The 72,089-nt window shown below is 41.9% G+C and overlaps 1 protein-coding gene across 1 annotated transcript; it reads right to left on the bottom strand.

The window, feature by feature from the left end:
- Window positions 1-21,522: 21,522 nt before the first annotated feature.
- On the bottom strand, window positions 21,523-54,738 carry hhip (hedgehog interacting protein). The gene is made up of 13 exons (XM_029443123.1): window positions 53,937-54,738; window positions 49,875-50,067; window positions 45,198-45,342; window positions 43,853-44,054; window positions 38,003-38,154; window positions 36,468-36,641; window positions 36,199-36,342; window positions 35,271-35,389; window positions 33,876-33,999; window positions 32,947-33,092; window positions 31,570-31,651; window positions 24,603-24,751; window positions 21,523-24,124 (listed from the first exon to the last, which is right to left on the bottom strand). The coding sequence occupies exons 1-13, from the start codon at window positions 54,204-54,206 to the stop codon at window positions 23,928-23,930; spliced, it is 2,097 nt and encodes a 698-aa protein (XP_029298983.1). The 5' UTR covers window positions 54,207-54,738; the 3' UTR covers window positions 21,523-23,927.
- Between the last annotated feature and the right edge of the window lie 17,351 nt (window positions 54,739-72,089).

The following is a 72,089-nucleotide window of genomic DNA, read 5'->3' as shown; positions in this document are numbered from 1 at the left end:
TCCCGGGGGTCACACAGAGAGAGAGAGTGACTCACATGTATTTACTCCACATAATGTGATTTAAAAGTGACAGAGAGGACAGTGCTTCCTTTAAGATAACAGGAAGCTTTAATTATCCCCGTGGCAAAATTGGGTATAGTGGGTTAGTTAAGCTGCTGTGATGTGATTCTATTTTCATTTCTAAACTGAAACAAATGAACCTAGTTCATTTCTTTTTGGCATGAATACGGGGAATGGTTTGGCAACAGAACCAATAAGCTCAGCTTTATTTAGTTCAGCTCATTTTAGTCAAATTCAATAGTGTATAAAAGAAATCTTGGAGGATTGCTGAAGGCAGTGGGCTGTCACACTCTCTCTACTACACTGCAGATTTTGTAGGCAAAGGCAAGCAAGAGAAAATGGTTTCCTAACAAGATTTATAATTTTACGCCGAGGGTTCAAGCTTTGGCTCATTCCCCCCTGAGTGCGATTGGTCAGCATTTATAATTTTAATTCATTCATGGAAACACTGCACTGTGTTCCTCCTTATAGTGACTGTGTGTCAGGGAAGAATTGGGTCCAATAGGAACATAATAGCAGAATTAGCCGTGGAAAAGCCTCCTCTGATGGAGCACAGGGAGAAAAGACTGGCTTATTTCAAGCTAAAGTGAAAAGGACAGTATGGGCAAGACAGGGGTTTTAGTGGTTTTACAGTTCAGTGGTGGTGTTTGAAAGCACGGTCTTTCAGCAACGTGGGTGGCACGGTTGTTCCTAGCATCTCTGCTATTGTATTGTCATTGGCTCTATGCACTTGTCAGCATCATTGCTCAATTTCTCAGGATAAATGTTGATTTTGCTTTATATAAGGAAAGCCGAGGCAGCAGCGCTTTGATTCGTGAAATCGCCATTGCCTCGGTGTGAGAGCTTGTGTCACTGCAGATGTCCAAATTCCTCTGACATGTTTATTGTTTTCTTTTATTTTGCGGAGGCCAATCTGCACAGCTCTAGCGCCACTGTTCCTGTAGCTACTCCTCCATGCGAAATCTTGTGTGTCGTGTAAACAGAGAACCAGAAAATAACAAGCACTAGAAAAGGGAAAATTTCCACCCCGGCGTCGTCCTCCTTTTTTCTCCCTCGCCCCTTTCAGTGTACCCACCACTTGTTGTCCTTTATTTGTGGCCTAAGTGCTTTGGCATTAAATCTTATTATTTTTTGGTAAATAAACCAGTTTCTGGTTGGAATTACACACAACTTGGTGTGAGGTCCTTTTCAGAAAGGGGCCTGGATCCTTTTATCTAAAATGTTTTCTATTTCTGCTTTTGTAAGACACTTTTGACTGCTTTGAAAGAGAGAAACAAGGTTTTTCTTGCGTTTCTGGGGGTGAGGTTGGGGATTTTTCTCAGCATTGTGGTGAGATTTATTCGAAGAGGCTGCATTTTTTCCTGATTTCCCTCTTTGTTCTCTGTAAGTAGTTCCAGGTCCCCCCTCACACACACACACACACACACACACACACACACACACACACACACTCATCTGTGTGTGTGTGTAAACGTGCGTGAGGCTCTGTGATTTCGCACATGGGTGTATGTGTGTGTGTGTGTGTGTGTGTGTGTGGAGCACATGTGTGAATGTGTGTGCGCGAGGGTGAGGCGGGGACTTGATGTGACACCTGCTGTTGGGATGAATAGGGTCAGTGGCAGGGCCCTTCAGCAGGCAGCAGCTGCTTGTTCTCACTGCAAGCCCGAGTCTCTCAGCGCCGCAAAGCTTCCAGGACTACAAGTGAGGCCCTGACACAACACATAGTGCCCCCTACCATCATCCACTATCATTACAGTTATTATCTCCAAGAATTGCAATTCCCCCTCTCCCAGGGTCACGATCTTAATCGTTCGGACGGAAACGTGAAATTGACCTGAGGAAAACATCAAAAACAAACTTCAATTTCCATTCTTGCGCCCTCTGAACGCAGGAAGAGGCTTCCAGACAGCTGCTGACAGACAAAGATTCTTGGTATTTGGTTGGTCTGACCTGTCTATGCTCTCTTGCTGTGTGGTAGTCTGCCCTGCGTGTGACTTAGTAGGTCTGAAAACATTCCCTGTGGCATAACAGAGGAAGAGGGCAGAAGATAAACAGCAAGGTATGAAAACATCTGTGTTTTATGATACATTTATGTTGAATGAGTCGTCTTTTTTGATACATTTTTAATTGGAAACGCAGAAAAATAGCATCATAATAACCCTTTACAGACGGATCATATGGCAGACATGCAAATTACAGTAAATATCCTTTCACAGCATTTTGTTTCACACACATTCTTCAGTGTGAAGGCAGCAGAGATATATCTTCCCTTATCTATCCACCAGAGGTCAGCCTTTTATTAGCAAATTCTGATGAAGTCTCACAAAACTGTTTTTTTTCACGAAACAAAAACTTAATGGAATATTTAATGACATACCAATGAATCATAAGCAAAGTTTGCTATTGTATGCAACACTCTGTTGGACAAAGTAAGCCCCCACATGCAATAACATGGTGGTGTTTCTGTGACACTGGTGATGCCAGAGCAAGGAAAACCCTCCTGTCATCACAGTCCATTTGGGCTGAACAGTGTGGTCCATGTTGTGGTGCGTTTGTTAAATGAAAGGTTCTTTCAACAGGCAACTAAAGGTGCTGGGGGTGTTCCAGGATTTTATCTTGCTGACCGGGAAGAGAAATAACAGCCTTAAACAGTAAACGGGTTCCAGTTGTGCTGAAAACTATTAGCACTGCTTAACAAAATACTTTGTTCTGAGTGTTAAGCATTGTTTTAACCTGAACACCTCTTACCTCACTCTCTAATGTTGCATGCCCTCTTTTGTCTGAGCCTTGTCAGAAGTAGCTCTAAGATGAAGGTTGTATGGGCTTGGTCCTTTTAGAGAGTTTGTAGTTGAAGTACATGGCAGACTTGGACTGTAGGGCTCTCCTGGGCCAGCAGGTGCGTCCGTTGCCGAAGAAGTCCTCCACACACTGACAGGTGTAGGAACTATCTGTGTTGACACACTGAGCATGGCGGCTGCACTGATGAGACCCGGTTAAACATTCATCCTTATCTGCGGAGCGTGGGAGAAAGGGAGATGCTTATAAATGAATGCTTGTCAGATATTTAATCATTTCTTATCGTGCTGCTTCATAGCTAAGTCATAGAGAGATAATTCTGCAATGCTCATCACATGGATGAAAACAAAAACAGCACGTGGGTGAGCCCACAGCTGAGTGGGTGAGCTATGAGGGCTCATCAAATAAACATGGTCTCTGGATCCTTTGCTGCCAAAGCACATCTTCACATGATCCCTCTCTGTGCCAATTAACACAGATGAGGAGAACATGTGGAGCTGTGCTGTGATCCATTTAGTCATCGACAGGATTGGACATGGAACAGATCTGAATGTGGATTCAAAAAAAGGTCTTACACTGTGGACGAGTGGTCTAAGACGCATAGCATGTTGTTTTAACTGGGGCTTATGTTGCATGATATCCCCCACGTTACCCCTACTGTCAAGTTATGTCAAAAAGTGAACGTCACACAAACCTTAAAGGGCACATATAAAGTTCATTTGTAGGGTCATACTTGTATTTTTGGTTTTTATTACAACCAAATGGTCAAAAAACACATGATTCTTCTCGTACTGTCTCTCTGAATATATCTGAATTCACCCTCTGACTGAAATGCTCCGATGCATCAGAGCTCTCTGCACCATCATTGCAGCCGGGGAATGACTGTAATGGCGCCGTAGCGGCACTTTCTACCTACAGTATATATTGTATTGTTGTGACATCACAACCGGCAGTTCTGACAGCTCGTTTAAAGACACAGTTTCTGACTGGCTGTGTGTATTTCACTGTGGACTGAGCGTTTTGATGCTTTCCTAGTATTAAAACAACACCTAGACCTGCTTTATAATCAAAAAAGACATGTGACCATCTGCTTAACAACAAATGGGGAACTACTTGTTATTTATATTCTCCATTTTTATTCATTATTATCATTAACTTTCTTCAATAACAAATAAAAGACCACACCTCGACATTGCACCAAGCCCTGGAGCGTCCCCATCACAAAGCCATCTTGGCACACACAGACAAAGCTGCCGAAAGTGTTCTTGCAGGTCTGCCGTGCCGGACACACATCAGCATCCCGCTGACACTCATCGACATCTGCAACACAAACATGTGTCAAAACACCAGCAACACATTTGGATTATTTCATTGCACAACAGACCACATTTTTGGCCTTCTAGTCCACATAACACAGCTTAAAACGTTCTTGACTTTGCTCAAAACAATAATTACCTTCAAGAAGACACGAGAGGCACAAATGAGTACCTTGACCTCGCAACCCCCTCTTTGTACTGAAGCTTTGAAAGGTGCACTGTTGTTCAAATACAAGCAATGACCCAAACACACAAATGCTTCACTTCAGGTGTGCAGAAGAAGGTCCTTTATGGTGTCTTCTGGAATACATTTACTAATAACGACACACAAATAAATGTTTTTCTCAAAATATCTCACGTCAGTTGTGACTTTGAACTGAGTAACACGTTTATTATAGACAACGCCAGCTACATCTATCTTTTTAAAGATTTTTATTTGAACTTTCTTTGCAGCATAGACGTTTTTCATGCCCCTTTTTTGAGAGAGTCCTGCACGAAAGGGTAACAGATTAAAGACACAACATACATAGATGTACCTTTTTCAAGTTTGACGTAAGAACCCATGAATACGACCTTCACTGCGTCACGTTTAGTACATTGTATGCTTGTCCCACACTACTTTTAAACACAGTTGTGCAGACAAAAGCTATGATTTCATTCTGTTTTGAACGTTGAATATTTCCCACCAAAAGCTCTCCCACAGTGTGAAGATGCCTTAACAGCCGTGAGAGAGGACGCTGAAGGCTGGCTTCATTACAGGACAGGAGGTGTCTGCTGCTGAGTTATCAAGGGGAGGACGTAAGTCATAAAGCAGTTGGACACTGAGGAGAGGGTCCAGGGTAAGTTTTTCTTTACATCAGGTAATTAAAGGCTTTTACCATTGGGTGGACAGACCCAGTGGAGAGGTGCTACCGCTAAGCTCGCTGCAGGTAGTTAACCTAATGTGCATGGGAAGCTGTGTGCATCACCTGCTCTACAAATAAAGCCAAACACAAACGATCTGGCGATGATGGCATGATGGTTGCAACACACATTAAAAGATAAATAATAACTGTATTAATAGAAGAGTCATGACAATATTTATTATAAAGTGGGTAATGTATTTGTTTTATTTAGTTTTTGCACCATAGTTCCCTCAACTGCGTAAATTCCCTCTGGTGGTGGTACTTGGCAGAGGAAAAATCGAGGTGGGGTTTGCAGCACTGATTGATGCTCATTGGTAAAGAACACATGTTCTAAATGAATCCTTGTTGGGCCACGGAGAAGATTTCATGACGAGCTTTGTTTATCCTGCATTAACGGATGTTTTTTAGTCGATATGTTTCCATCTGATAATGTAAGTCCAATATTCACTCCTTTCAGCTCTGTTTTGGTCTTGACCGACTCCTGAGAAAAATATCTGACTATTTAGCTTCTATATGCTCCACCTACGCACCATGTTCACAAGCTAGTCGCTAACTTAGGTAGTGCACAGTGGGTCTATAGAGTTTATCGCTTGGTAACAGAGAAACCGGGTTGATGAGGGAGACGAGAAAGAACAAAAACAGAAAAGTTGTGGGCCGCAAAACCAAAACAATGAGCCGAAAGATATTAAATGCCCCTGAAGCTGATGGCTGCATCAGTGCAAGCTGAAATTGATGTCAACACGTACACTAATGATAAGTTAGGGTTAAATAATAACCCCTCATAAACATGATGTCAGACTGAATAATGAAGTGAATAAAAAGGGCAGTTCAGGTTTACGATCTCGCTAACATGAACCATGAGAAGCACTTAATCCAAACAAGTGAGGCGTGTTGTAGCGATAAACTGAGGGGTGTTTCTGAAGGAACATTACCTTCACAGGTTTTGTTGTCAGCGGCCAGGTGGAGGCCGGGGGGACACAGACAGCGCACCGCTCCCCCTCTCTCCATCTGGCAACCAAACTGGCAGCGCAGAGAGAAACATGCGGCCTCTCCTGGAAGACAGACAGGGAAACACTGGCTGAGGATCGGTCAGAGAAGGGCCACTGGATCACACACACACACACACACACACACACACACACACACACACACACACACACACACACACACACACTGGTAACGAAGCCATGAGAATCTGTATCTTACATAAATCACTTATTTACATTTGGTGCCCTTTAAATCCCCTATCACCACCTATCGTTGTTATGATATCACTTTCTATAATATAAACTGTGAATTTCTGTCATAAACTATTTATGTTAGCCTAAAAAGGTGTGTAAACGGAGTACCAACTCCTCAGATACGTTAACCTCCTATTATGGTATAAAGATGGCAGACGACATTTTTTATGTAAAACTGATCCAACATGAGAAATGTAATGTCAGTTCACAGATTTGTATCATTTTGGTGTTTTTTAAATTATGTTTTAAATGTTTTTTAAATGAAATTACTCACTGGTGCAGGTGTATCCATCTGCACTGAGTGTGTACCCAGGTTCACAGTAACAGCGATAGCTACCGTGTGTATTCATGCAGCGCTGGGAACAAGGTCTTTCCAGGAAACCGCACTCATTCACATCTGGAGTCAATATGAAACATTATTCGAGCAGCAGATAGAAATCCTTGCGGTAAACGATGCAGGAGAATGGGTTCAGAAATTAGAAACATAAGACTGACAATGATTTTGTGCATTATGCTCTACCTTCATCACACTGAGGTCCTTTATACCCTGTGGCGCATAAACACTTGTCTGGTCGCACACACTTTCCATTTACGCATGACTTCTTGCACACGGCTGGAAAACAGAAACAATATAAACAAAATCATGCTAACACCGCTAACTTCTGTACTTGTGTATGATGCGATCCATCATTAGAGTAAAAGTGTACAACATAAATTGACTTTCCTTTCAATAGAAAAAGCTGCAACACAACATTGAAACGTGTCATGTTGTAAAGTTGATGTGACGATCGTGTTAGCAAGCATTAGGCTGGGCTGAAAGAAGCTAAAACGCTCCGTAGGGCTGAGGGGAACTGCAGCGTTGGATGCTGATTCTCTGCGAGTTTGTTAATATGAGCAACACCTTTCACATAGCATATAGTCATTTTCTAAATGAGCATTGTAGAAATATTGATTAAATGTAAAAATACTCAATAAGTAAAAGAAAAATCTTGCATTCACAGTTCTATTTAAGCAAAAGTATAAGAAGTAGTACCAAGTAGTGCTTGAGTAAAAGTACTAATTAGGCAAAGCAGCGTGTAAAAAAGTAGTATTTTAATTTAATAATACAACACTTTGTATTTTACAAGCTCATCACATGCTCTCCTCACACATATATGTAAAATCTTCCGTCAGTCAGGTAAATATAGTGGAGTAAAACATACTATATCTCTTTCTGAAATGTGGTAAAAGAGTAATGTGGGATAGAAGTTAACACAAGTTAAGTGCAGTATTTGAGTAAATGTACTTAGTGACTTTCCACCACTGATGAAGCTTGATATGTTAGTATAGAAGTAAAAACAGGTCAAATATGAGCAAAGAAAAGAACCAGAAAGGCAAGAATGAGAACTTCCTCACACTTCCTAGTATATATTGTTTTGCTGAGATGCCGAACTGATAACCTATGAACTGTGGGTAATATGTCATTGTACTTGTGCTGTCACTGAGTCGCAGAATGACTTACGCTGACAAATGCCGTTAACATTCCTCCATCCCACACAACAGGAAGTAGTCTGACCATAGCTGCAGAGTCCTGGCTGTGCACGACCCCCAGTGTGCTCCAGCGCATCCTCCCCTGACCTGTGGACGCTGGGACAAAAGGTTATCAGATCATTAAGCATCGTGGTAGGCTATTCCTCTGCCTTCACAATGAATACATAGAGTAAACTTTATCATTCCAGAGGGGAAATTTGTCTCGGACTCAGTGCTGCAGAATGTTGCTTTACATAAAGAACTACAACATGATAGCACATTAAAACATAACAGACATTTGACAGTGACACCACAGCAAGAAAAGAACCTGTAAGAATTAAAGTGCAAAAGTATGATCTGAATAAAGAGACAAAAGCAAATAGATTATGAAACTGAAAACTGACATCAAATGAAATGAAAGGAAATACAAATCAGAAACAGTATAAACCTTAAACAACAGTTAGACCAATGGTATTTATATAATGGTAAAGTACAGCAACAAGGAAACTGTTTTCACACAAGTATAGACTGACTGTCTTACTCACATGCCAGAAAGAAAGAAAGAAAGAAAGTATCACCGGTGAAAGATTAACATTAATCCCCCAAAGAAAGTACAACGCAGTAATTAATCTAGTAAACATACACAAGTACAGAATCCCTCTGTCGTTCACCACCTCCGATATAATAAACGCTATTGTGAGCCGTACAGATGTCAAACCTTTATTAATCATGCGTCATCACCTCCAGGTTGTTATAATGCATCCACAGTCACACAAGCCGTGGAAAGTGATTTTTAGATTTTTAAAGGGCACACATCTCATCATTATCCTCATATTTCGGAAAGAGGCACTCAAAGAAAATGAAGCGTTGTGCACTAGATTGTGATTTTAGACACAGCCGTAGAGTAAAATACACAACAGTTAGCCCAACGGTAAACGGTTACTTAACGTCAGACAGAAAGGAGAGAGAGAGACGAGCTTGGTGAGCACAAAACTGATCGAAGCGAAACTAAATAATCCCCGGACAAAACAATTATGTCTAATATTCTTTACATAAAATCAAAAATACTTCATAAACAACAAGACAATTAATATTGAAGGTAACCTAAAACATTTGTTTTAATTGAGAAAATAAGAAATAAATCTAGTGTCACTGAATTACAATCCCATATCCAGATAAATATCTCGTGCATTTTATAGCTTTGCGGATCTTTTGAACTCATTTACTGCAGCTGTATATTATGAAACACCTTCATCCTTCGCAAGCATTCACCAGAAAAGACCTTCAAATTCTAAGCAGCAATAATTTCTCCCTAATTAAAATCTGCTGTCATAAACAAAAGTGCAATAAACTACATGGCCACTGAACAAGCTTCATTCATAGCCACCGTTAAATCTCCCCACACCCACACTGCAATAAGAGGCTATTAAAAGTAGGTTCATGCATGCTCACTCACACTGTACTGGAAGAGCCACACACCAGTCTATGTGAGAAGGACACGCAATCCTTCCTCGACTAACGTTGACTAACTTGCACAGATTCTTGTTGTCTTTATAGTTGAGCAGCTCTTATGGACTGTAACTGTAGTCGTACTTTATATAGTGATACAATTCAGATTTTTCTTACCTGTGCTGATGATGAGCCACGGAGAGCGTAATAAAATGCAGCATCACCACAAAAATCCTTCGGCTTAATTCCATAATTTTCTTCCACCACAGTTTCTATTATGACCATTTAAGTTCATATTAGCTACATCTATGCTCCGAAACCTTCTCTCCCACAAATGAGACTCTCGTTTTGTGATGTGTGTGTGTGTGTGTGTGTGTGTGTTTGAAAGGCAATTGTAGAGGTGTCCTCTGTGCCAAAGGGCGTTTAAGTGTGTTTGTTCAAGGAGTGGAGGAGGGGGGGTCGCACGGTGTAATTGTAGGGTTCAGGTGTGGCAGCTCACCTGTGTGCAAAAACAGAGAGAGGGTGCAGACAAAGAGAAGCAGGGAGAACAACTAAAACAAGAAGACGGAGGAAGAATGGAGGCACTGTGATGCAAATAACTGAAATAATATGAGTTGAAAAAAACAATATCCACTCAATGTCCACTTACTCCTTTATTCTGGGACGTATCCCACTCACACAGTCTTCATCAGATGCTCAGGTGTCTCACTCATGTCGGCTTTAAAGTTCATTCTACATACATTGGAAACAGAAGTTCCACTCAAGGTCTACTTATCCATTTGTTCTTGTTTTTCCCCTACCATATCGAATGGCCTTCTTCAGCAGGACAAAGTAAGTGAAACTTAAGAGTAGATAGTTTGATACTTTGGGAAATATGTGGATTTGCTGTCTTAACAAGAGTTAGCAAAAGATCGACACCATTCTCTAGAATCAGCAAAGCAGTTAGCTTAGCTTAGCATAGAGCTAGAAGCTGGGGAAACAGCTAACATATCAGTATCAGTGTTTTAGAGGTGCTGGTGGGGTTTGTTTTCAAACTTTGGACAGAGCCAGGCTAGCTGTTTCCCCCTGCTTACAGACTTTATGCTAAGCTAGGCTAATTGCCTCCCGCCTTCGGCTTTGCATTTAACGAACAGGCGGTAGCATGATATCAATCTTCCAGTGCTAATAAGTGAACTGTCCCTTTCAACCAAATCTGTAGGGCCGTGACTACATTTCACCTGCTGAAAAGGATTATTTGATTCAGAAAATATAAAGATACAATTTAGCTATCATCATTATGGATTTAAGTTTAAAGGCTATACGTTAACCTTAAACCCTGAATACAGTTTTGTCTTGTTAGCTTGTTCTAAAACTTACAGTGAAAAGTTATACAATAAATGAAAATGAAAAATGGTTATTCATTAAGTCTGAAAGACAGACATAGATGAGGACTAAGTGTTTTCCAAAGGCTGGGACGACGATCTCAGCGTCGGAAATAACTGCTGGCAGCCTCACAGTTAGAGCCTTTGAAGCCTTAACTATTACCAGCACTGATCAGAGTGCAATCAGTTGTATTCAGCTCAAAGACTGTCTGGACACACACACACACACACACACACACACACACACACACACACACATCTTGCCCTAACACTACATCTGTCTGATGAATGAACATCAGCTGTTAAGCAGGTTTTGATGCCATGTGTTAACCAGCTTCCTCGAGGGCCCACACCAAACTGATTATGCCTATCTGCACCAAGGGCAACATTGTCCTGCTTGTTTAGTCAGTTTACAGTAAACCAGACCTTTCTGTTCTCAATCGACACCTCAATTTGCCTGACCCCGAAAACAACAAATGCCACATATTTGGCAGGTTCCATCCCATTCAGCTAATTGTGAGATTACTGCGGGTCGTTGGTGCCACCTCCGCAGAGGAGACCGTAGCGTAGAAGAGTTTAAACTGCAGCAGTTTCTAGATTCAACCAATCATACTTGTAGAGGAATGTGATTGTATGAGGCGCTGGATGGTAGGGAAGAAGGTGTGGTTAAGGGTGACTGAACATTGAAAGTTGGTGTGTGTAAAAGTTTTGTCATTTTCAATCTCTCTCTCTCTCTCTACACATACACACAGCCCCCCCCCCACCTAACCCTCCACCTTGGATGTTTTCTGTCAAATGTGTCACCACCACACATCAGCAAGTGAGGTGGAAAGAAACCATAAAATGGCTGTGCTCGGTCTGCCTTGAATTAGTGCCAAACCTCACTCCGTATCTGTCATAAACGATACAGTTAAACTTAATCCTGCCTGCCAAAGAGGAAAGGAGCGAGGAGGAGAAAAAAAGAAAGTAGCCGTCAACAGTAAAACAGAATGATAAACGTTGTCGGTGCAAGCGCAGTGTGTGGCAAGTGCAGCGGTTGATCAGAGAGTTGGGCTGCGCTCGCCTCCATCTGCCAGCGTGGACGTGGTGGGAGCGGATCAAGATTTTCAAGTGTGTCTGCGCCAAATCTGCAGATCCTCCTCTTCCTCCCCTTTTGACCACATTAGAGGTGTAACGCATTGGTGGTCTTTGATTCCTCAACTTGAAAAAGAGATGTCCCACAATGAGATCAGATGTCCTTTATTCAAAGCCTCTTCTCCACCCACCACCTGCTCAAAAGATATAACATATCAGTCATAAATGATGAGGTTGGAGTGAGTGTGTGTGTGTCCCCCCCCCCCCCCCCACGATGTGAAAATAAGATTCCTGGAACAATGTAGGTGGTCAATCACACAGGCCATACAGGCAGCCCTTCTGCTCGTATTAAATTGTTCTTTTTCATGCGTAATAGTGACATGCGGGTTTATTTCGTGACAATTCAGATGCATATTTTCTTGCCCGCACAGATGAAAAGACCACAAGTGCGCTGGAAAGTCATATTAAACTTAATTCTACAATTCCTGACTATCATTTTGGAGTTAGAAACGGCCACTAATGGCTTAATTTGGCTCTAACTGTCAAATGTCTACTTGAGGTTTCCCAACTGTATTTCATTCCCTTTTTGGTGTTCTACTTTGTTCTGTTTTATGTCACAACTAAAGGATTTACTTGCCAAGAAAGATACATATGTGGGAATTAATTACATCATTTAGATTAGGAAAATGTATACCTCCCATATACAAGAAGTTACTTACTGTGATATAGACATGCTTTCGGTTTTGAATAAACTAGTCTTTTCTATGAAATTGGCAAATACATGGGAATAAACTGCTCTTGGAAGTAAGATGTGCTATATTTACATCTTTCCTCCGGCTGCTCCTACACACTACCAGTACCACTGAGAGTGAACACCGCAGCACAATGTAGCTTTCTGTCACTTTCAGCTATCTGCGCCGACATAACCAAAACAATGCCGATATAACTGTGGGCAGCTGCTTCCTGCACAGGAGCTGCCCGGCTGGCAGAGCGCACAAGTAAACAAATGACTGGTGGAGAAAGTTTTCTGTTATTTGACTCACAACAAGAGAGATACACTACACTGTATCTCTCATGGTATGCACTATAAACACACTGCTCTGTATTCATGCATTCATGTGCATAGTTTCAAGTGCACATGGAAAAGTGTAAAAGTACATCTGGTTCTGATAAACACACATGTTTACAGTATGAATGTATTTATGAGTGCAAATGTAAAGCAGATATTGGCCTGTGCATGTGTTCTTCTCTATTTCATAGCGAAATGCAAGAAACCGACATTGTTCAACACTTTTTAACGTGCGAATAATCAACAGGTAAATAATCAGCTGCGTGGATATATGTAGGCCTCCTGTTATGAAACAGCAGTGAGTGCATCACAATGGTTTTAACGATGTTTCTCTGATTCGTGAGTTTCATTATCACCGCAGAGTTGCGCTAGTTTTTTTGGTTAATGCTTTTACCAGGTGACCCCCGAGGATGATTGACAGTCTGGGGTTAGAGTTCGGAGAGGGTATGCAAAGGAGTCGCCCAGGTGTGAGGGGTTAAAGAGTAAAGGTCAGAGAAGAGGTCAGCAGACGGGACACCTGCGAGGGCTTGATGAGGACGGACGGGATGGCTGTGGTAGGAGGACAATGTAACAGATTTGGGAAGAGAAAGAGGGAGGAAGTTTCACTCCATCCATCACCTGGGTGCAGGCACAGCACTTTGTAATCCTCTCCCTCACTCTGTTCCGGCTTCTTTCATGTGCAGGAACAAATGTACGTTTACACGTTAACTCTGGCTGGCTGAAGACAGACATCTCGAGAAGTGTTAATCTCCAGCATTGAGTCTTGTTTGTTTCATGTTTTCTTTAATATAGAGACTTAATGACTGATGTATGATTGAAGTCTCCATAAACAGATTAAAAAGAGAATAAAATACATGTGTAGAGCCACAATCATTGGAGCCTGCTACTACTGTTTGTCAACACATGAGTAAAAGAGCTACTGTATGTTTTTTAATTTAAAAGCCACAGTCTCTGCAATTCCATATGATTATAACCACACTGTATACTTCCTTTCCTCCTTCCTTCTTTCCTTGCTTCCTAGTCTGTAACCCCTTCCTGTCACCACTTTGCCATGCCTGTTAGGCTATAGCTAAACTGGAAGTACACAGTGTACAGAGAGGCAGTGCTGCCATTAGACACAGAGCTTTGGAGAGATTAGGATGCACACAGTACACCACCACCAACACAGGCAGTCTCTGTACCAAACAAGGATTACGGCTTTTGGCAATGCCAAGGCAGCGCCACAGAAGAACACCAGAACATCGCCAAAGAAAATGGTACACCATATGTTGTTTTACCTCATGTGGCACTGAGGAGAATGAACGGGCAATATTTCTTATTCAGTTCAATATTAGGATAAGGAAATAAGGAAAAAAGGGCATGTTCGCTCTGTAATCCTCCGCTTCTGGAATAACACTAACTAGATTTATTTATGATTCATTTTGTAGAGTGTGCTCTGATGCAGGAGTTGGAGTTATGGAGGTGCATTTGTGTGATTGTGTGTGGGTTTGACTGAGAGGCCGTGCATATCCATAAACAATAAGGCTTTTTTTTGTTTACCAAGTCTTGTTTTTCCTTTTTTTTGTTTCACAGTAACTGTTGAATCATTACACCAGTTATGAGAAGATTTCCTTTTTATTTTGACTCATTAAAAAAAGCTTTTCTTAACGACGCTTCAAACCTTAAAGGAATAGTTTTGGGAAATGCAATAATTTGCTCCTTGGCAGTTTCTTGTGTTTGTACATTAAGTATGGGGCGAAAGGCAAGAGGTGATTAGCAAATATTGGACAGATTCAAGACAAAGTTATTACAATTCATCCTGAGGACAACATGAGTGGACGTACTCACTGTGACGCCCTCCTTTGGTTTGTGGACTACGGTTTTGAAGCCTCGCTGAACACAACATTTTCAATTAAGTTTAAAAACACAATATAAAAAAGTTAAAGATCTAAGACTAAAACACAGACAAAACAGACAACACCGTGGTAGCGACCTGTCAATCACAAGGTAATCACGCCCAAAAATATACTGCTTTATCGTCTATTTTACTCTCAATGGGAGCATAACTTACAAAATGAGCATCGCACTGTATTGAAGAAGACTTGAAACTAGCATATAAGACCATAAACGATGACAATCCTGAAGGATCTGCATGCAGAGCTGTGCAATTCTCTCCAAGCACGCATGTGTGTTAAGGCAAGATTCTCCGTCTCTAAAAGGTACATGCTACTCTGGTGTGTGTGTGTGTGTGTGTGTGTTTGTGTGTGTGTGTGTGTGTGTGTGTGTGTGTGTGTGCGCTATCACTTGTGCAAGACCCCGACCTCTTTGCTAGTTGTGTGTGTGTTGTCTGTTTGGCCCACACGGCGCAGCAGAACGGGCCGTGCCCGTACAGATAACAAGGCGGCAGGCATCTGGCGGAGTTCACTGGCCTGGACACACAGATACACAGACTGAGGGCTGATGCAAGCTATGGCCCCACTTCAGTCAGAGGAAACCACATCTTAGCAAGCACAGAAGAACCAACTGTGCTTTACTTTCTTTCACTTCCGCTGTTTTCCCTTTCCCCCTTCTCGTAGGGCAAGAAAGTTCTGGAGGGAAGTCAATGTTTGAAGTGCAAATATGTGCAAGGGCATGGTCATCAGAAAACTGCTCTGGGACATTTCTCTTGTAAAGGAGAGACACAGAATTGGACTAGTTTGCTCTGCTGCAGTGGTCAGGTGCCTGTGGACACTTAGTGGACCTTTTTTGGATTTGCTTGGTCGCTTTGGTTGACGCACACTAACACATACTAACACAATTTGACCCCAGTGTCAGCTCTAGTGTTAGCAGTGAGGCTGCGGCGGATGTCCCTCTGTTGACTCGGAGTGATGTAAGCTCGAGATGAGCCCTGCAGATTAAGAGTGAAGGCAAACAAAGGGTCCTGCCAAGATGAACCACAGTGTATACAGATTAATATAACAATACAGCCACACGAGCGCTGCCGTAAACCATTTGCATAACTCCTTTTAATGTGTTTCGGAAAATTTCCTTGCTTTGCTTTGAGGGGATACCCCCACATGGAAACTTGTACCTAGGTGGTCCATTCCAGCCGACATCAGTTGTTTACCTAGCCCGGCTGAGGATCACAGAGAGGGGAAGCAGACAAAGAGCGATGTGTTGTCTTTGACAGCCACACGCACATTCATATAGATCAGACACACACACATGTGATATATGCAAAGTAACACACGCACTGTAAGGAACCTTCATGCTGCTGTACGTACACTCACAGAAGCACATTTCACTCAAACTTGTGAATGAACTTTTGTGACAAAATGTTTTTTCCTCAATCAGGAAACACACCACAAACTGGGCGGCAGACCCGCCTTAGGAACGATTGTAAAATGAATCTAATTCATGTGGTCACAATAAACAAATATGAGTGTTTTGCGGCTGGCAAGGATATAAAGATTCAGGTTAGCATGATTTATTCAAGCAAAGCTACACGTTAAACGCAGATTGATTCGGATTTGTCATTTGCAGTTTGTAAACACAACTTTCAAAGATGGCTTCTCCTCCCTGGCTCAGGTTTGGCGTGGCTACATTAATGATCAAGTAGTTGTTCACACTCGTTTATTTTAAGGCAAAATGAACGTCTAACACGTGTGTTAAATATGTTTTCCGCAGTACAGCTCCCACGCGTTTCCTCTTGACTGTTCCTTAACGTCAATCGCCATCATTCGTAGTTATTTTATCCAACAGTTAATTGTGTTAGCTGTTTGCCTGATGCATTTCGAGTATGTCCAGTAAGCTCACGTCTCGCACTCACACATTCTTGCTGATCTCGTTGACGTACATCCAGGCTTTTCTCGTGTACACAAAATCCACATACTATTTCGGTTGGAACTACATAACTAAATCTTACATCATACTTTGAATAAATAGTTTATTATGCGATTTTTAACAAAGCCTGTTAGATTTATGGCTTTTACACTTATGTAATCAGCTGACATCGGTTACACTGTTTCACTTAAACCAATCAGATGTTGCCACAATCTCTGTGATCCAATCGTGTTGTTGCTGTTAAAGTTTAAAATCTGGGTCTTTCTAGTGAGCGCATCAGGAATACCTTGACACATCACATCGATACAGATCATCAGATGTGTTCACTCTTTCACCGCCACGAGTCTATAGACTCCATCGGTGGGACATTGCTGCACGGCTCGCGATGAACCCAACCTTGTAAAATGATGACGTCACTGAAAAAGACTGCTCTCTCATAGCTGTATGTCTTCAACCTTTTCAATTGTGCTCTCCTGACAAAAAGCTCGATCTACATACATATACAAATACAAATACACACATACACACACACACACACACACACACACGCACACGCACACACGCACGCGCACACACACAACTGATGTTTTCTCTCAGAATCCGCACCTTTCAGTGCTGTGTGGTATCATTTATCATGGTTACATTTGGCTTCTTCTACAGTACAAGGCATCACACTCGCCTCATTTTTTAAACCACCACTCCTCACCCCCGTCAGTCTTACCTGTCGCCCAACACTCAGCGCTGCTCTCAGCTCTCTGTGGGGGTTTAGCATGTGTTAACATGACAGATTGAGCCCCAGTGGGAACCTTAATTGCATCATTTCATGGATGCGAGTCAGTGCTGTGGTCCGGGAGAGTAAACAAGCTCTGAATCCAGGAGCAGAGAGGGAGGGGAAGGAAGGGGTGAGAGGGGGAGTGATGGAATGAAGGGATGGAGAGACGAACGGAGAGAGAGAGAGAGAGTGTAAGTACGAATACGAGAGCTGGTATTAAGATGAGAAGAGAAAGTGCTTTAGGATGGGAAATTGGTGTAAATAACTGAGATATTGAGACGAATTGAAGAAGTGTGAAATATGAGACGTGTGGAGGTGTGAAGACGGCAAAGAAAATCTTTTTCCTAATTAAAAAAAAAACCCGACAAAAAGCAACAGACTTTGCACAAAACCACCCAAACCTCCTCCAAGGTGGTCGCCGAGGGAAGTTTGTTTTGTTATGTGATAAGCCGAGAGTTAAGTGAGGCAGAAAGAAAAGGCAGCAGCAGCAGCGGGCTGCTCGGAAAGTGTGTCTTCATTAGTAAGTGATCGGGGCCAGGGAATATGAGATTTCAGCTGCCTTAGTCGTGCGTTTCAGCAGCAGTACTCACTGAGTCAGAGTAAACACATGAGGTCACAGAATACTCGACGCAATTAGGGGAGTGACAAAACCAGATATACAACCGAGGGATTGACTTGCAGGTACAGGCTCATCGAAACAACCACCACACATGTTTACACAGTCCAGATCCAATATTCTCACATGAATCAATATGTTGGAACCTGGAGGGGCCACAATTTATATTGAAACTCGCAGCAGAGCAGCGCCAATGTGGACAAACACAGATGTGAATGCACAACGTTAATCAACATCGCTCCCCCCAGCGCCGATCCTTCCCTGACAAGACATCATGACTTCATGTTGACGTGACATCAAACTCAGCCAAGTGTACAACATGCTGTACATTTACCAGTGATTGTGTGGTGCGGTGGTGAAGCGGTAACGTACAGTTAGATCACAGTGGAAACAGTTATTCATGGTGAGTCAAACAAGACTTGAAGGGATGTCACAATCATGGTGAGTATCGGGAGACGTTTCCAGAAAAGTGTCATGGGTGGACATGGGTGGTATCAGAAAAATCAAGTCGTTGGAATAATGGATTATAACGTGCGGTGCCAGACATCAGGGAAAAATTAGGGAAAAAGTTTTCGTTGTTTAGGTAGTTACAGGAAAATACCTTAAAACACGGTGGTCTGCGTTCAAAAATAATTTAGTTCTTCGGGTTGTAGAAAGAGACTGAATAAAGATTTATATCATATTATATTTACAAAACTTTGAAATGGCCATTAAGCAATTAGGTAATTAAAACACATATTTCACACCGACTCCACTTCAAGTTTCCATGTACGGCTGGGTAGAATTATATATGGTTTTTCCACTGCGTAAATCATCGTACTGTACCTGCACCTGAACTGTGTTATGCTTTACCTCCGCGTGCACACTGAAGTTTGTACTCCACATAAACCTCCTATAAATATTCACTTAATGCTTATTTTTAGAGAATGCTGTTGAATTTACAGTCGTCTGCTGCACAAATAGAGCTACACCTGGAAGGTACTGCCATTAAAAAGAAAAAGGTGCTAATGCAGACGGCCGAACGGGAACTCAGCGCTCAGCAAGGTACCGTGGAAATGTAAAAATATAAAACTTTAAGAAGATTGGCGACACAATGACCTCGCGATCCTGCGAAAGAAGTCACAGGATCATTTATTAAAGGGTATGTTCAAATATCTGGTGAAGCTATACATCTTACTCCACATACAACGGTGACTCACAGTTGAAGCACTTCAAACATCCACAGGACTTGAAATGCTCCTGTTTGAATCATCTGTACAAAAAATAAATAAAGGAATGCATTTGGAAAACATCAGCTTTCTCGATACAAGCCTAAAATGCATAAAACGTAAGGTGAGGAGTTAAGGACGACTCCCACGGTGCATAAACATCCAACTGGCAGGCTGTAGGGTCAGGCTTGAGAAAACTAATAATTAAATCTGCACATTTTCTTTAGATTAATTCAGCAAATTTGGTGCCATGTTTTGCTCCCAATCGGGGAACAAAACTTTACAGCTCTACCAAAAGCAAACGTTTAATGGTCACATGTGTTCCACAAATAGCGAGTGCCATCAATGCATGCTCTACTTTAAGCATCCATTATGTTTGACTGGTTTAAGACTTGTGCATTGGCTGAATAGACCTCCACCTGTTTGCATAGATTATCAGTGCATCCTATGATTTCTATGACATGAGTTACAGAATCGAAACAGAAGTAAATACAACGTAATAAATAGTTGACTCTCGTGTGGATGAGTAGAAGAAGAATGACGTGTCTCTTTTTAATCACGGGTCTATTGTTTTCTTTCCTGTTTTTTTCCTGTCTCCTCCTGTTACCCTATAAGTATTGCTTGTGCCGACTCTTTCACTCATGTATACAATATTATAGCATGCACTTCCAGCCATCTCAGTCCTACAAATATTTGGTATACAGGCTCCTCATGTTTATTCAAAGTACTGGGTTACACTGTTTGGGAAAGATAGCCAGACAAGTGCCCTTTGGGAAGGAAAAAGAAAACTATTCCAAATGAAAAGTAATGATTCATGCCACAGATAGTGTATAAACTCAAATATATGCTGGACCTCGCAGCACTATTGGACAGTTCCACTTTATGCAATTTTGATTGGATCTGAACAGTGCATAGACAACTTAGTATTGCATTACTCTAAATATGGCAGTGTGTGCATTTGTGTGTGTGTGTGTGTGTGTGTGTGTGTGTGTGTGTGTGTGTGTGTGTGTGTGTGTGTGTGTGTGTGTGTGTGTGTGGGAGCAGAGTGAGGTGGGTGGTCTCCACTCACTATCAGTATACAACACAAAGCCTCATTGGTATTTTGAGAAGGAAATTAATATTGCCATCAGCAGTGGCTCTTGCGTGTGTACCTCCCTGCATGAATGTGTTTTGCGTACTTCCGAAAAACAGAGTCGAGAATTTCCACTTGAAATTAGGACATTTTCAGGCTGAACTTTGAGCGATGCCATGACGCTGCATGACGACACATAGCAGCCATGTCGGCTCTCTCCTCGCTGTCAACTCTGCAGGCAGCTTTTCCATTCAAGCAGGAGTAAAAGGAAAAGCCTGGGCCTGTTGCCATATTGGCCCTAGTTTAACTTAAACATTTTCTCAACATCCTTCTCTTTACTCTTTTTACCTGGCTCGAGGACAAACCATCAGTGGAAATGTTGCAGCTGACTTACCAGAAATGAGACAATTCCCAGTATGGGGCCACGACCAAGAACAGAGTTCTTATTTATTAAATGAACATCCCGTAATTACAAATGATGTCTAGACGAAGATCTTAAGTAACAGGTCTGTAATATCTCACTAGATTGAAAGATTGAAAGTTGTTCGTTTTGCCATTTTTCCTGTAGTTATCATGCAGTGAGAGTATAGAGACATGTCCCAGCTCCACTCTAACATCTTTATGATGAATATGAAGCTACAGCTAGCTTAGCTTAGCTCAAAGCGCCTGCGAACTGTCCGAAGTTTGTTCATGTTTTCTTTCAGACTAAATCCAAAATACACATTCAGGTGTTTATTTTTGTACTTTGTCACCAAAAGTGAGCATTAGAAAATGCATCATTGGCATTTTTAAACCTGGGGAAGTTTCACGGTGGTATCGATTAGTTGTATTATTTTTACCCTTTTTACCCTGGGGGGTCTCGTACCATTTGTACAATCCCGAGAGCTGACAAAAACTGAAGTAAGAAAGTAGTAGTGTTAATTCGTGAGCTTCTGAGGTCTTGGTCGGCAGATTTTGTATTCTATTTTCTTTTTAACCCTTTGACAGAGCTAGAATAACACTTCCCACTGTTTTAATCTTCGTCTAGACGTTGATGCTGAACATACACACATTTTAAATGTATCTAGTTGCAAGCACGCAATTCGATATATAAGGAGAGTAAAGTTTGCAATGATGCATGATTAATGATTAAATATTTACTCAGGTTTTTGTCCTCCTGCTTTTCCATTAATTACAGTATTAAATTACATAAGAACCGTCCCCAGAGATGATTAGGAAATCTAAAAGCGTCACTAAATATTACTGAATACCAAAAACAAAAGCGAGACAAATATTTCAGACATGCTATAAATTTTAATAGACATATTGATATTTCTGTAGAGAAACAAAGTTATCCCTAGTTTTATTTACAATACAGGAATAAAAAAATTGTCACATACAGTACAATGGTAAAAACAACATAGAAGAACTTAAATAATTATTTTATTTGTGTAACTACTTAAATAATGAAAATGGTTATTCTATTCACACCATGCCGTCTCAGCAGCTACAATGCAACTTTCACATTAAGTGCTAAAAAAAATTATAATTTTCCATTTTACAGCATGAATTCCATTTTGACCAGGTAGAGTTGATTTATTTCAGCAAACACAAGCAAAGCGGGAGATGAAAAACAATTACATATTTTACCGACACTGAACTTCAATAAACCATGATACTTGGAAACTGGTTTTTCAAAAACAAAGTTGGGGAGGGAGCAAAACTGCAACCGCTTGCCTTCGAAACTGCTAAACACAACGACTGATGGTTCTGTCAAGACTCCTTTTATGTAATAAAAATGGCAAAAGATCAAATGTGGAGTTCTTAATAAGATATTTGAAGAGAATATTGGCATGCGTGTATGCGTGCTGCATCTGTATGAACTTCTGAGTGGCATCTGAAAAGACACGACACATTAACGCGGCTCCAGGAAATCCCAGTCTGTGTTTTCTGACTACATGTAGGAGTCAGATGCTCATTAGAGTGTAACCTTCAATAGACATTAGACAGATCCTTCGGTTAATCTTAAATCTGCTCTCTCCAGATAAGATCTGCGTCTGACTCTGAACTGCTTCCACAGTGACTTGGTGGCCCGACGAGACGTTTGATCATCTCACAACAGAGACACGTTTCTGACAGGAGTAATGAAACCACATGTCAGGGATAAGAATTAGATGGACTCAGCCAACTGCTCCGAATTACTCTCTGCAGGCGCAGACATGCATTACTTTTATAGTGTGTGTGTGTGGGGGGGGGGAAGAAAGTAGAAAAAAAAACTTGTACACATCTTTCTTAACAGAGGAAAAAGCTGCGTATGTATAAGTACAAGAACATGAAATGACATGAACTGACAAGCTTAGTGTAAAACTGCTTTCTATAAACACCATTCTCTCCCATATATTATTACGCTTAAAAAAATAAACCCTCCTCTATGATAACAATAGTAATGCTATAGTTTTTTTGTGTTTTTTTTTTGCAATGCTAAGTAGTACTTAGGTAAGCTCTATTGGAAATATACATCACCGCGCTATCTCTTCCCTTTGTAGTTTTGAGTTCGGGTTCAGTTTCAGTGTGTGACGCAATGAAAGGAGTTTTGTTAAACCATACCTGTGACAGTGTGGCGTGTATGTGTGAATGTTACACTACTCTCATTGCGCTTTTAATAAAGGTTTTTTTTTTTTAATTCATTTTGAATAATAAAGTGAATGAAACAAAAAATGAATACAGTGCATGGGAGCCAACAACTCTGTTCAGATTGTATGAAACTGGCTTTGACAAAAACGTTCTCACTCAGTCGCTCCTCTTTCTGTGTCGGTGACAGTCCTCTGTCGTAGATCCGTTCTGTACACTGATAACAAGTGAGTGTTGCAAAACAAAGTATACACACTGTATACTGTTATAGCTTTTTATGACAATGTGCCCACAAACTAAATACAACATCATAAGTGAGACGATATGGTTCGTCTCTCTTGTATTAGTGCCTTTAGAATATTACAGCACTGCGGGCTCTATGTGACCCACGACTTTCATTGACTTCAGAGGTGCAGAGTGTTCCTTCAAAGTCTGTTTATGTAGAAATTTATTTTGCTGGGATATAAATGGACCATGAGCACAAACTGGATCTTGAGCCACGCCGCTCCTTTACAATTTTGAATCCTTAAAAGTACCCCCTGAACGATCGACTGTCTCCGCCGAAAATGCCTCAAACTCCATTTATTGTTGGGTCTTAGGTAAGGATACAGATAGCCCCTGAAAAGATCCAAAGTCTTGGGTTAAAATGGTCTGTTCCTGTGGAGTTCCTGTTCCTTTGTGGAGTCAGCCGGGGTGCGAGCGTTATCTGAACGAGAGAGGAAATGTCTTAGTGGAACTTCCATAACTTGGCCATGCTTATCAATCATCTCCTCTGCCGTCTGCAGGTCTCTCCGAAGTGTGAACACGGCTTGGATGCCAGGCCTGGTGCTCAAGAGCAAGTAGCTTATAGGCGAAAGAGGAAGAGTTTGGTTTGGTGATGAGGATGAGGATGAGAAGCAGTCTAACAGGGATCCTGTGTGTATTTATATGTGTGTACATGCCTGTGTGGGTGTGAGGGAGATTAAGTGGCCGTATTAAGGACACCTCGTTAGAGTCTGCTGGTGGTAGGTAGGTAGATTTGTGTCAACTTGAGGATGACAGCGGGGAGCAGCCCCCCTCTGCGCGCCCCTATACGATATAGCTGGTCAGGTCTAGGAGGTACGAGGTCATGTCAATGATGTGGTCCAGTATGCCGTCTTTCTCCTGGTCGTTGGGCATGCCCCGCTCACTCTTCTCACACTGGGGCCCAGAGTAGCCGGTCTTACACAGGCACTTGTTGGGCTCCATACACACTCCTCCGTTGCGGCAGGCTGGTTCACACTTGGCTACAGAGAGAGAGACGAAAACAGAGTGGTCAAAAGTAAAGTAAGGAAATGTAAGAAGAAACAGAAGCTGGTGTTGTGTTTTATTCAGAATTGAAGTCACAAAAGATTGAATAGGTCTTTTGGCAGCCTAACCGTGCATGTTGTGCTTTAATAAACCTGGAGAGAAACACTCTAAATTGAAACTATCATTCTCGTTTTTAATGGTGCCTTTTGTGTTCAGTTCAATAAACGAATGTTGGAATTCATTTCCTTTCCTTTCTTTAATTTAACAAGCAATGTGTTGTATTTCAGCCGTGTACTGAAAAGCAGCAGAAAGGCAGGACACTTTAAAATCTGTTTATTTATCGCAAGAAATCTCATTATCGCGATATTCAACAACGTTTATCGCACATTTTGCTCACATCGTGCAGCCCTAAACAACACATGGATATTGCTCCTCTGAACGCAGCAGATGCAAATCTACTTAAAAGGCACTCACCAACTCGGCAGAAGGGTCCCTCCCAGCCGGGGCTGCAGCAGCACTTGCCGGTAGGAGTGCAGTGTCCGTTCTTACAGTGTCTGGAACAAGCTGTCATCAGCAGCTCTGGAGGCTCCACCTGACGCTGGCACTCCTTCGGGGCATGAGGCCTGCAGCAGTTGTTAGAAGGAGGGAAAGTCAATATGTGGGGGGGGGGGGAGACAAGCATCACATGGGCAACGAATTACGGAAGGTAGGGCAAAGTCATTCATTTTATATTATCGCTTAATGTCTTTTAATAAAGTCACACAACTGTCACACGATAGCAATCTCCTTATTGGAGCTCTTTTTCAATCGGTATAATATATCGGTTTTAAGAAGTCGCACGACCGCTCCATTAACACAACTTTAAATTTCGGCGGTCAAATTAAATTAGATTAAACTTCATTGTCATTGCACAGAGTTCATGTACTGAGCAAATGAATATGGAATATGGATATAATAACAGAATCCTAAAAACTCACAACTCACATAATTGGGACCCAGAATACAGTTTCTCGTATAAAAAAAGAAGCTTTTCCCCTAAAGTTGCAGGGTTAATCTTGCCCTCTGTATTTATATCAGGTTAAATGTTGAGCTTACATCCAATAATAATGGCAGAATCACACAATTTGGATCTTGAGTCATGCCCCTCCGTACAATTTAGAATTGGAGCAATGAACGTTCGCCGCTGAAATGCCTCAAACTCTATTTTTGCATTAAAATAATAATAACTGTGCTGAAAATAATTACAGATGTAAACAGGGTTGTATTGATTAAACAAAGGCAAAGTCATCTGTAAAGGTGTGTGGTTATACTGTAACTCCACGTTTGGACGATTAAATGTCGTGAGACAGACTTCTGGCCAGTTACACTTCAGCTAATCAGCTCTGTATGTGTTGTGTGCTCAGCTGCGGTGCCAGGTGGACACATTGGCTGGGTTCTTATGTCCAAAACAGAAATGACTTTTCCAGTGTCAACAGTTTGTTTGATTGGACGAGTAATGGTCTCATTCTTCTTACGACCGCTCTTAAGACACAGTACGGTAAAAGAGGTTCAAAGAGCCCTTCGGTGAGAAATCACACCAACACACATCCGTTCTTATTTTCCAGATCGCCACAGTTTCCACAAACTTTTGTGAAAAATCAATTCCTAACTTCATTTTTAAAAATAGCCTGCGAACAGACAAACAAAGAGCGAGCACCCAACACTCATCCAACTCTTATTGGCTGATCAATACTATACTATGATTCTTGGCAGCACTGTATGCAACATGTTCTATTTAAACATCTAAACCTTCAGGTTGATGTACCGTGATAGCTGCAGTCATTTGTTTACTGTAAAGCTATTTTTGGATGTTACAACAAATCTGCCAACATGTGCTGCGTCTGTGATCTCACATGATAGGCAGCTTTTATCGATATGTAACTAGGTAGGATAGCACTTTTGAAGTGATGCACATTAAGACGAATATTTGTAACTTCTGTAGCTGGTTAAAATGTTACGCTTTCCAATTATTTGTCATTGATGTATCGGCGGCTTCTCTGTGTGTCGTCAATTCGTCTCAAGTCAATTGTGAATCTGGATCAAACTGTACTGCAGGAACAATGCGGAAGATAAATGTGGCGCCTTTACTTGTTTTCCTTACAACAAAACAACACAGAGGGTTGACACAGGGCTCCTGCAGATATAAACATTATTTGGAATAAGCAGACACACACAAACATCTCCACACCATATGCGTCAAGTCTGAACACCAAAGACACACATTGTGATCATTCCGTATTAAGACAAACATCCAGACACGCACATCAGCAAATGGGCTGAAACTGAATTATTTCATATCACGCTCTACAAGTCTGGAAATAATACAGCGTGTGTGTAGCCAAGTTCACACATCTGTCTATGTGTACATTTGTAAAAGAGAGAGAGAGAGAGAGGGAGAACTATAGATGTACGGGGGTAAAAAGCTAATGAGGAATCACAACACAATTTGCTGGACACTGATGTGCACACACTCCCACACACACACACACACACACGCTTGGTTACTGGACACCTGTACACTGATGCTGATATGAGAGCTGAAGAGCATCATCAGCAAGGTCAGTGTGTGTGTGTGTGTGTGTGTGTGTGTGTGTGTGTGTGTGTGTGTGTGTGTAGTTCAGGACTTACATCCAGGGTGTTAATTTTGCATATTTAATCTGAAATCAGGAATGTTTTAAATGTACCTAATTACATGTAGTTAACCCAACTGTGCATTCACTCTTAGATGCTTTCAGTAGTCCGCTATGGGCAAATGTGTGTACATATTATATTTGTTTTACATACTGTACAGGGTTGTTGGATGAACGACTGTAACTACGATGTTGTGTGGTGATAATTGTATTTATTTGACTGTGCATGTGTTTACTTCCTAGTTTGAAAAATGTGTTGCAAATGTTCCAACAGACACACTGTCTGATGGCAGTGTGCAGTGACAATACTGTGACTGTGTGTGAGTGTGTGTGTGTGCGTTAAAGTTGCTTTAAATTTGGAGGATGGAGGGCATGGGGGGGTTGATTCCCATGCTCCCATCAGCACCCAACTCCAGACTCCATCCATGCTGGCTTTTGTTGTTGCAGGCTGCATGCAGTTAAAAAAGAGCGAAGGAGGGAAGCAAACAGAAAGAGAGGGAGAGAGAGAAAGAGTGAGAGTCCCTGGAGGATTGGGGGGTCTGTAGCGAACACTGTTAATAGCAGGCAGGGGTCAGCAGCGCTACTAAACAGTCTGTACGACTGCCAGGGTGGCTGTGAAAACAGCACCTGCTGGTAGCGCCACTTGACAAAGGCAGCTGGGTCAACAGCCACTGTGGGAATTTATCAACTTTGGGAGGGGTGGTGTATGTGTGAGAGCGAGGGAGTGGGAGAAGGGCGACAGTGCTCACACATGAGGTAGTTACATGGACAGAGAAAGAGAGATGATGATGACGACGAAAACCAGAAATAAAACGTGGATCATGGCATAATGAAATTTAAAATAGAATGTAAAGGGAGAAGGCATACTAGTTTGGGAATGACTGCACGCCCGCAGAGATAAGTCAGAGAACGAGGAAGATTAAAGCAGGTTAAAATTGTCGTTCTATGCTAAAAACTGCCCTCCCTTCTGTCCTTACATCAGGGGAAGCTGAACATTAACATATCTTAACACTGACATCCATTCAGGTCTGCGCCATCAGAGCAGTGTGGATGCTCTGCCTCAAATTTGTTCCTGATCTGTTTGATTATTATGTTTGTCAGTGTGTGTGTGTGTGTGTGTGTTTAGCTTGTTGGCTCGCAGGGCCCGTTTGATTGACACGAGGTATATGTGAGAAAAGGGCTGTGGAGTGGTGTACATTGTGCGCCCTAACAATGGCTTAATCAAACGGCCCAGTGTGGTCTCTTTTGCTGTTTTGTCATCCGACTCCATTGTTTGGGGGCTTCTTTTGTAGCTTCATTCCTTGTTTTAATTGTGCAAGAAATTTACTGTGTATTGTAGGAGCCAGGGCTATTCAGTCCGACTGGCAAGCAGCTTTGTCAAGGGGAGGACCACAGCAGAGATGTAGGAAGATTTAGGAGGGATAGGAAAATAAAGAAAAGGCTTTTTTTTTTTCTGCAGCGTGCTGGGAGCTAGCGTACCACACGCTCACACAGGCTCACAGATGTGCATGTTCGCGTGTACGCACCACCCACACAGTTTATATCTGTACGCACAAAAAAGCACAGAGACGTACACATACAGATAAATATATCCACAAACGAGCACCCCGCTGTCTCCTTCCCCTGTACATCCAGTGATTTGTGACTTCCATGGCTAATGCAGTTCATAAAGGAGGTCCCAGGACCCTATTCGGAGTTCACTGTGTCTTTTTAAGGTCTCTGCTCACTGTAATTCAAACAGTCCAGCCTGCAGCTGACAAAACCTAAACGTGTGAAAAGTCTTTCATATTACGGCTTTTTCTTCTTCTTTGTGAAGAGGGGCTGTTACAAATAGAGAGGCAAATTGCATTTTACAGCAGAAATCAGCAGGAGGCCTGGCTCTATATGTTACAATTAAGCTACTGCTGAGGACCAACTGTAAGAGCAAGGCTGATCCTGGCCAACTGCAATGGATGGATTGCAGCATGTGCCTTTTGAATTATGATTTGATAAACATGTAACCTTTGCTTTATGACTCCCATGACAAATTGTATATACACAGAGGGGCTGAAACAACTCCCTGTTTTGTGCTGTTTCATAATATATTTGTTTGTTAGCATGTTCCTTTTTCTCAAAAAGAAACATGTCTTTATAGCATTATTTGTTCCTGGCATAAATATAATGCTCTGACTGTATAAATAATGATGTTATCAAATGCAGACCCACTGGAACTGAAAAGAAGCCAAACTTGCCCATGAATACTTGCCTGCAGTGTATGTGCAGAGTAAAGTTCCTTCAGTTTGGGGGCAACTGCTTTGCCCAAATACTGTATGAATAAGGCTAATATGGGATCAAGAAGACATAAAACCTTCAATATTATATTTTGCCTCCACCAGACATGACATATTTTACATTTTTTACTCTTTTTAAATCCTATGTTTATGTGTCTTGTGTTTATTTTATGTCCTTTTCATGTCTTATGTAAAGTACTTTGAATTATGTTATTGTTGAAAGATGCTACACAAATAAACTTGTCCTGATAAAATGTATATGCATGGATGCCCATTTTTAACCTTTGGGAACGAGGAAGTAAATCTAAACTCAAAGGTCCACTTACTACTGGTTCAGAGCTTTCAACTGCTTCTCTCAGTCACAATATAGAGATTGGAAATATTTCCATCCAACTGCTATATGAAAAACAAGCCCCGTCTTGCCCTCTCTCACTCACTCACATACACCCTCACACCAAACACATTCAGCATGTTTCAAAATGCATGGTGGCCTATTTATTATTGGAGGGGTACTCCAACTGACAAACAAATACCTAGAAATGAAGTCATCTGGCCAGGACATGTTTACACAAACACTGCTGAGGGATTTTATGGCTGATGTTTCCCCTGTAAGCCTTTGCCGCCCTCCCTAACAGTTCCTCTTTCCCCCTCTATGTTCCCAAACACACAGTTGATCAAAACACAGCGCTAGATGCTGTACCGGACCACAGAAACCACCATACTCTAAAACAAACCTCTTTATGAGATGGCTTTAGGGTCCAGATGTCCTCGCAGTATGGAAAATAAAAAAGGGGAGGACCACCAGACTTGATAACGCGCTGAGGTCAGACACGTTAGCTAGCCCCCCCCCCCTCCCCCTGTACCCCCTCTCCATCCTCCCTGTAACAAGATCATAATAACGAAGCCAGAGTGTATTAGGAGTCAAGACTCCAACACCACAGGGTCTGCACAGACTAAACAAGTCCACTTGATGGTGGAAAGAATTGTTCTTAGGGAGAAATGCGCCCAGCGGCCATGCCAGAAAACATAAATATGCAGTGAGCCACCAGGGCCCCTTTGAAACATCTGTGGTGTAATTAATTGTGCTAATGCCTGGGTGGCACTGTCGTCACCCAGGAACAATCAGCTGCGGATATGTTCCTATTGTGATCCTGAGGCATGCAGATTCTCTCTCTCTCTGTTTCTGCTTTTCTTACTTTATCTGCCTCTACTAATCAAATTGAACCAAGCCTAAAGAAATATTATTCATTTGGGACTTTTCTTGTGCATTCAGTACGCTGAGAGTTGGACCACGACCTGAGCAGATGGGCCTAACCCTGCAGGATCTCACTCTCTCAACTTCCAGCAAAAGTGCTGATAAGAAGATAGGCAGGAACATGGGAGTGGGTGGGGGGTGGATTCAGCTTGAAACTTAACATGCAATTGGTTTGAATTACAAAGTCTGCTTATGCTTGCAGTGATTTCCTTACTGCCAGGGTAATATATCAGACATAAATATACTTCCCTACTGTATCATGTGGGATGAATTGATGCCCTGTCTGCATATTTTCTCGTCTTGAGTGACAAAATGTTTCTCACATGTACTTGGCTTTGCACAAACAGTGATGCATATGGTAAGGATTATGACAGAGTGACACGCACACACATTTGAATTATGAAGTTGCACTCACACTCACACGTTCCCCACACATCAGCGTTAGACTGCACGGAAATAGACTGGATTGCACCGCTAAAAGTTAAAGTTGGTGTGTGTGTGTGTGTGTGTGTGTGTATGCTGGATTGTTGCTAAACTTTGTCCACCTAATGACAAATTAAATGTGCTCTATGCATGAACATGTGTGTGTGTGTGTGTGCGTGTGTGTGTGTGTGTAAATGTGCTGGAAAACATATATAGAGATCTTTGTGCTTGACAACAGGTGCCTTTGTGCTTTCCTTACTCTTAGCAGAATAAACCCTGCTGTCAAATGCTCTGAAAATAACCAGCAGGCAATAGTTTCTAAGGTGAACACACAGACAGCTAAGTCAGTGTTGCTGTTAGCAATACTTTACACTAACATTTTGAAATGCTATGCTTACACTTACTGCTCAGCATTGGTTTTTGGCCCAGGCAGGTGGTCAGAAAAGGACAGAAAGGTTCTGGTCACAGTGACACGTTATGTGTGTGTGGAGGGGACATGTATTAGTAGTGAGGGCTTAAGGAGGAAAATAAGCAAGAAAAGACGTCACTGCAGTGAAATTAAACTTATAGATCCATGGTTTCATGAGAGGCAGTAGCATGTCTTGTATGACTCGATCGTATTAGTCTCACCATAAAACAAAACCAGCATGGAATTAAGGATGGTGGGCTAGTTTGCATTAGATCGCATAAGGGATCACTTAGACCCAACTGTATACCACCGTAGTTTACAAACATATGATGGCTGAGAGAAGCAAAACGCCTCTTTCCAAATGTGAAACAACCCAACCCCCCCAGAAGAAAGAATATATACTTCATGATTGTACCTTTTGGGATCTACCAGCTTGTAGAGTTTCGCACTGTGTGTCTGCGCCATGCCTTTACTGCTTGCCAGTATGTAGACTTCACCTGCAAAAGAGGAACAATGAAACACAGGGAAATTGACCATCAGCACTATTTGCATCACATATTATAGATGTTTAGCATATGTCCCAGTGTTTAACCTTTCTGACATTCATGCAATACCTGTGCCAAAATGAAGACAAGAGGAGGTAATGAGACAAGAGGGGGGGGGGGGGGAAGGAGAGACATGAAGACAAAAGGAGAGGATGAGGAGAATGAGTGTAGCTACAGCTTCTGCATTGCTGCACTTGCCAAAAGGATTCTAAGAAAGAGTTTAATGGGACAATTTGATACTCATGACTGGGAACCAGGCAGATCATTTAATGAGGAACAAGCCCACAAAAAAAAATCCATAAGGGGACAAATTGTGAACATGTGTCTCTGGGGGCCCACAATGAGACACAAGCCCACCCCCTGCATGATTCTTGCACCACTTGCAAATCATGATCAAATGCGCAATCTTTAAATACCTCGTCAAATAATAACTCCAGGACCTGGCAAGAACTGTGATCAAACATTTCTGATGGCTGTGTGAGCGATCCACATCATGTGTTAGCGTTAATCAGAAACACCAGAGCTGACAGTTAATAATTATGTGAGTGTCTGGTGGGGGTCCAGCTGGTAAAAATGTTCTGTATCAAATTAGTCCGCTCACCTCGGCTCACCCTATCTTATCTTAATGCTGCAGCCCCCCCAGGTAAACAGTAACACATCTCTCTAACCATGCAAAACATTGCCTTGTAGGTGGCCCATTACGCTGCTCATAAATGGGTCTTTGGCGTATCGTTGCTATCTTATGGAAATTACAATTAATCCAGAAGGAAGAATTTAATATCCTGTTGGGAATGTGCCACAGAGGTGGAGTAAGAGGGATATTAGTTCCCTGTGATTTTAAGATGGAACTCCTCCTAGGTGTTGCAATTTATTCCAGATTTTAAATCGTGTTTTTATGCATCACGCTGTGTTAGTGCAAAACATTACAAAAATCTTTTAAATAACCAACTGGAAAATTCCTAACCGTGGAGTTAACATCTGCACCATTAATAAATATACAACACAATGACTCCAAGTTATTATCTCCAATAGTTTTGACATCCATCATTTGCAGCCAACAAGCCTTCAAGGGTTCATGTTGTGAAACCACAAAGTGATTGCAGAGAATAAATTACCACATATCTGACACTCTTATGGATGACTAAACAAAGGAAGAGAGAAAAGAGAAAGAGAGCTAGCTTGAAAATCTGAAGAGGTGATAGAGGATCTGCACAACTGTGTAGGTTTCATATCATTGCCCTACTGACCTAGTTCATCCTCTCCGAAACCCAAGATGTGTCCCACAAGCATGGAGCCACAGGAGCCGGCCGAGCCCAGACACAGAGCTTTCTCCTGCCACTGTTCACCACTTGCTGATGCTGACAATGTAGACTTCTGGAGGATCCGCAGGTTCCTGACACAAACAAAACACACAGAACAAGGTGAGTTACGTTACTTTGTCAGTTTATCTCATGTGGACTGTTAGATCGTGCAGCTCAGTGTGTACTACACATGACATGAGAAAGTGTACCAGTGAGACAGATAAACTAGAGTTGAGATGAGGAAACAGGGACAACCTTTACGTCTTGTAACATGGTTCATTGTCCCATCTTCCTTTTGCAGCCCATGTCTCACATGGTGTTATTTAAGACCTCGGCTTTTTGTTTCAAAACAAACATCATGCCGGAGCCTTCACTTAGCCACAACAGTATGCCCTCAAATTGTAATGAGGCACAGAATTAACCGACCACACATTGTTTTAAACACAGTGCCAACTGCTGATAGTGTACTTCCCCCCCTGCTATTTACTTCCTTTGTTTACTCAAGCGTCAGTGTTTGACATCAGCAAAGTAGGATAAATTACAAACCAAAGAAAAGTGTGAACAGCACAGAGCAGGATGTCCAATCTCCATTTACACTGAATGGGCCGTGCCGCCGTGGTGACAGTAACATAAAACTTGTTTTCCCCCCACAGGGATGGAACTTTGTGTTTACTTTGGCAAGTGCGGGTGCAAGGGACGGATTTTCAGTGTGAGAAGAGTCGTGTTGATCTCAATAGGACTTAAGATGTTTGTCTGATAACTGAATAGGATAATAGAAAAGCAATGTCTTTCAAATATAGTTATCCGTCAACAAGTGTGCAGGGAGTCAATCTAAATGTCACAACATGTAGCAGGTCCATTATTCATCATCTTACCCATTTTTATCTCCAAACACGTAGCTGCCATAAAGTCTTCTAGACTGGCAGCCCCTGTAGATGAAGCCCCCCACAGGTGGTGCTCCTCCACTGGTATGCAGGTCATAGACAGAAGGCTCATTTTCTGGGGAGGGACAAGAAGGCAAAAGGTCTGATTTAGGCACTGCCGCCTGCGTGTTACAACCGGTAGACAAAGTTTCATGATTGAGGAAATATAGTCTATGTATTAATCACAATAGGCATCAATCTGCATTCTTCAGTGGTTACAATCTGATTTACTCCAGGAATGATTGTAATTTATGCGCATAATATTAAGTGTTGTTTTGTTGCCGTTGAAATAAAAAGATTAACTACTTGATTTTGTCAGCAGTCTATTGGACATAATGGTTGTGTGGTTCTCATTAGGGAAACTCAATTCAATAAGAAGAAACAGCAAAGAGTCTTGATTTAAATTGGACAGCAATATGTTGGACTTCTTCCTTGGCAGCTTTAATATGACTATCAAAACTGGAAGAGAATTTAATAATATTTTATTCATAAATGCAATGTTGAGGCAATATGGCATGTTTTCTGGATTACAGTTGTCTTGGCAAAGGGAAATATGAATGGACGTTTGTTGCCTTTAAAAATGTACGATCCAAGACTCGGTGTGCTCATTTCCCAACTGTAATCACTGTAGAGTTTGTGTAACTGGCTAAATCAAACATCTCGCCAAGTGAAAAGTGGTCTGTGGCAAAAAAAAAAACTGGCACGTTGAATTGGAGTGAGAGATCATGGTTGGGGGATTAAAAAAACAAAACAACACTCATTGTGGCAAAGATAACCATCCCGATGTAATTTGGAACAAACAGCAGTAATTTGTTTTTTTGTGAGGAGAATGCAGAGCATTGTGAAGGCGCTGCTGTTATTGATTATTTTCTCAAAGTGAGAAGAACTAGGCCCCTCTCAACAAAGCTAAACCATCATCGAGACACTTATTGTTGTTGACAGCTTTAAATCTTACTTGTGGACAAAAATGCACATTCCCTTGGCAAATCTACACTCCAAGGGGGGAATCTTTCTAGATCACATCATTTTTACATTGAACCTTCACTGTCTCTCCTCGACCTGGAGTGTTTTTCTGAACTTGTTGCCAAAACACCATGTTCTTACAAAAATGAAAGACATTCGTAAAAACCGATGTCCTTTTCAGCAGAAGAAATATGAAAGGTTAGCCAAGAGGTTAATATATTTTCATTTCTTTCTCAAGATGTAATGCCATGAAACAAAACACAGGCAAAGGTTGCACTCAGTTATTTTTATTACAATTGCAAAATAACAAACTATTTCCAAAAGGTAAAAAAGTGTAAATATCACGAAAATGTTTGGAAACATCTCACGGAAATTCTAACTCACCATAATCTTTCCCCTGAGTTATCTCCAGTATTCTTCCTACTGATGTGTTTTTGCCACTGGCGTCTGTACAGAGGATCAGGAGACTCCCATTGTCCGACTGAAGCCGATCCACTGCACACCTAGGGTTCACAATACCGGGGATGAATACAGGAGAAACACAAGCTTTGACACCAACCAATTACAGGTGGCAAGTTGGCATAAGAGCAGAAGAAGAAGAAGAAGAAGAAGAAGAAGAAGAAGAAGAAGAAGAAGAAGAAGAAGAAGACGAAGTAGAAGAAGAAGTAGAAGAAGTAGAAGTAGAAGAAGTAAGAAGAAGAAGAAGAAGAAGAAGAAGATGAAGAAGAAGAAGAAGCTGAAGAAGTAGAAGAAGAAGGAGTAGTAGAAGAAGAAGAAGAAGAAGAAGAAGAAGTAGAAGAAGAAGTAGAAGAAGAAGAAGTAGAAGAAGTAAAGAAGAAGTAGAAGAAGTAAAAGAAGAAGTAGAAGAAGAAGAAGTAGAAGAAGAAGAAGTAGAAGAAGAAAAAGAAGTAGAAGAAGAAGAAGAAGAAGAAGAAGAAGTAGAAGAAGAAAAGAAGTAGAAGAAGAAGAAGACGAAGAAGTAGAAGTAGAAGAAGAAAAAGAAGTAGAAGAAGTAGAAGAAGTAGAAGAAGTAGAAGTAGAAGAAGAAGAAGAAGAAGAAGAAGAAAAAGAAGTAGAAGAAGTAGAAGAAGAAGAAGAAGTAGAAGAAGAAATACTCTATTATTCCCTCAAGGGGAAAATCTATTTAATTTAAAAGAGCATATTAGAGTAATTGCTATGTAAACTACAATGTCTTTGACAGAACAAAACAACAATAAAAGTTTGAATCAGTTGTAGTAGCCCAATTCTTTTGCGAAGAACAGCTGTTTAGTTCTTGAGTGTGATGAAGTTTCTCATCAAATGTTTCACTCACCTGCCTGGGTCATGTAATCCATGAGCAAATATTTCAGGTGGCTGGTTGGTGCTGTTGAAGTACGGATTGTCCCGCGGTATGGAATAAGGTGATGTACAGCCGTCTGTGTCCACATCTACCCTCAGCACGGACCCTGTGAAATCACTGCATTCAAACACACAAACAAAATACACCTTCACGATGGTGGGAGCTAGGAAAGGATTCAATTTTGGGGCACACACACCAGCACTTGATCATTTATACTATAATTCTTAGGCCTCGGATCTCACCTGAGTCCATCCATCTCCTCCATATCATCCAGGGTGATCATGCCGTCTCCCAGGACGATGTGCAACAGACCATCAGGGCTGAACAAAAGTTGACCGCCTAGGTGCTTCCTGTGCAGCTCTGCCACTTCCATCAGCACCCGGACAGTCCAGGTGTCCACCTGGTTCGGGTTTTTCCTAAGGAAAAACATGACACTTCATTGTCACTGGGTTTTTGTAAAATGATGGTTGCTACTCTACAAAGAAACTAATATATCTCAGGGTTATGTACAACGCTGATATAGCTGCATGTTCTCATTCAGTCTCATATAAATATTTAGATGTATACACTGCATTAAGGTTGTGGTAAGTGGGGTGAAAACCACTGAAGAATTGTAATGTTTTAATATACTGCGTGAGACATGATTTTATAAATAAGTGCACACTCTGGTTGTCTGTAATTACTTGAATAATTGTGTTGGTTGATAAAAGGCATGGATAAGAAATGCTGACATGGCGTAGCAAACAAAATCCAACATTAAATGATTGTTAGAAGTTTGTCTAGAATAGTTTGTTGTCTGGAGACGTTTAGTCTAATGCATTGTCTCAGTAAGACCAAGACAGTGGGCGGAGATGTAACACAGGCTTCAAAATGTTGCACAAGTTCTAGTGCAAAGTGAAGATTTGGCTTCACAGTATCAGCAACAAATATTTCATGATGTGTTATTTTGGGTAGTCCTGATTTTTTTTTTTTTTAAAGTAGCTTGCCAAAGAAAAAAAATAAATTACTCTTAAACTTCCATCAAATACTTTTTTACTGTTATTTCTCTAATGGACCCTCAAATTATGGACTATATGCTGCAGTCACTAAGACTGCATGCCAAGACTATAATTAAGATTACATCATTAAGTTAAACACAGAACTGTGATTATGCAAATTAAAATGTAACACTTAAACACGTTCGTGAGAAAAGATAGTTTTCTTAATTACAGGTCATTGTGAAGGGAGTGTGAGGTATCGACACAGCAAAAAAAGGCAAACATCGCTATCATCACAGGAGTGTTGCAAATAAACGCCCATGTTACGCCGTGTGCTCTTAAAGCTTTCGTATTTACTGCGGTTACTATGGTCTCTGGCAAAAATGAGTCGAATCAGTGTTGCTGGATAGGAATAGCCAATATTATAATAAATTCCTTCAGGGTTTTATGATCAGGACTTTTTCACAACTTCCAATAAGTTTCAACTTCATCCTATTCTTATTTCTCTTACGGCATTCAAGAAGCTTGCGCAATCAACAGTAAAATGAGAGCATGCACTGAAAAGCAGATTGTGGGAATTTACACCAATCGTCATGCATCGCTACAAATTACGACTGACCACATTGTAAACTGTCCTGTATTTTATAGTGGTTAAGTGGGCCAGGATCTATTAATCCTCCATAATTAACAGGTCAGTTTAATGTTATGTGGACGATGACGCAGCTGAGGTTTAGGTTTCCTTTCAGGCAGTGAACGACAACCTTATTTAAGGTAGATTTGGCACACACTTCTCCCATTACCTCGAAACGGTGTATTCAACCACACGGAGAATGTGGTCGTGTGGTCCGATGGCCCAGCGCTCTTGGTTGGTGGTGTAGGAGACGTAGAGCTTGCCATTCTTCTTGTAATTGGGGTGGAATGCCAGGCTTAGCAGGCCCCTTTCATCTCCACCCTGCAGTCAGATGAGAAACACAAAAGATCCAGGAGTTAATTATGTCCCTCCTTGGCTTCTGCTCGGGCTGTGTGGGGTTGGAATCACCCCCCTCGGTCATCTTCATCATCACCAAGACCACTACATGCAACCTCTACACACCCATCGCCCCCACCTCCTTTAATTCTTCAACCTCTCTAATCCCCCTTTTTTTTATTTATCCATCACATTCCCTTTCACACCCCTGCTATTCTCCCATTCTCTCTTTTTCTACCCTCGCCTGTTTCACTTCACACCTTCACCAACCTCCTTGAATATACCATTACCAACCATTATAAAGCATTTGACTCTGGGTAGAGCTGCACCTCCTCTACAACCCCCCGCCTTTGCCCAGTCTTCTCTGCAGCCTGGTTATGTGCGCTTGTCCACAGGGTCGTGGGGCCCCTGTGACGCCCAGGCCCTCCCGGTGGCCTCCATTGTGCAGTGATTTGTGTGTGTAATCTTTGGGGGATATCCGTGAATGCTACGCTGAGTGGCTGAAAGAATTTATTAGCTCACTCACAGTTCATAGAGAGCACAAAAGTGCAGAGTGCTTCAGTCCGTGCTTTTTGCTCCCCGTCCCCTCGCTTTTTCCTGGTTTACACAAAATCCATGCAAAATTCAAGGCTTGGAGGGGGGGGGGGGGGGGAGGTGGGGCAGAGAGCTGCCAACTCCCACTGTCTTGGCAACATGTTTAAAAAACATCTAAATTGCTTGTGTAATATGTAAACCTTTGTCTCACCCCGGAGGCAGCTACATCAGTTGTCACTACCCTGGTGGTCCTCCCATCATAGTTAGCTGTAATAATCAGCTACAGCATTTCATTCCCTAGGCAAGACAAGCCAGGTCGGCCCTTTTTTTTATGTTGTACTCTCCCTCACTATTTCTTCTTGACAAAAGAATGAACAGAATGCTAGGCTTAGGTGTGAAGAATGTTTATAAAGTGGTCTCTGTGTGATTGTATCCCTCTAAAACAGCTTGATTCTTCTTTTTTTCCACTGAGAAAATTTCGAAAAAGCAAAAGTGATGCATCATGCAGAGCAGTAATCTCACTCATGGCAAACAAACAATTATCGTGTCCACAATTAACACAGCTGTCTCATCCTTAAATGATTCCCTCTCATAGTAAAAAATTATTAAAAATCAGGAAAGATATATATCTTGGTTTGGACATAAGTGGCAGGCTCTGGATAGCTGTAGTCTCTGTCACAGGACAAGTAACACACATCATAAATTGGTACACAAATCTTGTCGTGCCGTTTGGACTGTCTTAGACCCGAAACAGGCCACATGCGAATGCAAAAGAGATGACTCTTTGCAAAGGAATGTACTTCAAGTACCAATGAGCAACAACAGAGAGCCACATGATAGGGCACATGGGTTCTATCAATCTGAATATAAAGTGAAATCTTGTGAAAGTTGACAAATAAATCTCCACCCCAAAAGGCTGAGTTCCTCCGCAGCAAATTTATGAGTACTACTAAATGTCAGATCATTGAACTCAAATAAAAAAGGAGTTATGTGGGAGTTTGTGCAGCACACGGTACAGCTGGATATTAGTCCGAGCAGAGGAGACTGCACTTTGCAAAAGAATGTCAAAAGGTTTCATCTCGGGAAGAGAAATTCCCAACCTCACCTTGAAATGCTGGATCCATACGCTTGATTTGGGGATGCAGTGACCGATATCCGCTAAATAAACTCACCGCAAAGACCGCAATTCCAAAACGGCCTAGATCCGGAGCCAAAGGGTTGACTACCGTGATACACAGTGGTAAACGGGGCTGAAATATTAGCTCCCCTGCTAATGACTAGCTCCTTCAGCAGCAGACGAACAGCAGAGCTGGCATCGGAGCCATAATAAATAAACACTGCTTTAAAAAAGCCTTTCACTGCAGAGCCAATCCAAGAAGATACCTTGATTAAAAGAAGACAAAGTGCCAACATGTGGCTCCTGAGCATTGATCATACTAAAACTACTGCCAGAGCTGCAGTAGGTAAGATATTCTTGGCAGGGCTCAAAAACCAATATACTGTACAAACAACCTCATTTAGAGAAACTGCAGGTCTCGCATAATGTCAGCTGCAAAGTGAATTTTGGGCTTTTCAGCTTCTCCATTGTGGGTTTAAAAGCTATAGTTAGATTTAGGAGTTTTGCTCTGCCTTGTGTCATAGTTCATTTAATCAACTACTACAGTTCCATGTGTGCACATTTATACTATGCCGTGTTATTCTGATCTTTTCACCTACGGCACATATGAGGACGACGGACAATTTAGGGGTAAGCTGCTAGATTTTCTGTTTTATTGCACACACTTAACCCTTGTATTAGTAATAATTTATCTTCATAACAACAGATGTTCAAGTTGCTGATTATATTGCCTGCCATCTCCAAACTTAAAGCTATACACACGAGTCTGCTGTGTCAACTTAAAACACATTCCATACTCCATATTTCCCTTGAAAATCTTTGTGTTTTTTTTTTTACGACTGCCATCATTCTTCCACAGCCAGGCAGGGGGTTCTGATTGAATCTCTCATGAGGTATTATCTCTTCATTTTTCACAAACACCTGCCTCTGCATTCCTCTTTTCCCTCCAACTCTGTTCTCTGGGGGCTCCGGCTTTGGCACTGTCAAAGTGTTGGCGTCACTCCACAGAAAGCTGGGAAAGTGAGGTGCAGGGATGAGGAGCGGTTGCTATCTCACATCTCACGGTGCATTACATGGAATGCTTGTCCTGTCTGAGTGGCGGAGGCAGCGACACGCACAACGCTACGATTTGCAATTCTGCATGGGGCAGCTGTCTTTGAGTCCTAGTGACTCACATGTTGGCTCATGCATTGTTACCGTGAACCTTTTGATCCTTCCTCATTGGCTCGTGGGCATTGCTAAACAAAAAGACATTCCACATGAGTTGATGGAGCAAAACAATGTCTACGCCCTTCACTCAAAAACTACCTGAAGCATCTACGCTCACACCTCCCTCACACACACGGATAATACACACTCCTGCGTAGTATTCTCTGCTTTTCCTTTGTACAATGAGACTCAACTCTCCACTGCAACTCCTCCACCTGTTGATACATAAATCCTACGACAATTTCCCAGCAATCTCATGACACACCAATCCTCAAATGAACAAAGAATGAGATATAATCCATCATCCAGCAGCTGTCAGCGGAGAAGGGACAGAAAGACTTGACTTGACTTATTTGTGGTGAAATATTTTATTGCAGGCCCCGTCGCCCCTGTTACACAGGCTACTACATGTCAGTGGACTGTCAGCTTTGGGTTGCTGCTCGCAGACGTCTGTATTTATAAAACTCGCTGTCACTATCACACGTGCTACTCTCGAGTGTCTTTTCTTTTTCTTGTAAGCAGACACTGAAGTTTAGCATCAATGTCTACAAATACTACTAGACACCAAAGAATAACAGTAAGGGAAGAGTTACGTGTGTTTTAAGGAGTATTGTTTTTGGCGTTAACCGACTCGAATGCTAGGAAGATGGAGTCGTACACCAACTGAACCACACCTGTGCTTGTGGGGTGGTATAGAATGAACATGGTGCTATTGTGTTCTCAAATTCATGAGACTTTAAAAACAATTTGAGTAACTCAAACTACCTTAATGAACAGGCACAGACAAGAAAGTCTGATTTTGTTACAAACTTGCCTGAAGACTTTATTTGCATAGCAGTGTACTGTATATAGAATACTCTTTAGACCTAATGTTTTATCACTTTAACTTATATTCTATAATATATATTTTTTTGGATTGTATTTTTATATACACATAGACACTAACTACTAGAGTGCTCCCAAGCTGAAGCAACAAAATATATTTAGTTTTGTTTGATTTGGAGAGTATGTGACAGGAGGTTGCAGCCAGTAATGCAACTACTAAGCTTGATGCTTATTAAAAAAACTATTTTTTTAAGACACAAGTATCTGTATTGGACTTGGACAAAAAAAAAAATCCAGTACCAACTTTAGTAAGAACGGCCAAACTCGGCTACATGCACCCATTGTGAACCACATCCTGTAGCAGGGCTCCGTCCAATCAGGAGGACTGTCCACAATTCACCATCATGTTTGAGGTGTCTGAATGTGAGCTAGTTGTGGAGAGACCACTGCGATGATGACATGGATAGTGTGTGTGTGTGTGTGTGTGTGTGTGTGTGTGTGTGTGTGTGTGTGTGTGTGTGTGTGTGTGTGTGTGTGAATGTGTGTGTATGTGTGGTGGGTGGGTGAGTGGGGGGGCTTGAGTATAGAGATTGGATTTCAGGAGAAGAACACCCACAGCGCAGCTAGGAGCCCACACCACCACAGCACAGCATTGTTTCTGTGCAGTTCAGCTTAATTGGCACCGGGGGGATCCGTGGAAGGAGGGGGATAGAGGAGCGAAAGGAAACACAGAACATTACAATCAAAGCATGTGCATGGAGCTGATGATAAACCCGTTATCTGCCGTGTCTCCTGGGGGCCTGGGTTCCTCTCTCTGTATAAAGGCAGCTCCATCCTGTTGATGCTGCCAGTAAACACCTTAGCCCTCCCCTGGTTCTGTTCACCCCGTGTGGCTGGGAGCCCGTTCCGGCAGCCAACATCACAGAATAGGACTCCTGGGGCCTGCGGGGGATCGAGCCACGTCTAATTGTCATAATGATCACTTTATCCACAACCAGTTTGGATTGAATGATGATAAGAGAGCACAGCAGAGCAGTGAGAGCATCCCGCAGGGGGCAGTTGCATATTCAATCGCTGTGCTCCGTTTGACTCCTTGTAAGCAAAGGGTCTTGTCAGTGGAGGAGCAGGAGGTAGCGTGATAGATAAACTTCCTGTCTGGGAGTGTGCCCCACAAAAATCCCAGCTAACCCATCTCATGCGATCTCAAGAATTTCCGAACAATTCTCAAATTCTAAATCTGAGGATGCAGTAAGGATTCTGGATTAAAACACATCAAGACATTGCCCTGAAGATTACAGTGTTTTTGCAACTGAGATAACCATAGAGAATTCTTAGAGCTTCAGTATATGTTGTATTACAAACAATTTATGTCTAAGTCTTGCGGTATTTTAACAAAGAATATATTTAAAAAACAAGCACCACATCGAAGGCAGTTGATTAGTGTCTTTGTCGAAGGTCACAATTTGAACCGGTCATCATGTGGGGTATTGAGTTGACACAATGTAAAGTATTGGGTAGCCATGTGGGATATTAGAACCCTTATAAGAAACAATATGGGATAGATTAAGAAAGCCATTAACCCATCTTGTGAGAATTAGCAGAAAGTTAGCAGTGAGCACAATGTGTGCTGTATGTACAGTTAATTAGCAGATAATAGCGTAATGATTAGCCATGGTCACATTTGATGAATGACTGCTTGTTTTGGTGTAATTATATAATTGAATACTAATAGTGAGCAGGCACCACTTTCAAGGGATTTGTCTTGGCTGGAGATGTTCCTCACACGTTTACATAGGTGCAAAAAAAGTTGCGTTGTAAAAAATTGCATTAAAGCTCGAGTCCATTTCTTCTTTACTCGTAGCGAAACATATTTCATACACTATTATCCAAATCCCTTTCCTCTTTCCTGTTTACATCTGAGCTCAAATTACATCCATATTATCATATTACCTCTGGAATTCCTCCAACACTGTTAACACTATAAAGGCTCATTCCTACCTTCAGGCCGTTCTGCACCAGCTTGTGGATGTCCAGGAAGGGCTCCTTGATTAGCTCCAGGTCATGGTTGAGTATCCTGACAATTCCCTCCCTCTCCAGTACAAAGAGCCGCTGGGATCCATCCCCACAGTGCACCACGGCCACCGGCTGCCTCAGACCACTCAACACCTCCTGGGCACAGTAGCAGTTGTGTTTGTGTTTCCTGGGTAACAAAGAAGACAAAAGGGCAAAGACCGATAGTAGCGGTGAATAATCCAGTTATTAAGGTAGAAGGGGCCTGATAGAATTTGAAGAGGAAGGATGCATAAAATAATTAGCAATAAGACATAACAGTTTAACCTAAAAACATCTCAATCAAATACCTCACTTTACTGCAACTTCTTGAGATTTGTCTCAACTGACGAAACAAACATGCCTTGTTTTTTAAGTTTGATAAAGCTCAGTGAGGTTTCTCTGATCTGGTCTGAGCTGATGTGACTGGCTGCCATTGATAGCGCCCACAACCAACTACCACACCTGCTGGTAATGTATGTATATTGGTGGATTCTTGTCCTATCCTATGTTTGATGTGCTCGGGTGAGCTATATACAACCAGCCATGAAAATACTAAAAAAGTGCACCACCACCACCGCCGCCTCTGTGGATTGCACGAGGAGCACTTGAACTCTGTGTCTTAATTCCCCAAAACAAACCATGTTAGCTCATTACTGTGACTTAACTTTGGCACTTTCTCCCAAGCCTTTAACGTCCTGCTTATTTACCTAAGAAGACCTCTCCGAGGATAAGTCGCAGAAGCCACAAATGAGCCCCTGACTCTCTAACTTTTGGAAGTTATTTGACTGAATGTTGGTTGCTGCTATTCAGGTGCACATGCTGCTTGGCCCTCTTGCCTCAGGGAAAACAGAGATGAAAGGCATCCCCCCATGGACAAAAGGGCAAAGCCCTCTGTGATGTACAGACCTTTGCAGTGAGGGAGGCAACTAGAATGACGCAGGATAAGCATTTTCATTATGTGAGCAAAGCTGAGCAAATGCAGTCTGGACAAACTTTAGGATTAGAGAGGAGATGGCATAGCATTTCTGACTGAGAGTATGGACCATGTCAAAATAGACCAGTGAACCCAGAACATTTGACCGAGGCTACGCCTGTCTCTATGAAAACAGAAAAATCACGGCTGAATGTCGTGAATCTGAACTCAAAGGTACTAATGAAGCCTGAACGTTCACTTGGCTGAAACACATTTAAGAACAAGCCAAAGCTCGTTCAAAATAATAATATTTACATCTGCCATAGTGGAACTCAAGCCTCAAATGGAATAAAACATGGTGAAAGTCAGACTACAAACCTGCTGATATCTTCTATTTTCTCATCTCCCAAGTAGTTGGAATCTTGCCCTTGTGGTTGCTTTCGTTGAAAATCTGGAAAGCACAGACTGCCATCTCTCCTCCCATAGTATTGGCAGAACTCATCCACATCGGCTTGGAACAGTTCTATCAAACACAACAGATACAGACACAGAACGAGGGTATTACACTTACTGTAGATAGTGCCTGGTTACTGATACACTGGGCTCATGTAGATAGCTAAACAGAGAAAATCCAACAAATATTCTTATAACATTGTTTTTATGGTACTTGTGTAGCTGTGTGTTTCCACATATCTGTAGCTCTATAACTCTGAGCATGCATTAGTATGTGCAAGAGAAAACAAAAGGGGAAGATGGAGACAGAAAGGATGTGATGTGCTTGTGTTGTTGGGGAGGGTTGGAGATATGCATGACGAGCCAAACGAAATCCTGGCTAGACTGGACTGAAATGAACAAGTGAAAAGAAACTGAGCCAAACCCAATGGATCACATATTAAACAGAGCTCTGCTGTTAACTATGCCTCCTACAAAGAACAACTTTTTTCATTTTGATTTATGAAATTATGATTTAGGCACTGAGACTAGCTTTCTTCAGAGTGTCTTTTTCTTCCAGCAACATAGTAATGCTTTGCTTGTTTATCTTACTTTCATTATACATTCTTAACAAGATGCCACATTTAAATGCAGAGCAACAATCCAGTGTATCATCTTTCTGTTTCTATACCTCTCTCTCTCTCTCCATCTGAAGGCAGCAGGCTCACAGTGATTTCCATCTGCATTCTCTAATCTAAGTGACAAAGCCCTGACCTTTCGAGGAGTAAAGCCCTATTCCCCTCATCCAGCTGGTGTAGAGGCTCTGCTCTCACAGCCTTAACACACCCCGAGACAAACCCAATCAAACTATCAACAAAAACAAAACTACTTTGCATATCAGGAAAATAGAAACAAATTGAAAGCACTGACACAGAAAGACTGAGAGGCACCGAATGTGAAATTTATCGTCACACTATGTCATAACAGTTCAGTTTATAAAGCTATTTGTAAGACATTTAAATGAGCTAATTCTCGCTGCACACAGAAGTTGAGGGCCACCCCGTGTCACAGCTCTTTCTATCGCCTGTCAAAATCAGCACGTCAGAAGGTCACTTAAGTGTAGTTACTAAAGTACAGTGGAGTGTTCAAAACTGTGTTCTTTACATTAATTGGAGGAAAAGAATTCTACACTATTCCTAAATGTCTCAACCACTTTGCTTCAAACAGGTCTGACTGTTTTGCATTACTGAGCAACACATGGGCACAGCATGGAGAGTGAAATAGTCAACCTGTTAAATATGGCATGCATTTCTAAATAAACAAAAAATGTTTTCAGGCTGAGAGATATTCTTTGCTTGCATTGCCAAAGTAAGATGTGATGTTCCCAAAAGCTTCCTGAGTTGTGTTTCAGTAACTTGTGTTTCAGTTTTTCTGAATTGAACGTCTAAGGATAGAGGATGTCATATGCTGCGCAGTTTGTGAAGCCCCTTTGAGGCAAATATAGCATTTGTGATATTGGACTATATGAATAAAATTGTATTCTACTCAAGGTAAAAGAGCCATCACATCATGCTTTATTTCCTTTTGGTCTGCTTGTTTACCTGAAATGTTTTAGTGCCAGAGAAAAAAGTGATCTGCGTAAACATAGCAGTCACACGCAGCTACGCCTTCACCCTGTGCAGTCACAACACTATTCCCAGCAAAAAGCAAAGTGTGCAGTGGGTCTCAGAGGCCCTTTGCGACCTAAAAACAATCTTTCCAATATTGTTTCCTTTAGTCAATCCCTCAGAGGACAGAGGAGAGCAAATACACCAGTGATAAAAACACAAACAGGACTCTCCCTGTCCCTCCTTTCATCTCCCTCTCCTGCCACACACCGACCGCAAGCACTGACCGCACCAAATACTGGAGGTGATAGGATATCCCCTCAAACATCTAAACACAACATGAAGATCAAACACACACACACACACACACACACACACACACACACACACACACACACACACACACACACACACACAGCTCTGGCTATACCACCCACTCACTTGTGTCTGCAGTTATCTTAACCATGCTGGTTGGGGAGTTTGGGTGCAGGGTGGGGGGGAGTGAGTGAAGAGAGGAGGAAGATATGAGAGAAGAGGAGTACAGGGAAGGTGGGAGGCCTCCAGGCAGAAGTGAGAGTGAAGGCAGTAAATGTCTTTATGGAGAAATGGGGGCTAAGTACATGGCCTAATCAAGGGCTGGTAGAAAGTTTCATGGGAGCAGGACGACAGTTATGGATGCAGTAAAGGCTACTGTTTCATTTTAATACCTTTGGCCAGGAATTTTGAATTAGCTAACGTTAAGGACATATTATATTGTCTGTTCATGTTTGTGGTTATATTCACTTTTATTGCTTCGAATGCTAAGAGTCAGGACCGCAAATAAAAAGTAATTCTATTAATGATTTAAAAAACAACAACATGATTGTTACCGTTATGTAAAGAAAAGCATATAACTGTATGGGATAGATTTCTCTCTGCAATAGGATTCAATCTAAATGATGTATTTGTGTTGAGAAAAGGTATGCATTTATTAAAGTGTATTGTATTAATGTATGTTTCACTTTTATTGTTCCGTGTGCATAGAAAGAAAACAGGTTCAGTGCAAACAAACCAAGTAAAAAAGGAGAGGAAGAGCATGCAAAAGAGAAAAGGCAGGGGGGGAGAGAGAGAGAGAGAGAGAGAGAGAGAGAGAGAGAGAGAGAGAGAGAGACTCTGTCCATATTCCCGGCTCCCCAGCGCTAAAGTTATACTTCCATCTGGTTATCTTCCAAGGCAACCTGGGTGGCCCACCCAAAGTACTTGACATCTTGATGCACTTCAGCAGTTTTACATACACACAACCTTTGTAGAAAAATAAATGTGTCATTCGTCACCACATATGCTGATCTGTGGAGCGCTGAGGGAGGGTGAGCGGGGAGGAGCATGACGGTGAACACAGGGGGGGGGGGGGGAATCTTCTTCGGATTCTTGAGCTTTTTTGGTTTGACTCTCTGAGCCCATATGTCTGTCAGCTCACAAGCAAGTAATGTAACTCCAGACAAGTCTCCTCCTTCGCTCTTCCTATGCTCTATGGAGTCCCACTCGCCATCCTAAATTGTAGTTCAAGTGCTGTGCAAGATATGCGAGCAGGCCATTAGATGCAAACGAGGATGGACTCAGAAGGAATGTACGCGTTTGATATTTAACTTGAGCTGCAGCATACCATGTGGGTGGGTTGCAGACAAGTGTGTTTGAAACTGTTCTCAGTTTGCAAATCTCAGCAGATCTAATCAGTTTGTGGCGTCAGAGATTGGAAGAAGACTTGGCTGGAGGAGAAAAGACAGTCACAGAGTGTTTGATCATGCTTGGTATGCACTATAAAGGCACAGGTACCTGTGATCTTGCATCCCTTCAAAAGAAAATTCTGAAGACCAAAAGCTTCCTATCATTTAGCAGAACCATATCCACAAGGAACACTGTTGCATCAATCAGTCCCCCCCCCCCCCCCCCGTTCTGTGAGATTCTGCCATCTCATTGTAGAGATCAGAGTTGGAGATGACAGGGGCCAGTAAAGCAACACTTCAACTATGTTTAGATTCATGTGAACGTACTACTCAAATGAAAACATGGTGGCAGCAGAGCATGAGCCACAGGTTTCTAAGTGACAGTCTGAGGAAGGCAAGGTGCCGGGCCGTCATGTCTAGACCACATGTAGGGTGTTGATGCATCCCGAATACAGAATCAACTCCAGGAGTCTGGTGAGCAGATCAGGTCATAAAATAGTTCCAGTACAGTTTTCACTGGTACATCGGTCAGGCTCGGCCGGCTTTTGTTTTGCGTGCATGTTTTCACACCCACCTTTGCAAATCTAATATTTTCCATTCACATGTCAGGAAATGCCTCAAATCTGTGTATTGTTACTACACTCGAGGTCTTCAAAAAGAAGTCAAATGTTTGCAAATGTATGCTGATTAAAACAAACTTGCATGATCCATATAAACATAACAGAGACAAGAGAACAAAACTTTCTGCACCTAGTGCCATAAATACAGCCAGACTGAATACTGCGTCATAACAAAAGCTAAAATATCGCTCCGCTATTTGTTAGACCAAATGTGCTACATCAGACTGCAGACTAATCAGCAAACTGGTGTTGTGTCTATGTAAGCAGTGTGTGGCGAGTCCTTTTACTGATGCATTAAAGTGCAACGGTAAAGCAAAGAGCGAGGCAGCAAACGGGTGAGACAAGCTCAGCAACAAATGGAGGTGAGGTCAGATGAGGTAAGAGCTGGATAAATAAATATTCACAGAACAGACTACTGACGCACCACTTCTTGCATAAGTCCAAAAACCTGCCAGTTCTACATGTGCAGGCTGGGTCTCAATGAGAAATGAGGCCTGCTGTGAATTTTAATTCATCACAATCAGAGGTGTCACTTTCATTTCAAATGTAAGAGAGACTGAAGTGAGTAAGTATAACATATGCCTAATTTCAGTTATGCTATTCATGTGTATGTTTGCTTGCGTTATCACCAGGTAACCAAACAGAGGCTATAATTCAAGTCGCATCATGGTCATCATTATCTGTATAATTTACCTGGTATGTGCCCCCTGCAGGTGTAGTAGAACTCTCGGCAGAAGTCCTGGCAGAGCCGCGGCAGGTCTGGCTCCCTGTGTGGCATCTTATCCATGTCCAAGGAGTGGAACAACACCTGGGCATTGGGGGAGCAGCGAGCACACTTGATCTCCTCCAGGAGACGTCCACATTCGGTGTTGTTGGTGGAGAAAATCTGGAGACCACATGCAACAAGGACCAATGCCTGATTAAAATGGTGGACTGTTAATAACAACTTGTACGTCTTTAGTTTAGATTGTAGATTGCATACATCCCTGATCAGGCAAATATTGGCCCTTAAAAGATTTCACTTAACTTTTTTACTGTGTATACATCAGCTTATTTACATGTGTAATTTGTAAAAATGGGTTTTGATTACATGTTCAGATGGTTCCTACAGTGAGCACTTTCCAGCCCTCACCATTTAACAGCCCTAAAATAGCCAATCTCACCCCAGTGACCACACATGAAGTCAATGATCTCTACTTAACACATATACTCTAACGTTACAACAACACATTCAGATAACAACTGTATGACATCTTTTTCCCATATGACACATCCAAAGTGATGCACTCTCTTGCTGGCAACAAGGTGTAAAGCAACACTAGATGTAATAAACTCACTACTGCACATGCCATATGTTAAACATCAATGTCATCATGATGTCTGTTTATATTCTACATGATCTGCAGATTTGACAAGCGGCTAGTGTTGGTATTGTGCTGAACAGTTCGCTTGCACTGAACTTTTTTTTTTAGCATCATCTGTTGAATGAGGAGAGAGACAGGCAGTCACTTGCATGGTGTGAAAGTCTGCAGTAGCTCTACCACGATGTGCATGAAGATTCACACCATTCACACTAAAAAAACACTCCAAATTGTTCTGGTAGTGGTGGTATAGCTTCATTCCTCAATTTCCCACTGAAACATTTCTTTAGACTTTTTACAATCTCTTGTACACACACTAAATTATAAGAAAGCTTTGCAATTGGACATTTTAAAACTTAAGTACACTTATGTTTTCACATTTCTATCCTATCCTAACAACATTTTCTGCAATATCCAATTCTATATCCTTTGATTCCAATTTGTTAAACATTGAGGTTGGAACACCCTGTCTGTTTGGAGAAATAAACAAAGAAATCATCTCATTCACTGCCTACTTACCCAAATTCATAAACAGTTAAAGTCAAATTACAATTCCCATGTCTGACAGATCCCGGGGCATGAAATAAATTAACCCAAATAAGAGCCTCAAAGCCTGACTTGGGATCATTACGCAAAAGTACACAAAGAGTTAATCCAAAAGAAATTAGGAGGATTATTTACATAACAAATTAGCTGTAATAAAACACAATGTAATCTGTTTTAGGTCAAGAGCAGCGCTGCTTGGGCAGTCAGGCAGGCAGACAGGCTGGTAGTGCTTTGCTCTGTGTGAGGTCCATGTGTAAACACCAATTTAGAGATAGACAGGCACATCATTCCCACTCTGGTATCAACAAATTAGCAGTCTGTCGAAGTCAATTAGACGAGCGGACCCAAGGCCAACATATGGATGCCTTACACTTCGCTCTGACTGCAGAACAAACTGCAACTGGGGAAGAAATGTTCAGTTTAGAAGTTATTCAGAGCCATGTTTACCCAACAGGTGGCAGAACATCTGGCAAAAACCTTGAGGGTCTACCTGAAAGATATACTAATATATACAGAAAATCTCTCATCAAAAAAGACAGTATAATACACAAAGTGAACAGGTAAAAGAAATGTATCCTATTTTAGGTTCCACAGTTAAACTCATATCTGAATCCCACTACTTTTGTTCTATATTGTATCTAATTGTGGATTTTGTTTCTCAAAAAGGGAGCTCCAGGCTGACTGTGTGGTGTGTTCCTTTGTCTCAGGCCCCTCAAAACTCATGCCATGCAGTGTTGTGGGCATGCCTGCCCTCCTGCTCTAAATTGCCCATTGATTCTGTGTGCCATGGGCTGGCACAAGGTCCACGGAGAGTAGCATTTGTGTGCTCTCAGCCATGCCCTGTGTCCATATGTTGCTGGGATGGGATCCAATGTTGCCATCATCCAAACCAGAACAAGTGGACCTTTGTTTGTTGTCTTTTGCTGAATCTCAGTGAGCATGTTCCTCAAAAGCAGGGAGAAAATGGCAATGAGTCTCAACTGTTGCACTTGTGCTGAGGACAGGTCAAGAACAGGGCCATAATCAAACAAACATGGAGCAAAAATAAGCGTAGGAAAATAAAATTTCCATTAACAAATTCTCAGCCAATTTCACATGTTTACATTTAATTTTCTAAAGTTGGCATCACACCAAGATGCAATGCATAGCCGTATGTGGGAGAACAGCTGTTACAGGATTACTTCTTTCTAGGAAAGCATCTGCATAATGGCTTCTGCCAATAAAATTGCCGGAACAAACATATTAATATACAATGTCACACTTGGGAAAAACATCACTTGTCTTTCAACTGCAATAAATCAGTGACGCTCTGCAAACCTCATATGGTCAGAGAGACTGAGAGAGAGAGAGAGAGAGAGGGGGGGAGAGCACTGATGTAGGAAATGCTAAGCTTTAACAAAACACTTGTCCTCGGGGAATAGGTGTAAGTTGGTTGGCAGGGGGATATAGTGAAGGACACACACCCTCTCAAAGGCATTAACACTTGGACAGGGCTGATGACTGGGGGAGAGTGATGTTCTCCAGCTTCTCCCATTAGTGAAACCAACAAACACAATGGTGTTGTTGTTATTCTTTTGCCATAATCAGAAAGGGCTCCGTGTGTGGGCAGTGTAGTGGGGAGGAGGAGAAGTCGAGTTCGTCCTATTCAGTTTCCCCCCCTCTTATTTGCATGACTTGAGCAAATTAAATGATGCAATATGGCTTTTTGTCGCAACACAAAGTAAGATACCACCCAGCCACTGAATGATTCGAGGAGTGGTTTACATGAGAATGGCCCGGTGAGGATCCAACGGAATCCGCTACAAGTTTGGCGCATACAGTCGCTTTTTTTTTTCTTCTTCTACCTTTCCCCCCCCCCCCCCCCCCCCACCCCACGGAAATGAAGCATATGTTTAAAAGCCATGCTTACATGACATTTTAACACTTCGGTCGATGCCATAAAAACTCAAGGGGTGTTACGTAAAAGCGCGAGTCCGGAACTTTTTTTCTTTAACGTTGAATGTACGTTAACGCCGAACAACACTGATAACTAGCTGTCAAACACACGTCAAGAAACCAGTTCGCTATGAGCCACCAGCTTGCGGTTTTATAAGGTCGACTGGTTGATAAAGTGCTACAACCGTGGTCCTACCTTTTCGTGTAAACGGTTCAAACCGTTTAGCTAGCTCTCCTTTTTCTCCTGACAGTTGGCTGTGAGCAAGAAGTAACGTAAATCGAGCGAGTGATTACCATGGTAACAGCGAAGCGCATTGGACAGCTGAAATATGGTGCGTTCCATTTGTTGATGTAGATTTGTGTTGAGCAAAGACACCAAAACTAATTAAAATGTTCCCGAAAAAACCTGTAAATGCATTCAATTTCAGACCAGGTAAGCAAAAGGAAACAGGTTACACCGTTACATAATAGATAGACGGACACTAAATGAGCAAAAGAAGTTGATATGAGAATATATTATAAGCATATTATAGAGATTCCAAGAGACTAAAATCATGAACCATCCATTTACATTACAGACATACAGTGTGTTTCACAAATTGGAGATTTTACAGGGCGAACGTATAGGTAACATGTAAAAGAACATTGTTAGGTACCTTATGATAGAGTAGCCTACTACACACATATGTCCCAGTAGGAATGTTAAAATAAGACTTTTTCATTAGGACACTCAGATGCAGCATAGCCCAGGGCAATTTCCCCTGACCATCCCCAAATTCAGCTGTCGGCAATAAGAGACAGAATAACAATATACAAGGGCTGTAAATGCATCTCCTGAGGCGTTTAAGCCGTAAAACCCCAGTCCCTTGATTTAAAGAAAATGCATGTGTGGTGGACGGACACTATAACATACCCTGGCATCCCTGCGGTGCAGGATCTGATAGGCGGCTCTCCTGGTGGGACAACAGGACACACGGGGATACAACCTGTGGCAAACTTCTCCGCTGCTGCTGCCGTCAAGCAACACTTTTCGCTCCCTTTTCTTCAGCCGCTTGGGCAAGCTTCCGTCGTAACATCTTCTCCTCCTGGGGCTAATTTCACCCCTCTCGCCGAATTTTGCGTCTCCACATTCCCACACGTTGACCGCGATGGCCAGAACGAGCACAAATGGCAAATGCTTCATAGTTTAAAAAATCATAAAATTAACAAAAAATATGAAAATACAAAATAAAATAAAAAACACAAGATCTGCACCCCCCCCCTATGAAATAAAAGAGTGGTGTTAACCTGCAATGTAATATATATGTTTTTATTTTTGGGCTATATTTCTGGAAGCAGCAGAAGCCAATTACTACAAGAAAATTACAAATATGCTGTTTGTCAGAGCAGGTGTCCTGAATTTGACCCACTGCTATAAAAAAAAAAGGTGTTTAAAAATAAATTATTTTTGCTTCTGCTTATATAGTACAACTCAGAAATAAAAATTAAATCAAATCAAAACAATAACACAATTTATCCTGATGAACACAAAAAGTCAAAACCCCCAAAACACCGTGAACTGCAAAAGAGCCGTGACGTTCCTTTAGATGTAATTCCTTTTAAGCACAGCAAGGCGGTTTGTGCATGCACGGGGTCAAAAAAACATAGAAGACATAAAAGTTGTCTCTCACTAAAGTCCTCAGACCGCTCACATGTTTTCCCGTGCTCTTTCCTCCTTCTTTTTAACCAGCGCGCGAGAAGAGGAGCGAGCGCGGTGACGTATGACTTCGCGGGTGCGCGCATGTGGCCACAGAGTCGCGTCCACGTCGAGGTAAACAGTTACCTGGTAGAGCTGAGGACGGAGAGTGGAGGCAGTGGGAGACGCACTGTTGCGCTCAATCGACCGAAAAAGTAAAGACAATTATTGCTCTAGTCTAATTCAGCCTTAAATATATAATGTAAAATATAATAATAATAATATAATATTACCACTTGTGTTTTGATTGATACTAGTAATAGTTCAGGGGGAAATGACTGATGATACATTACTAACGTCCAGATTTCTCCGCCCAATCTGTTGAAAGATAGATAGATAGAAATGAAGATAGATAGCATTATTTCTGCTTCGCTCCTGCAGACAACAAATAACCTCCATGGATATTAGGAATGTAAATCTCAGTCTCTGTTGTTTTTTCTTGGTTGCAGCTGAAAATGTATTTCATATTGTTGGAATGTAATTCCAAGGTACATGTACTTTTCTAGCCTACTGAGTAGACTACTCCACTACATTTCAAAGGAAAACATTGCACTTTTTTCTCAACTGACAGCTAAAGCTACACAACAGATTCAGATTTTACATAAACACATATGGTCTGTTTATAAAATATGACACCTGAGTATATATACAGTAACTAAAATGTGCTCCCCCTTGACTACATAGTCTACAGCATTTCTTACAAGGTAATGCATCAGTAAAAATAATGCAATACAATGATGCAACTTTTACAGGTACTATTATTTACAGTGTTACTACTACAGGAATTTACAGGAATCTGAATACACCTTCCACTGCTACCCACATGTTGGAGTTACGTCATGGAGTGGAGTCTTTAAAATATTTGAAAATTATCCATACGTTCTTTGTGGTTCTCAAATAACTGAGCTTCTGAGAGAGGCATGGAGATTTCTGCAAGACACTGCCATTATGAAAATTGAGAATGTTATGTTACATCACAAGCTGCATCATGGCTGTTTGACTTTGTTTCTAAATATGGTCTAAAAGGTTTATTCTGGTAGCCGCAGAATAAAGAAGTGCATGTGTTAGGCAATGGAAAATCGGCTAAAATCAACCATTATGACCTGATGCACAGCAATTTGTTGTCCTACAGTTGCACATGCTGTAAGGCATCTTAATTTGCCTCCTGATTATAGTGGATCAAATGTGAGACGAATCCTCTTTCATTCCCCTCTTCAGAAAAGTCACACGATAGCGATCCGAAAGGGAATGTCCAACCATGGCAATTACTGGAGAAACAACAGCCCCCTTTTTTTTTTGGATACACAGAGAATCTGAAATCAGTTACATTAGCGGCACCTGTTCTTACTTGGGGGTCTCCGGCACTCACCAGAGCCCCAGCTCAGCTTATCTACAGGAATCTGGAGCGGGAGGAATCCAGGAGGGGTTGGTTTGATTGTGGGCAATTATGGAAATGACTGTGTGTGCTATGAAGCCGTAGCAGACCCTGCCAGATCTGACCCCCCACCCTCTACATTCTTTACGTTACCCAACTGGAGACATTTCAGGACCAAGTATAGCCAAAGTGCTACTGCAGTATTCTGGATGTAAAGGAGGGAAGGAACAAGACCATATGCAGAGAAGGAATCTGCCACCACCACCACCAAATCTACAGCTCCATGCAGAGAAAAAGAATATAACTGCATTGTCGAACAGCGTGAAAACATGTGGGATGCAGCTGTGGAGCGGAGAAGAGTACATCTGCTGGGAGAGATAGACCATTAGAGAGAATCACAGTTCGACAGACCGCAGTTCTAAGCTGACACAGGCTCAGAGCAAGCACACACACACACACACACACACACACACACACACACACACACACACACACACACACACACACATGAATACACGTGAAGAAATAAGCAAACAGCCTTGTCTTCTCTGGCAATACTCGCTTTCCACATTATTCAAAACTATTTTATTACATTCATTGCATTACATTTCAGAAAAAAACAACTACTTTGCATTTACATTAGGACCATGCATGTAACTCAATATTGATATAAATAAAACATTAACATGATGATTCCCTGAAAAGATACCACCTGCCTTGTCCTTTGATTTCTGCAGGGTCAGTGGGGGAATTCTCATACACTCAGCGTCTGACCCTCTGAGAGGATATCCCAGAGGATGATGGTTAGGTTTGCGTGTGACCACATAAGGATCAACAACATGAGTCTGGAGCTCTGCAAGCTCTCATTGCCGCCTCCACCGTTTCCCAGACTGAGGAGATGTTGAAAGTTTACTCTGATTTCTGTGTCCATTCTGTTTCTGCATTGTTTGCTTCATAACTCAACATCGTAATCGTGAGCATACACAACACAATACACAACAGCACTGATGACGGAGCTATTTGTGCTTTTTTAATTTTTCCATTCCAAGCAGGCGAAACCACTACCTCACAGCTCACAGTTCACAAGTCCACCTAAAGTTGTCTCCGAATGCTGTTAACGGGGCTAATGCTTAGCTGTGAGTCCATCAGAATTCATCTGTAGAGCTGCAAGAAAAGAAGGATTTTAAGCCATTATTTGACTCAATATTCTATGAACATGACCAGAGCAGGAAGTATTGTAAAAATGGGATTCAGTCTATTTCATATTTATGCTGCTATGCTTTTAAAATATGCTTGAATCTGAAATTGTCTGTGACAATTCTGTATTCGAATGATTAGCTTTTTATGAATGCCAATGTTCATCTGTTCATCCACCATTTTGGTCCAGATAAATCTCAATAAAGTTTGATGGATTGTCACAAAATGTGGTACATACAGTTGTGGTCTTCAGGCAATGAATCGTAAGGACTTTGGTGGTCCCCAGAAATGTTGTCTCGCACTACCATGAGGTTCATGTTTGTGGGTTTGAGTGAAATCCCTCAACAACACCAATTGGATGGATTGCGATGCAATTTGGTACAAACGTTCATATTCCCCTCTGAATGAATTGTAATCACTTGATTTACTGACGGTTAGCATGCTACATGTCGCTAAGATGGTGATCATGGTACCTGCTTAGTATCAGCATGTTAGCCTTGCCATTGTGAGCATGTTAGCATGATGTTGTTAACATTTAGCTAAAAGCACTTCTGTGCCTAACAAAGCCATCACATTTGTGGCTTTAGACTTTAGCTTGAGTTTTGTAAACTTGCACAGAAACATATAACAAAGGCATTTTCTGAAATAGTACTAGTGGCGGGTATGCGTTAAGTGTATTCCCTCTAGCAAAGAATCGGAGCACGTTCCAATAAATACAGTTTGCATGCAATGTAGCATTAAAGAATCCGGATTCTTTTAGCACACCATTTTTCTCAACTCCACCGCGAAATCATTAACTTCAGCTCACTGCTAACAGCCATTCAACCATGTGTGTAAGTTTCTTTCATGGCTTCCATCCCTCACCTTGCAGCACACAGCAGCATTGTGTTATTCTCACACCTTCTTTAATGGCCCAGCTTTGGCAATTGCAAGCCCTGAGGCGTATAGAACTCGGAAAGTGTTCACAATGTCATTAATAGTCCTGACAACAGCTTAATGAGCCTCGGCCATCTGTTTATGAAAGCTTCAGGGAAAAGCGAGAGAGAGACAAGAAAATCTGATCCAGTAGCGATTTCCAGCTGTGTGAGCGCGCCTGATTTCCACTTGAACATTTCTAAACACATGAGGACATTTTAAGTGTAGTGACTTATGCAGCGTCATCTACAGTGAGTCAGTGACTGAGCCTGGGCTGTCTGCCCGATATCAACAGCCTCTAAATCACTGGCTTCAACCATTGGACCACACTACCTCGCCTTTAGCTTCCTCGCCCCTCCTTCCTCTGTACCACCCTTGAGTGTCCTTAGGCCTTGTTTGGCTAAAGTGTACACATGGCATGAGTAACTAAAGCCACCCAGGGCTCCCTGGCGCGGTGGCACGAGACACATACCAGGTTGCATAAGTCGAGAAGACAAAGTGTCTCGTCACTGTTTACACGTTTCTCAGGGCCTGATGCATACAAATACACACAAAAACAATGACATAGCTCCAAATGAATACAGAGGCATTGGCTTGCATTTCTCCTTACAGGAAACTGATCTGTCATTTGATGCCTTTCCAGATGTGTAGTGACTCTTTAGAGTCGTACAGAGGAAGCTTAGAAATAGTCATTGTACCTCTCAAGGGTCTCAAATCTCTCACTTCGCTTTGATCATGTCTTTTCTAAAGCAAAGCGATGGCAAGTACTGAAGTGACCAGAGCCTGGTCCTGTTAGTAATTGGCTAATTGCCCCTGTAGTTTGCTTTGAAAGGGACTATTTCCATTTCCTCCCTGTTTCAGTTTCTTTGGTCCTCTCTGAACCCTATAATAGAGAATAGCACAAGCCCCCAAAGGCAAGAAAGAGGTTAATGTGCAGATTGATGACTCTTTGTGGCCACTTGTTTGTAAATGTTTCCATCGGGGGTTAAAGGATCCCAAAGTAGTACCATGTCAGGCTCTGTACATATGTGTGCAAATTGCAGATTCATTACAGTCAAGAATCACTGAGCTGCAAATGAATTTGGTGGGATGGGATGTAGGCGGGCGGGCGAGTGGTGGTTAATGTAGTCTGGTGTGGGCAGCAATGATGGTGGTCCCTGACTGTCGATGCTCTCTCCCATCTTTCCCTCCCTTTACTCCCTCATTCCCAGTACCCCGCCGTCCTCAGCCCATCTGTTCCTGCTTGGCCTCTCAGGCTCTCCATCAGGTAGGCCCGAGCTATTGAGTGCTCCTCTCATCTCATGGCATCCGGATAAGCCAGGCAGAGGAGTGTGTGTGTGTGTGTGTGTGTGTGTGTGTGTGTGTGGGTGTGTGCACCTGCAAGACTGCGTTTGTTTTTTTAAATGTACTGTCTTCAACGTTTGATGAATGAGGGCCCAATCAATGTCATTAGCTGGCTATCAACATGCCTTTGGATCGATCAGCTCATGTGAAAATGTTTGTGTGTGCTGCACTGTTGTTATCCTGTTAAATACAAGACAGGTAAGATGTACAGGTGATATCAAACGGCGTGACATTCTCATAACAGTTTATGGCCTAAAAGACATAAATTATCCCTCTAAACTTGAACATTTCCTCTGAGGAGACTTGCCTGCAGTGTTGCTTTACCGCCACGTACTGTATATTGAACTTTTATCATTCAAACATAAAGGTAAGCAGCCACACCGGCCAGATTAATCTATTCCACCCTTATTTAGATTAAGCAAATGGAAAGTATTTTACTTCCATTATTTGGAAAAAGTAGCTCTCAAGGTGGTCCTCAGCTTGAATTTGGAGAGATGATTGGTATGATAGTGCAGTGCTGTATGAGTTCTCTCAAAAGTGGACATTATATGGTTTTACCAGGGCCTGTGGTCAATTGTGAAATCCAGGTTTACACAGCCTCTTTGCTTTGGGATCGTTTTACAACAGAAGGAAAAGAGGCGAATGAAACAGGCACTCCTTAGAAAGCAGTTAGGTGTGGTGTGGAATCAGTTTTAAGATTTCTTTCCTTTCATCCCGCCATACAAAGGTCACTGTTTGGGAACCCGCTGTGTTTTATTGTCCCAGGGAATTGTTTTGAGGTCTCATTTCAGAGTAATATTTCCTTGTCTGGCCCTTGTTCTTTTATATCAAAAAGCCGAAGTGAAAACTTCCCCTTTGTCTGGGATCTGGTTACTGAGCATGAGTCATTTATATAATGTGCCAGCCTCTCCTGTCAGGATGTTTTTGTTCTAATCTCTTTCAGTTAGTCCAAGGTACGTCTGCTAGAAAACACTTTCCAGTTATTACAGTATACATTTTCATATTGCCTCCCTAAATGTAATTCAAACTGTGGTTTCCTTTGTGTTTTTGGTTCATACTTGCCACGGGAGGTATTTAGTGGTAGCTTTGATTCAACAGCTTGAAAATTGCCAGTTTTGCTACTGCTTTTGTTAGCTTCACTTGCTCTAAACTCAGTGTGACATCAATTATTATTTATGTCCAGGTGCATTTCCACCTTGCCCCCGCTATTACTCTTTATGTATCACCTAACACTTTAATAGCCACAAAGTCTCCAAATCGGTCATGCACGACTCTGTGTTAGTCAGATGTGTTTTACCTCTTCATGGCCTTAAGGTTCTCATTAGCAGCAGAGTGAGCATTGTGTCAGAAGGTGGTCTTGCATGTTGGCCCCAGTGATGGCAGGTTTGAGTCAGTCACTAGGTTTTTCATGCACAACAACAGTTAAATAAGGAAATTACAGAATGGGTTTTATATGTCTAGCAATAAACTAGTTAATGTAAAATCTGTATTTGCTACATGCAGTAATTAGTTTTCTATTCTACCGTCAACCATATTTTTGAGAAGGCGTAAGTGTCATAAGTCAGTTTTATAAAACTCTGCAGCTAAACATGTTTTTTTCGTTTTCTTTAATTCATCGTAGGATGAATTACTTGCTGTTTATCTGAATTTTACGAGGTCAGTTTTAGAAATTCCGACTCATCTGTTTTAGTGTTTTCAGTTTAAGATGAGCTTTGGATTTAATTATTTTGGACACACTGAAGCACAGCTGCCGGTAACAGCATTTAGCAATACTTTCCTTGAATTATTTGTCATGCCACAAAACCCACTACAAACACAAATAAGAGTATACATGGCCAAGGAACCCAGTTTTTTCTTCTCATTTACACAACTAAAGTTAATGCAGAAATCTATCAGTAACCCGGTTGCGAAAGTGCATGTGTGTGTGATTGAGCAGTTGCGTCCGCGGCCTCAGACCTCTCTCAACAGGGTTTATCTCAGACGGATGGGGTCACTGCCCTGTCTGCCACTGTATGTCCCCCTCCCCATTCCTCAAACCCTCCATCACGTTGACACTTGGACAGACACGCTGTCTCTCACACGGTCTGAAACCTGCAGATGTCCTCCATCCATGTGCATAAGCTCATCCGGCAAACAGTTGCAGGCCTATTACCACTAAACACTCAAAAACATAAACACTGCATCATTATCTCCGTACTCCCGTCAAAGCCATTTAAGGCAGACAACAAATTAGCCAAAGTCAGTGACCATAAACACAGACTACATGTTTGTACTTTCTTGTGGGAAAGATCATTTTGCAAATAATTTGAGAAACAAAGGATAAATCAGGACAGTGTAAAACATTGAGTTTATCTTCAGCTAATTGCAAAGATATGGAGCAGAAGTTTTTGGGTGCAGTCTCCACTGTGCTACATTCCAGATGCTGATAGTGGTATTGGACCACCAAGGACTTTAAGTATACTTACATGACTTGAGTACAAAGACTCTAAAACATGTTTCCCTCTGCTGCATATCCATCCTCCTTGTCAGAGAAGCAACGTTTTGCGTGTTACGGCCTGAAATTGTAGCCACATTTTAAAAACTAAACTTACTGCATCATTGCCCAGTGTCTGTTGATAGTACAGAGCAACTTGCTCCTTCTTTCTGGAAAGACACATTCCTGTTTAATATTTTTTAATATCATTTTAGTTGTGCAAGCGGCAAGGCCTTAAGGATGACAATATGGGTCTGTTGTTATCGGTCGGTCCACCACATTGGTCCAGACTAAACAATCTCAACAACTATTGGATGATTTGCTCTTAGTTTAGTTTTAATTTCATGAACACCACACATTTACCCACATTTTAGACTCTAATGTGTCAAAAACCTGGACAAACTATCTGCATGGTTTTGAAATCCATCCGGTACATACTGTACATAATTGTGAACAGCTATACTGTACAAACAGTGGTCTGCATGAGCAGGTGTTTGACGTCGATACTCTTAGATGTTCATTTTGTGCTAATTTGCAATAAATTACTGACTTTTTTTACTCAGCCTTTGGCAGAGGACTATAAAGAAGGGAATGGGGTGTCTTGCCAACATTAGGCCACAACTAGAATCAGTATTCCTTTGACACAATGTCTTTGATTAGTAAGGCTGTTATGATTTCACCGGCCATATGGCATGTTTTTTATTAAGATGCTAAATGATCTGAGCCTGTATATTCTTGCGGCGTACTCAGCCCACCAAAAGAGCTCTTTGAATTCTGATATCCAAGGGAGAGTTGACTGAACTTGACAATGCTGGTGAGATAAAACGGCAAGAAATTCAGAGAATGGATTGATCATAAATCATTTGTGCACCACAGTGCAACATTCAAATGCATTTCAACACTTGTCCTTCCTTGGGAAAGTGGATTTCTCCCCCCCCCCCCTACTAGTCTTTCACAACCTGTGGCTTGCATGCTGTTTCAAGGAGAAGGAGACTGCCAAGTATCACTGCGTACTCCAAATATTTGTGTGTTCAACTGGACAGTGCTGTTGCGGTTGGATCCCAGCAGTGATGCTCAAACACTCTTGAACTTGCTTTATGTTTTACACTGTGCTTTGCATTTATTTTGTTAGTCAGTGAATAAAATGTGGCAGTTCTTCAAGGGGGGAGATGTTGATTTCTGTTGTTCTGTTCTAACTGAGCAGCATGAGCATCTGGTACAAATTAAAACACTTGAATGGCCAATAAATGTGGGTTTGATTGCTAATTAAAAATGACAACAACGCTCTGTATGTTCTGATCAGTTTGTGGATCAATATCAGCGATTACCTTGGAAGGTTTACTGAGTTTTTAACCTTTTAGAAGACACTTTTGAGTCTCTAATCTGCAATGCATTTTGGGGTATAATACTCTGCCCATTCACAAATTATTCTTTAGTTTGCATCACACACCTCTGAACTTTCTCTTCGATCTCTGTCTCTGTTTGTCATCCTATTTGCCTTCGACTTTGTTTTACTTGTGTCAATTACTCCATTCAGTAATGGTACAATATATGTGGTATAGTACAGGTGACACATAATTTAAGAGGATGGCAGTGCTCCCCTCATAATTTATGTTGGAAGAAATCACTTAATCGGATGTCTTTGCACTTCTGGTCTCTGCTGGAGGTCAATAAAGGTCGGTGGCGGTCTTTAGAATTAATTATTTTGCAACTCAAACTGAATTTTGTGTACATTTGAGATTTCTCACCACATGCATTTCCATCTTGCACAGCAACAACTTTTCTTTGCTTGCCTTTAGTTCCATCAGATGTGCGGTTTGAGTTAGCTCCTTTCCTTATCCTCACTTCAAACCTTGTGCTACTCACTCAGTTGTTGTGTATCTATCTAACTTTGGATTGCGATCACAAACAGTACGACATTATCTGGTAATCAAAATAATATTTGGCAGTATGGGTAGCCACAGTCGCAAGTAAACAAACTCCTATCATTGTTGGAATACAGCTCAGTTACTGCAAGCTCTGTGTTGATTCATCACTGTAGACCTCCAGTGTAGACAGAAATGAAACTTGAGAGTGTAACACAAACTTGAACACGTGAAAAAAACAAGGAAAATCATCACATTTATTGGAAATGGCGCGGTCTCCAAGATCAACTACAAAATGCTGGACATGCTTAAATCACTCTTCCTGCCGCCTCATTAGCACGCAGCAGAGGAGAGGAAGCCATCATTTTAGCAAATGTTTGCATACTCAAGTGTGACAACTGCACCAGTGGCCAAACACAGAGGTGTCATGTGTTTGTACCTGTCTTTGTTGAATGCTTAGCAACCCGTGGCATAGTCATTTATGACTCTTGTAGAGCCACACAACAAAATTATTTTTCCATCATAACACACAGTGTGTAAAAGAACACGTTTCAAATTTCAAACTTCTAATTCGCCACCTTGATGAATCATCGTTTACGTCACACATTTAGTTGTGCTGCAGCGGAGATGTTTTTTAATACGATCACTGTTGTGATGCCTCTCAGCTGACGACTTGCGCAATTAAGCTGCTAAATGTCATACCACAATCATGACATTTTGGGTTTACTGTGTCGGCAGTCAGCTTCTCTATGTCTCTGTCATGGTTAGCAACTTTTGATGCCGACCGTCTTGTGTGCGTTCAACTTGTGTTTTATGCAAAAACTGCAGAAACTTTGCGTTTGTGGTACAATGTTGCTTGTGAGAGCAGAAAAACACCAAACTCAGTCGCTGGACATTATTTATAGAATTGACTTTACAGCTTGAAATGTATATTTTCTTTTCCTGTGGTGTCAGAATGATAGTCAGTACACAGTCAGTACAATTTGACCTATCAAGCTAACAAAATAACGTGCAGCGTTTTAAAGCTAAATACTATATTGACACATGGATACATGAAGGAGGCAGTGCAGTATACAGATTATGCCAATGATAATTGTTTAACAGGTTGTTAGGACTGGCTGTGTGTCACAGTGTGGAGTCCTGGCTAAATATTTACTGGGTGCTGGGGGGGGTTAGAAGGCATGCTTGGCCAAGCTTGAGTCTCTGGTTCAGGAGCAAGGAGACGGTGTGTGTGTGTGTGGGGGGGGGGGGGGGGGGAAGATGATGAAATCATCGCCACCGACTGATGTCGTTAGCGAGCCAGTGACGTTCACTCCTGACCCTTTTACCATTTAGGGGGCCTGGACTGATATGAGTGTTATTGACCCTGAGGCCATGCGTGGCATGTTTGGGGTCTGCAGAATATATCCCAAGCTTTAACCTATACAACGGAGCCAATTATAGCTGCGAAAGGCCAAACAATACAATCCATCAGTCAGGTTTCTTGGGTAAACAGGAATGGGCGGCCCATGTCGGGGTGTAAACTCCAAATCCCAGAGAAGCTAAGGGTCAGTGGAGCTGTTTGATTGTCTAATTGGTGGTTGGACTGTGTGTGCGTGTATGTGTGTGAGAAAAAGAAAGAATGAAAGATTTTTAAAAAAAGAGAGAGAGAGAGAGTGTGTGTGTGTGTGTGTGTGTGTGTGTGTGTGTGTACACCACTGCGCAAACACTACAGGTCTGGAGGCACCGAGACACCTAATGAATGTGTGTTTGTCCTTCAGACCCCACACACCTCTGTTTATTTGAACATGGGATAGTGTTCCTGAGCTGTTTTATCCTCCCTGTGTTTGCCACTTAACACGTTCACCGCAGGCTTGGCCTGTGCAGCAGAGTGCACCACATTTTAAAAAAAAAAGAAAATTAGGAAAATATCAGTCAGCCTGACAATAATGATGACAAACAAACTTTATCTAGTAGTTTGTGGATACAGTGTTCCTCTTCATTATTGTTCGGTCTTCATTATGAAGCAGGGTTATAATCCAAACAGCCCCAGCGCAGACGGTGCCAAGGGCAACAGGCCAACGGAAGATTGGCGGTCGGTTTAGTGTCAATGATGTGGTGATGTGGGTCAGGGATAGCAGCAGCAGCGATCATTGCACAGTGGCTAAGAGCCCAGCCAGACCACCGGGGAGGAGGCCTTCACCTCTTTCCTCAGCCATCAATCACTCACATACACATAAGCAAAGATAGATACAAGCAAACACAGCCAGACGCTCATCCTTACACTTCGCCATTATGTATCATTTACACTTACTTTCAGCCAGAATGACCTCCAATGAAAAGATGTTGTAATTTACACTGTGCTGTATATTATTCATGCCAGATCTTTGGTTCCCAAGCATAGATTAATGCAGCATGTGTTTTTCGTATGTGACCGATGTGTATTTCTTTTTTAAATGTTCGCTTTATTTTGTTTAAATCGACACTCTTTCTTTGCTCAGTCCCTCTGAGATCTCACAGATTAAACTCTAAAGGCCTGGTCTGCTCAAAACGGACTACTTATGTGTCCTCCTACCACGTGAGATGGCTGAAAACATTTACAGCTTACAGCCGCACTTAAATAATGCAAGACGCAATGACTTACATTTAAAAACTGACAGGAGTAGTTCTGTGAAGAATGTAAAATTCTTCCACACACCTGCTAAACACTGCATGTCAGCCTGTCTGTCACATACACACTTTCAGAAAGTTGTCAAAATTGTCACAATGCACAGTTCCCCCCCCCCCCAATTTGATTAAGATGCACAAGTAGGAAGAGGGGATTTTCCACCATCTGACAAGCACTTTGGTTGAAGCCTAACGATGCCTTAAATTCCCAGGGTCAAACAAGGCCTTAATAAACACTGACCTCCGGCTTTACGCTCACAGATAAGGAGGTTTATGTGTCTTATATCAGGACAGACCTTTAATGTTCACTGCCGTATCTAGCCTACTTAGTAAAGGGGCAAGCTGAAACCATCCGGGTAACACTGATAGACAAAGCAAGGTCTGTGAATAGATAATATTCCCTGACGCAGTTTCAAATGCGTGTTTCGTTTGAAAGGAAACCTGACCAAAGGCGTCACAATAACACGTGTATTTTCTCACTACCCTGTGTGTTCACTTGAAGCTGACTTTTTTTTACCAGAATAAAAACTCATTACAGCTCATTTTTAGTCCCAATGAGACTATAATCTTTACATTATTCTACAATCTTTAGAAAATACGACTTGTCAGCCTTAGTTTGTGATAGAAAAATGAAGTCCTGGACTTTGTATCTTTGTCCCTGGTGTTTCATATTACCATAAGGATTCCCTCAGCACCAAACCTGCTCAGCATTATGTATGTAATGGTGAAGTGTGTCTTTGACCTTTGAGACCTCAGTGTGTCTTCTGTGGAGGCCTGCTACTCATCTGGTGCTAGCTGTTTCATGCTGCCATCCTCACTGACAGTTCTTAATGTTTATGGTTATCTGCATGAAATTCACCGTGAAAGCGGCAACGAGAGCGATGAGAGGTGTTAAAGAATTTTAATGATTTGTGTCCAGCCGATTCTACTGAGTTTTATTAGAAAATTAACATACGCTTGTAAATCAATTTTATTATTGCCTCGGCCGATAAATAAAGTCTTCAGTTTTTCTCATTCTTAGTCAACTTCACACACTCACACACATATGGATAAGCACTATGTACCGTGACAAACACACGCACGCGCACACGCGCACACACGCACACACACACTGCCCTGATGTAGCACCTCTTTAATTAACACCAGCACTTGCTATTCTTCGCTGGTGGTGTGATAGCATTCGCTGAGAGTCGTTCCTCCTGAGTCTTTCAGTTGTCTCAAACACTCTACTTCAGCGCAAGGCCTTATTGCCCACCCAAAGAGGTTATAGGGATTCTCGACTGCCCTCTCTCTCCCTAAGTGGGTGGTCCTCTGGGGTATGGCTGAGGCACAGGTGGAGCATTGTAGGGGTGCTCACAAAAATAACCCCCCTCGCTTCTCACCAACAAGCCCTCTCCCCACCCGTCTTTGCCACGCCTGCTCTACGGAAAGGTGGACTAAATTTTGCAGAACCCTCCATTAGACCGTTAAGGCACTAAACACTGAAGGTGTAATGTTGACACACACAAACCTGTGTGTTAGCCATTCTGGGAAAAGCTGGGCAAATAAAACACTCATATACAATACAGCAGTCTCGAGCTTTTTTCGTAAATAAGAGCTTTAGGTTTCAAACTTGCTTTGAAGGTGTCATAACTAGGTGCTTGTGGAATATAATGCTTAATAAAGTTTTTATCACAAAAGCCGCGGGCAACAAACTTGTGTTATGTAAAAAAAAGAAAAGAAAAATCCCCCTTCCCCTACTAAAAATATTCCCATGCTCTGGATTTGTAAATAATTACAGTTCTGCTGAATGTGTTTTATAAAGTTTACATGGCAGGTTCAGTGCACCCTATCTGTTGTTTGGAACCCTGCAAACCACCAGCAAGATGTTGACATATGGCTAGCTCTGTAGTGCACAAGGCATGGATTACTTGGGACCATAATAAACAGGAGCATAAAGAGGGATCTGTGCACAAGGGGTGCCCGGAGAGGGGTGGCTCTCCTCAGACCTCCTTGTCTTAATATCACTGTGTCTGTCTCCAGCCTCTGGGTAGGTAGGGATGCTGGACGTACACGCACTCTCATCACGCACAATCGGACTGTGTGACTCGGCTGGTAAGAGGCTGCCAGCCACCTGCTTGTATGTGTGAACAGAGTGATTTATTGTTAAAGCATGATGAAGATAGACAAAGAACATGTGTCTTGATAACCTTACAAGCCCTGAAATGACAAGTTATCAGCAATATAAAGGTAAAATGAGGATAAAAAAGGTTTTACCATGTCATGCAGTTGACACGTAAACTCATAATAGAGACATATTTGCGCAGGAATACAGCAGGTGCTCCCTGTAGTGAAATTGCAATGCTAGTTTGCACAAAGACTTGGCTGTGTGCTCCATCCACCTGCACTTAGGTAAAGAGATGCCAGAATTTCTGATTCAATGAACCATTTATACTAGGTCAAGTAACATAGAGGTCTGCATGCTTTCCACCTGTACACCAATGCAGAGTGCATTTTGCAAAAAAAAACATGAAAAGCTTGTTAACGTCTTGTTGAGCGTCTTATTGCAGGAAAACACCGTTAAGATTGACGACTTTGGCGAGGTTGTCAAACACGCGGTGACAGGTACTTCAGACAATGATGGGATTGCTGAAGAATCAGCCAACTTTATGTGAGGCTAAACATCCATTATCAGAGTTCCTATCCTCTTACGTCTCACATAACTTCCTGCTCAGATCTTTGCGAGGGCCAGATGGTTACATTGGCCACTGGGGATTGTAAGAAGCCCAGAAAGACAGTTTTACAATGTGCAATTACGGGACAGATAAACTAAACGCTCAACAAAGCAAGGCATTTCCAGATCCCTAGCTTCCAGACTTTGATAAGGAACCGCATTCCTTGGCCAATTTACTGTCTTCAAAATTGAAATACCAGTGCTAATGAAAACTATTTCTGTAGCTTGATGTGAGATGTTTGTCTCAGTCTAATGAAGGCATGAAGATTGCAAAGCGCTCAAAGCTGTCTGATTTGTTTTTGGTTTGGTAACATGCCAATTGATGCTAAAGGGGATAGAGTGTCTTAACCAATGATCAGGGCTTCACATATTGCTACACTCAGAGTTCAGCCTGTTTTGTTCCACATTAACATTTCACAGAGGGATCAGGCGCCTGCCCTCTGTGCTTTACCCCAGGGAGCAAGAATCCCCCCACAAACTGACACTGATACAATCTCCAGGTAATGGCAGCCTGCCTGCAAGCCAGAGGGTGCCTGAGGATATACTGTGTGTGTATGTATGTGTGTGTATGACTCGAGGAGGTACCCAGCACCACTGGTGTGGTCACAGGGCCAAAGTTCACTCAGAAATGTGTGGCCTGAGGTCGAGAGGTGCTATGGCCTCCGTTAACGGTGAGGGTAGAGTTTCAACCTCCACCCTCAGACTCTCCTCTTTCTCCAGGCTGCTCTGCCACTTACATTTCTCACTATGACACGCGTGACAACCCCCACCTTTTAGTCAGGTGACAGAGACTTGATGGAGGTGAAGAAAGAGCGAACAACAGAGCAGGACAGCGGGGTGTTAAAAAACAGAACTAGATGGCAGTGGTTCGGTGGTTAAGGGTTGTTGATGTGTGGAATTTAAGTTGGAGAAAGTCAGTACGAAACATGAGAAAAGATATTGTCGGAAAGGTTTATGAATAACGTTTGTGTGGGAGCGAGTGTGTTGACGGTGCAACGGTGTAAATGCATGGTTCACATATGTAATGACTAGTCTCTACATTTGGAGCAAAGCAGTGGTGGAGTACAATGACTGGAATACTGTACTTAGGTACAATTATGACGTAATTTACGCTTGTACTTCCATTTTATGCTACTTTATATTTGACCTTTTACTCCACTTCTTTTTATTTTATTTGACAGACCTTGCAAATTAGGGAATGACATACAAAACCTATGACCATCAAATAAAATATGCCATTATTGAATACCATTGTTTAAAACCCACATTATATAAAGTAACAGTACTTTAGTAGTGTGTAACTTTTGTCTCCCCCCTCTGGCAGTGAGCGTAATTACCATATGGGAGAGACCATCGCGACGGAGCAGCAGTTCGGAGTATGGTGAAAGCTACGTTTCTGGAGTGGATGCTTTAGATAAAATAGAAACTTGGCGTTCAGAGGAAGGATTATAGTCAACGGGATGACTTGAAAGTGCTCCTGGAGGTCGCCTGCAGGCATACCTGCACCAGCGCAGGAAAGTCTCCACTGATACCAGGCACCACGACTACAGGGAAATACAGAGAGCTCCCCCTGGCAGCGATAGTTAATCAACATTGTGTCTCATTTGGAGTCTGGGCCACCTGACCAATTTAAGTCATTCAGTCTCCTTTTAGCTCCGTTTTGATCTCCACCAACTCCTGCAGGAACTATTTGGCTCTTTAGCTGCTAAATGCTCCACTATGTTGTTCACCAGCTAGTCTCTAACTTTGTCCGCCTGCTGTTTTGAGCTTTGAAAGAAGCATATAAGAGTGTTTTTGTAGCGAAAGTGAACCAAACTGCGAAATTGCGAACGCCGTACAACCGAAACAATACCTTAAAGACGCTGACAAGCTCCGCAGAAGCCGAGGAGAGCTGTGGGATCATCATCATCAGAAGCTACCACTTTCACATTAAACATTATTTGATCGAGCGATAACGTATATATATATATATATATATATATATATATATATATATATATATATATATATATATATGTCAAAAGTGATTAGTGGAGCTTTGAATCAAATATCTGATTACTTCCACTAGTGGTGCAAAGACATACAGCGCTGTTTATCTGTTACAAGTGCACATAGTACTGTGACTCTGAAGTGTCCACAAACAGTGACATTTTTAGTAGTGATCCAGTAATTTATGGAATGAATTGATGCAACTCGCAAATAAAAGACACACACCCACATACAGACGCACACACACACACACACACACACACACACACATTCTCAGCCGGCCCTGTTTAAGTGTTCCCCAGACAGTATGTGATCCTCAGACAGGACAGTGCTTCCTCCTCTAGTAGTCAGGTCTTGTCTGAAGGATCAGTCTGGCGAGGTCATCCAGACAGAGACAGAGAGGATCTCTCTCCTTTATGATGCTCCTGAGCCCGGTCAGAAAAATGTTGTTTTTTCAGTTCCGTCCGAACTGATGTTACTAGCAAATGTTGTTGACATCTTCTTCAGATTCTTCACTGGAGTGTTTTGTGCTTTAGCTTCAGTTTTTTTCCCTTCGATGTACTCTGTACAATCTTTCCCTCTCCGTCTGTTCATGTCCACCGAGCTGTATCTGCACCTCTGTCTTTTCTGTTTAAGAGGACGCAGACCTGTTAATTCCCCGTTCATTTTATACATTTTATCATCTCTTTGACATTATTTCTTATGCAATGTTCTGTCTCTTGTTTTTTTGTGCCTTTGCAGTTTTACCTCCTCGCCTCTCACTCTGTCTCGCTTCCTCTGTCTCTGTCTCGCTGCTGGTGTTTTTCTGAAAAAT

This window comes from Cottoperca gobio, chromosome 1 (assembly GCF_900634415.1).
Source record: "Cottoperca gobio chromosome 1, fCotGob3.1, whole genome shotgun sequence".
NCBI classification, from domain to species: domain Eukaryota; kingdom Metazoa; phylum Chordata; class Actinopteri; order Perciformes; family Bovichtidae; genus Cottoperca; species Cottoperca gobio.
The sequence above is the reverse complement of the archived record's forward strand: the minus strand, read 5'-3'. Positions and strand labels throughout refer to the sequence as shown.

Bases quoted from the DNA above. Each gene is read 5' to 3' on its own strand.
- hhip (XM_029443123.1), bottom strand. From the start codon at position 54,206: ATGAAGCATTTGCCATTTGTGCTCGTTCTGGCCATCGCGGTCAACGTG. The intron at 45,343-49,874 runs GTAAATTATACA...TGTGTTTGATAG, and splicing joins CTGCAGGGGGCACATACCAG to AACTGTTCCAAGCCGATGTG. The intron at 24,752-31,569 runs GTACAATCATGA...CAACTGCTGCAG, and splicing joins AAGCTGGTAGATCCCAAAAG to GCCTCATGCCCCGAAGGAGT.